Source organism: Zea mays, chromosome 4, assembly GCF_902167145.1.
Source record: "Zea mays cultivar B73 chromosome 4, Zm-B73-REFERENCE-NAM-5.0, whole genome shotgun sequence".
Classification (NCBI taxonomy): domain Eukaryota; kingdom Viridiplantae; phylum Streptophyta; class Magnoliopsida; order Poales; family Poaceae; genus Zea; species Zea mays.
The window spans coordinates 173,141,582-173,212,906 of record NC_050099.1 but is presented as its reverse complement, the minus strand read 5'-3'; the positions used below and the strand labels follow the sequence as shown (position 1 = coordinate 173,212,906).

Genomic DNA, 71,325 nt, shown 5'->3' with positions numbered 1-71,325 from the left:
GGGTGTTTGGTTTCCATTTTAAGATCTAAATTGTTTCCGCATTTGTCAACTGTTGAACACCAAAATGAGCGGACGGTCTGGCCCTTGGGCCCGGATAGTCCGCGTGTCCCGAGATTAGATTAACTCGGGTATTTATCCTTATCTCGTGTGTGGTTATCCTTCTAATCACGTGGGAGTTGTTGGCTATCTCTTAGGAACAGGTCCAGACCTCCTCCCCTATAAATATAAAGGGGTACGGCCGATTGAGAACCCCCGAACACATTCCAATCGAACCAATTACTTTATTTACTTTTCCTGTCCTAGGAGAAGATGTAGCGTAGCTCTAGTTGTAGCCTTCCGCATATCCACCTCCACTCATATTTGACTCTACGTCGTCTAGATCCGTCTTGGGTGGCCCGCCGACCCCAAGACGACCCTAGGATCTCACCCCTTCTGGGGGGGCAAGATCTAGTTGTCCACCCAAGGCCTCTTCCTCGAATTGATCTCTTAATTCCCAGGCGACTCCATGTCATCTGGGGACGCCCCGGGTGACCTGTCGACCCGGAGCACCCTAAGATCTCTTCCCCCAGGGAACGAGATCTAGATTCCAGCAAGAAGGAGGAAGACGACCCTGTCGCCAGATCGCGGACCGTCCGGCCTAGAACCGCGAACCGTCCGCTGTGACGCAGGGAAGGCACCGCTCCTGCGCCCAGGTCGCGGACCGTCCGCGCCGCCGCATAGGGCACCGTCAGGCGGTACACCACCTAGTGATTGGTGCCGCCCAGATCGGTGCCAACATACTTTTTGGCGTCTCCGCTGGGGACGTGGTTGCAGATCTACAAAATCAGGCTTACATGGCCGATTCTAAAGATCTCAACGGTGCTTCTCCAAACAATAACACAAGGTTGACTAATTTATCGGCTGCACAACATAAAAAATTAGAAGATGACATGAAGAAAATAGACGAGGAGGTCCACCAACAAAAAGATCAGGTGCTCAAGGTGGCGGATAAGTGGTTCCTCTCGTACTTCAGGGTAGATTGCCACTAGAAGACCGTCCAAGAGAGGGAGATAAACGCCGAGTATATGTTAGCCGTGCTGCAACAGCTCCCCACGATAGGTGATGCCAGGTCAGCCGATGATATTCCATCTATTAAAATTTCTTTTGATAATCGGATTAAAAGTATCACGAAGGATATAGAGAGGATGGCGCATGCATTAGGAAAAACTCACATGCCTAATTTTTATCACATAAATTAGGCGCTGAAATAATTGCGCCAAACACATCGGCAACAAATGGGTTTCCCCAGCCATGTTCTGGTATGCCGATGGACTCATATCCAGGACGACTGTCACCACCATCTTCGCTAAATGGTGAGTCAACTCTGAGCACGGTCGGACCGTCCGCACACAATCGCGGACCGTCCGGCCCTCCGTCAGACTGTCCGGCACCCTACGCCGGATAGTCCAGAGTTACACAGAGCCCACCACAAGGGTCACAGGTGTTGCCTAACGTGACCGGACAGTCCGGGGATAGTACCGGACCGTCCGATCCACTCGCAGACTGTCCGACTACGCAGGTCGAACCGTCCGGAGCACCAGAAGTCACCTGTGATCCGCCTAGTGTGGAAGGCCGGCATAAATATAACCGGCCACCCAAGCCCCAAGAACCAAAAAAGTCACATGTCCCTGAGCTTGTTTGGCCCACTAAGGCCAAACCTTCTGTTCGCTCTCACTCGCACTCGACAGAAAAGGAAAAAGTTAAGTTCACATTTAATATTACTAAGTGTGATAAAATATTTGATGAGTTGCTTAAACATGGTAACATTAAATTGTCACATGTAATTCCTCCGGTTGAACAATTAAAAGGGCGCGTTTATTGCAAATGGCATGGCTCCTTTCTCCATAACACCAATGATTGTGTCGTCTTCCGACGGCAAATACAATCGGCTATAAACGAAGGCCGGTTGAGGTTTCAAAAAGAGGTGAAAATTGACAGGCCACCTGTCCTTTTCACCTCATTAGAGCCGACGAGCAAAAAGGTCATAATTTGACCCTGTGCGGCCGATAAAAGCAAAGATAAAAATATCGTCATTGGTGATCCCCGCACACCAAATATGTCACGCAGAATGGTTACTCGGAAGGCTCCGGACAAAAGAAAGACCGGAGACATCGGGGGGCAAGCACGATCAGACACCCGATCACGATCACCTGTCCTGCGTACGCCGGACGATCCGGGTACTAAGGCCGAATAGTCCGAGACAGGAGCGAACGGTCCGGCTATAATGGTCGGACAGTCCGCAGACGGTCAGAAGTAGCAACCTCAGACCATCGGACCACAACGTTCCAAAACAAGTGTTAGGAAACAAAATACTACTAAGACGTTTGGACGACTCAGTAGAGTCGGCCCTACTTTTGATCAGTTGCTTGCCAAATATATGAAGAAGGTTGTTCCACACAACCGGCCAATAAAACAAACGAAGTTAAAAGGGCGATATGTGCGAAAGCAAAAGCCGACTAAACCGACCCAAAAGGTAGCACAACCAAGATCGCCTTGTCATCCTTCTCCAGGGATAGCATGGTGCTTCCTGGTCTATCCATCGTTGATGTGTTATCCTACTCATGCGTGGGGTGGTACGACGATGAATCCGTATTACTGGCCCAATTCGTTTGCTTATTTGGGTTGGGGGGCACCACAAGTTTTTGCCTATTGACAGGTTGATCAGGTAGACATGGCCGAAGAGGATGCAATCCGAAACGACCTCTGTGCATTAAAGTTGCATCAAGTATTTATATTATCTGATCGTAAGAGCCGATGACTTGCATCGAGCTGAGTCCTTACTTCGGGAACAAAGTAGCTCATGAGGTCAATTGTTTCCGAAGTTTTCGCTGGTGCTTTTGGTTCGCCAAGCTCCACCAAAAGGCAGGGGGGCATATGTTGAACACCAAAATGAGTGGACAGTCCGTGTGTCCCGAGATTAGATTAACTCGGGTGTTTATCCTTATCTCGTGCGTGGTTATCCTTCTAATCACGTGGGAGTTGTTGGCTATCTCTTAGGAACAGGTTCAGACCTCCTCCCCTATAAATATAAAGGGGTACGGCCGATTGAGAACCCCCGAACATATTCCAATCGAACCAATTACTTTATTTACCTTTCCTGTCCTAGGAGTAGATGTAGCGTAGCTCTAGTTGTAGCCTTCCGCATATCTCTACGTCGTCTAGATCCGTCTTGGGTGGCCTGCCGACCCCAAGACGACCCTAGGATCTCACCCCTCCTGGGGGGCAAGATCTAGTTGTCCACCCAAGGTCTCTTCATCGAATTGATCTCTTAATTCCTAGGCGACTCCACATCGTCTGGGGACGCCCCGGGTGACCTGTCGACCCGGAGCACCCTAAGATCTCTTCTTCCCAGGGAACGAGATCTAGATTCCAGCAAGAAGGAGCAAGATGACCCTATCGCCAGGTCGCGGACCGTCCGGCCTAGAACCGCGGACCGTCCGGTGTGACACAGGGAAGGCACCGCTCCTGCGCCCAGGTCGCGGACCGTCCGACCTAGAGCCGCGGACTGTCTGCGCTGCCGCAGAGGGCACCGCCAGGCGGTACACCACCTAGTGATTGGCGCCGTCCAGATTGGCGCCAACATCAACACAGGAACTAAAATAGAATAAAATAGAGAACCAAACACATCAAATGTTTTCTCTGTTTAAAATCTCTACTGAAAACTGAAATCACGCAAACGGTTAAAATGAAAATATATGAATTTGTTGTGCCTCCTTTCCGACCCTGTTGACCATGCCTAGCGTTGAGCACAACTGCACAAGCAGGAGAAATCAGAATCAAGGGTCTCGTCTTCGTTCCCTTCGCCTCCCCATTCCGTACCGCGTCAGATCGCACCCCTCCTCCATGGCGGCGCTCAGCCTCCGCCAGAGGCAGCTTGGTAAGCCTCGCCGTCCCGAATCCACCTTCGCCTTGGCTCCCGGGTGTTCCCCTCCTGCCCGCTCTTCCTTGCTAAGTTTTTGATTGGATCGCTCCCAGATCTGATTGTGCGGATGCTGCACCTCAACAAGCCACCGCCGCCGCCCGGCACGGCTGCGGAGCAAGAAGAGGAGGTGTACAAGATCCTGGTACTGGACAGCTTCTGCCTCTCGCTGCTCTCGCCGCTGCTCCGCGTCGCCGACCTCCGCAAGCACGGGGTCACCCTCTACTTTCCCATCGACAAGCCCCGCCAGCAGGTCGCCGACGCCCCCGCCGTGTACTTCCTCCGCCCCACGCAAGCCAATGCCGACCGCGTCGCTGCAGATGCCGCCGCCTCGCTCTACGCATCCTTCCACCTCAACTTCTCCTCCGCCCTCCCGCGCCCGCTCCTCGACCGCCTGGCCGCCGCCACCGCAGCCTCCGGCTCTGCCCACCGCGTCGCCCGCCTCGCCGACCAGTACCTCGACTTCGTCTCTCTCGAGGACAACCTCTTCTCCCTCGCCCACCCGCGCTCCTACGTCGCGCTCAACGACCCCAAAGCGGCCGACGCCGACATTGAGGCCCTCGTCGACGCGATCGCGCTCGGCCTCTTCTGCGCGGCGGCCACGCTCGGCACCGTGCCCGTCATCAGGTGCCCCCGCGGTGGCCCCGCCGAGATGGTCGCCGCCGCCCTTGACGCCCGCCTCCGGCATCACCTCCTCGCCAAGCCTAACCTCTTCACCGAGGCCTCAGCCTCAGCCTCCGTTGCCTCCTTCCAGCGCCCCGTGCTCTGCCTCTTCGACAGGAATTTGGACCTCTCTGTGGGAATACAGCACGATTGGAGCTACCGCCCCTTGGTCCATGACGTCCTCGGCCTCAAGCTCAACAAGCTCAAGATGCCCGCGGACAAGTCTGGCCCGGCCAAGGCCTACGATCTCGATGATTCCGATGCCTTCTGGGTAGCAAACAGCTGGTCGCCGTTCCCCAGGGTGGCTGAGGAGATCGAGTCGCAGCTCGCCAAGTACAAGCAGGATGTGGACGAGGTGAACCAGCGCACCGGTGGCAACAAGGATGGCATCGAGTTCGATGGCACAGACCTCATTGGCAACACCCAGCACCTGATGAATGCCGTTAACTCGCTCCCGGAGCTCACAGAACGCAAGAAGATGATCGACAAGCACACGAATATCGCGACAGCGTTGCTTGGGCACATCAAGGAGAGATCGCTGGATGGATACTGTGACTGCGGGAACGACATGCTCACGAAGGGCACCGTGGACAGGAGCACGCTACTGGGCCTTCTCCGAGGGAAGGGCACCAAGGCGGACAAGCTTCGTCTGGCTGTGACCTACCTCCTCTGTTTCGAGACGCCAGAGCTAGAGCAGGTCGAGGCGGCGCTGCGTGAGTCAGAAGTGGACATGTCAGCGTTTCAGTATGTGAAGAGGATCAAATCGCTGAACACGCAGTTTAGTGCCTCGTCGTCAAGCAGTGCAACGAGGAGCAACATTGTTGATTGGGCAGAGAAGCTGTATGGGCAGTCCATTAGCGCAGTGACAGCAGGGGTGAAGAATCTCTTGTCCAGTGGGAGGCAGCTTGCATTGACGAGGACGGTCGAAGCTCTCATGGAAGGGAAGCCGAATCCGGAGGTGGACAACTATCTGCTGTTTGACCCACGTGCCCCTAGATCAGGAAGCGGTGGGCAGTTCAAAGGGCCATTCAGAGAAGCAATTGTGTTCATGATTGGTGGTGGGAATTACATTGAGTACAGGAGCTTGATGGAGCTGGCAGAATGCTCGCAGCCGCCTTCTTCCAAGCATGTCATATACGGAGCAACTGAGATTGTCAACGGGGTGGAGTTCATCGAGCAACTTGCAGAACTGGGGCAGAAAGCGGGGCTGGGTCTGGGTGGTGGAAACAACCCTCCACTACAGTAATTACTAATAAATAAGGGGGGGTTCTTTCACATCGTTTGAACATTGTCAGATATGATATGATCATTTGCTTCCTTTTGTATGGTTTATATTCGTTGAGAATATGTTAGTGCAATCTGATCCGCAGTCTTTTTTATACTGGTTACTGGAGGCAATAATAATTATAAACAGATAGAAGAACAAGACATTCAAAGGTTTCTAGAGATGGAGCTGCTATTGTCAAGTAATTTTAATAGATAGAAATGAAGTATGCATCAATTCAAGCGGGCCCAAGTTCTTTCCTATCCATCTAGGTGATGTTTGTTTCATAAAAATGTATGATTCACACTAGATTTGAATTGACCGGTTCCAATGGTATCTGATTACGGTTAGATTTAAACAAACATGATTTAATGTTACCATCACACTCCAAATATTTGAACCAAATAGCACCATAATCCTTAACATCTAGTTACAGTTAGATTTAAACAAACATAATTTAACATTATCAGTTATTTATCACATTACAAATACGTGAACCAAACAGCACCCTAATCCTATCGATTCCCCTTCCTTCCCTCCCTCGCTCCTGGTAACCAACATGGAGTAGAAGGAAGACAAGTAGAATCAACAAGACAGACAACTCAACCTTAGCCTATGCACCAACAGGTGGTTGCGGATCAGCCACTTGACGGAGGGGAGCTCGGAACTGCTGCGTGTCTGTCTGGGCGGACTGGAACTGGAATTTCAGCTCAAACAACAGCTTCCTCCCCAATTTGCATTGCCATTTCTTTGCACACAAGAGTATCAATTCAAGGATATGCATCTTTGCCTCCTCACTCAGCCATGACAAGTCAATCACCTATGGTACTAGTGCTGCTGTATATTAGTACAAAGCAAGGCAATGGAATGCCACCAGCCAATCGTTGATTCAATCAACATCTTTCAGAGCCCATTCTTACATGGCTACATCTACAATTCCAGGTTGGTTTGTTGGCTCTATTCTTCTAACTGCGTATTATATGTTCTCTCCTCCAGATGGTGGTGGTGGTAGCTCGGCGACCTTTGGGGGAGCACCCAGCACTCGCTCCATGTCCAACCGCACCTCAATGTTGCGCATGCTGTACCCAACGATCATCAGCCAGAACAGCAAGTTGGCCAGCTGACTTGCACTTGTTTCCGAGACTGCTGTCTGCACACACACACACACACAAGTTCAAGTTCAAATCAAACAAAAGCACTGCCATGCATACCATTCCCTCACCCTCACCTTCATCTGCTCTGAGTCAGAGACCGCCAACAGGCGCTTTATGAACGCATTCATGGCAAAGACGACATCCTCGCCAGCAGTACTCGTGAGTTCCTGCAACAGCTTCCCTTTGTCAGCCTCACATTGCCAACCACCAGCACAGGTTTCATCAAATCCTCTGCTGTCTTCATAGGGATGTAACAGTCTACAAGTATATGTACCTTCAAATTCTGAGGCTCTAGACTCTTCAGATATTCCAACAGCTCATTACTTCCTTGTGATGTTTTCCTAGCAACTTGACGGCTCAGCTCATCGATTTCTGCTTCAAGTAATTCTATATATTTTACAGCATCAATTTTCTCAGGTCCAGTGGCCTTGTTCCAACGGATAACTTCCCCGGTTACCTTTTTCTGAGTTCCAGGAGCGTAATCCTAAAAGCACATAACATGCATATTACTAAACTCTATGTATGATACCAACTACGAATATATTATATAGAGCCCACTGGAGGTCCATCTGCAGATTTATTACTTCATAATAAATAAAACAATGAAAAGCCATGCCACATGTTCAAAAATCAAGACATACGAAGGCTTCCAAAATAGCCAAACACCAAAATCCAAAGAACATGGGTGGGAGGTGTGATTCTTGGAGCTAGGACAGCTGAGTAGGGAGTGCAAGACACATAAATACATGGACTGGTAAACCTGGAAAATGACATGTGGGGTCAGCTGGCCATGTTAGCAATGCCATGTAGACATGACATAGTCATTAGAGAGGCATGGACTTTGGTTGTACAACTAGTAAGTTTAGGGACTTTATACCCTGCATTTTAGCATTTTACTGATCACATATACCTATTACAAGTATATGGAGACAAAGTTGGACAAACAACTACCTTTTCTTCTTTTGGTTCAGGAAGAGCAATCTGCTCCAAACTCTGTTGCAGTTCCAGACGGTACTGTGCATTCCTAAACATGTATCCAGTCATTAGGACACTGTACATAAGCTGAGCCAGATTTTCAGCGACCTGTTTTGATAAAAGATAATCGTAACAAAGCAACAATCAAAAGACACAAATGTCATGCAAAATGTAAATTTTCCATTGGGAAAACAGCCATAGGAATAGGAGGTACTCAATACCGTTGAGACAGTTACAGCGAAAAATTGTGGTGGTAAAGTGCCCATCATATTAGTCACTGTTTGGCGCATGGCCTCGACAACCTTTGAGAGAGAAAAAAAATATGGAGAGTAGTTAGCGCTATTTTCACAGCTGATATGTACACCTAATAGAAATATGATACACACAACCGGGGGAGAGAGGATAATTAATGAAGATATGAAAATGTACCTGTGCTGGAGCTCTTTTTATGAAGAGCTCCATAAACTCTGGCTGGACATTTTTGACGTATTCGAGGAGAATAACCCTCCTGTTCTTGGGCTGTTAGGGAAGGAAACATCACATAAACTAGTGAGGAATTTGCAATTTCACCCATCTGCCCTCCTCATCTAGTGGCAATGTGTAGACATTGGTGTACGTCATCTAAACATATTGGTGAGCCCCCGATCTCATCATAACTGAAGCACTGTACTGTTTAAATTAAAATATAGATACTAGCGCTGTATCGACAGAGTAAAAAAGCCATACGAACCAGTCCGTTGTTGGTTGGGTTTGCCGTGGCGTCGCCTCCAGAGCCAGAGCCAGGAGAGGCGGCACCGTTGGGCTGCTCGGCGGCGCACACGAGGCGGATGCGGTGTCGCGGCCGCAGGGGGGAGGAGGCGCGCGAGAAAGTGGCGAAGCAGCTGGATGGCGGAGGCAGAAGCCCCCTACAAGGAGTCGCAGAGGAGTGAAGCAGGAGGAGCGACGGGGACATGGCTGCTGTTGCGGCGGCGGCGGCGACGACGGAGGGGGTAGTGAATCAGATTGGGGAGAAGAGAAGAGGAACGCGACACCAATGAGGACCGTATACTGCAGCACTTGAGCAGCAAAGCAAAGCCTCTGAACCGCTCATCTTATGGATCGACGGACAATATACATGGGTACTTTTGGAAGACTCAAACAAACACTTATCAATTCTGAAACAAACCGCTCAATGTCCGAGGCAAATCATGGGTTAGATAGGGTAGCCTTCCAGGAAAAAAAATGCATTGGATTTGACCCCCTACTTCTGTTTTACGGCACCTGGTAAACGATGTAGGCCCTCTTTAATTTTTTTAGTTACCTGACTAATTTAGTTAAAATACTTTGTTTAATTTTAATGACTAAACCTGACTAAAGTGTATTGAATTAATTACTATGCATAACTGTTGTATTATCCTTATTTAATAGGACGCATGGAAGAAGAGAGGGGCAGATGCACTAAAAATACCACTTTAGTTACTTTGAATCATCTTCTTCATGACTAGAGGACTAAACTTTAGTTAGAGTGTTTTAGTCACCTTGTTTGGTTCTTTAGTGACTAGAGTTTAGTCACCCAAAACCAAACAGTGTTTTCAAACCAATGGAAGTGTGACAGGTGGCTTTCCTAACAGAAGTGCCCATTTTCTTTTTAAATGTCAATAATGTACACACTTTTGTTTGTTAAGGTTGTGCGATTGAGGGGATGAATCGGAAGGCAATCTTCTACTTACCGACGTCTGGTTGTTTGTATATCTCTATCTGTATTCTTTTAAGCACGAGTTTCATGCATCACGCGTCATGCGGGTAGATTTGTTTTTCTCCTTCATATCTAGTAACAACTAGATAAGATAAGTCTTACAACTGGTATGCGCATTCAACCATACAACCACCATGAGTGATTCCTCTTCCTCCTTGTTGTTTCTATCATATATTAATCCCTAACTTCTCATCTCTTCCTTCGTCTCTGCCTCCTTCACCTAGATTCTTCCACACCATCCTAGAGGACATCGGCCTTTCCCAGCGACAAGCACCTCGAACTTTTATCATGACTATCCACCGCTATATGCCTTTGTAGGCAGCGGGTTTGGGGCAAGCTACTCGTAGTCAAATTAAATGCTACTCCTAGTGGTGTTCAGACATCAGAGGGTTTATGGTGGATACAAATATGGTTTGGGGCAAGCTTTGGGAGTTAAACACTTCCTATGGCACGTGACTCACAACAACCACCCACTAAGATGCAATTTGAGATGTCATTGTAATCATGTTTGAGGTCACAAGCATAAGCATAGTTACTATATAATGCATGCAACAACATGAGTATCAATTACATCGTACTTGACAGTGTGCACTCTCGTACCTGACGCTATGACACACCGAAAGTGTGCACCGCATACGACACAAGAACTATGACAAGTTAGAAGTAGTTGGTCCACTACTGAGCACACCCATCATCCAAACAAAGATGTAACTTTCTCCTTCCATGTGTTTTAAAAAGGAAATTGTAGACCAATCTAGAAACAAGCTTCCACCTCCAATCAGATCATGTCACCTGAGTTCATAGTCGTCTTTAGGTTCTTAGTTCTGCTCGCTACCTTAATCATAATCTAAATATTTAATCTATGTCTATGCTTGGATTTATATATTCACTACATATAATATAAAGTAGTACGTTTAGGCGACTTGAATAGCTACCAGACTTATGCTCTTTTTATCTTTGGTACTGTTGGCACCTTTTCAGGCGCCAAACACTATAACGAGAACCGGCGGCGGTGCCCTCTGCAGAGGCGCGGATGGTCCACGGCCAAGGGCCGGACGGTCCGCGACCTAGTATAGGGGCTGGCGTTCCCTGCCTGACGGCCGGACGGTCCGCGCCCTAGGGCCGGACGGTCCGCGCGTGTGCAGGGGGCGGCGAAGGTCACCGGCGGCGCCTGGATCTCGCTCTTGGGAGGGACCCCGTCGGGGAGGAGAGATTCTAGGGGTTGTCTAGGCTCGGTAGGCCGACCTAGACTCCTCTAATCGACGTAGAGTCAAAGAGAAGAGGAGAATTTGGGGGATTGGAATACTAAACTAGGGCTAAACTAGAACTACTCCTAATGCATAAGGTAAAAATGAGAAATAGACTTGATTTTATCGATTGTTGGGGGGGTTCAATCGGCCGTAGCCCTTCATCTATAAAGGGGGAGGTCTGGATCCGCTTCAAACTGTTTCTCGAGTTAATCCCACGGTTTTAGGTAACAAATCCCACGAGAAACTAGGAACCCTATCTGACTCTGCGCACGCGCGGACCGTCCGCGCCACCACCGAGGACTGTCCGGACCATGGACCGTCTGGCCTCAGGGTCGGACCGTTCGCTAGGCTATTTTGGTGTCTAACATATGCCCCTGCCTTTTGGTGAAGGTTGACGAACCAAAAGCGTATGAACTAAACCTGATGTAAGTCACCGACTTTTCAATATGGAGATCATTCAATAAAGCAACAATGTATAAATGTCGTTTTGGATTGTATCTTTCTCGGCCATGACCATTTGATCAATGGATCAAAATGAATAGAATGGAGGTGCCCCCCAGCCTGGATAGACAAAGGGACTATAAATGTACCATGGATTCATCGTCGTGCCATTCCACATTTGAGTAGGACAATATACCAACGATGAATAAATGGGTGGAAAGTACCCTGGTCTCATAGGATGAACAGGCGATGTTTGTCGCGTCGCCTTTTTGGGCCATTTTGTTCGACCGTTTTGTTTTAGCAGGTGACCGGGGTTTCTTCGTTGACCGATCACGTGGAACAATCTTTTTGCTAGCATTTTTGGAGAGCAACTGATCAAAAGTAGAGTCGGCTTTGATCAGCCGACTATATGTGCTTTGCCCTTGCGTCTCTTTCCTTGCTTCGTGTAGAGGCTGACACCTTTGGTCATAGGTGGACTGTTTGGCTAAGTTAGCCGGACCGTTTATCTGAGCACCGGACCGTCCGCACGTAGGTGTCGGACCATCTGCGATGCTCGGGCCAGGCTGATGTGTTTGGTTCATTAATTGTGCCTGCTCCCCGGCGCCTTCGAACTTTTTAGCCCTCTCGTCCGAAGCCTTTCGAGCAATCTCCTTTTGTGACATAATTGACATGCGAGGATCGCCAATGACGATGCCCTTGCCTTTGCCTTTATCGGCCCTCATTTATGGCCGATTGTATCTGTTGATGAAAAGCATTACAATCATTGCTGGCATGAGAAAAAGAATTATGCCACTTACAATAAGCACGCCTTTTAAATTCATCAGGAGGAGGAATAGTATGAGTTAATTTAATGTTGCCATTTTTTAGTAACTCGTCAAATATTTTATCGCATTTGGCAACATTAAAAGTAAACTTAAATTCTTCTTGTCGATTCTTTCGAATCGACTGTAAAGCAGAACATGCTAAAGGTTTAGCCTGTCCTGGCCAAACCAGTTCGGCAGTGTATACATCCGTGGATTCATCGTCCTCGTATCCCACTAGATGCATCTTATAGCTAGCCGATTTTGATGTTTCCTTACTTCGGCTTTCACAGGTCATAGCCCGCTGGTGTAAGTGCACTAGCGAAAAGAATTGGGTGCCATCTAATTTTTCTTTTAAGTAAGGTCACAGCCCATTGAAAGCCAACCCTGTTAGTTGTTTTTCTGTGACATGGATCTGAAATCATCGGTTTCTAGTGTCCCAGAACCTCCGGATATAGTCATTAACCGATTCTTCAGGCCCCTATCGGACTGAAGCTAAGTCAGCCAATTCTAATTCATGTTCTCCTGAGAAGAAGTGTTCATGAAATTTCCGCTCTAATTCTTCCCAAGAGTTAATAGAGTTTGGTGGCAAAGCTGCGTACCATGCAAATGCAGTATCAGTAAGGGATAACGAGAATAAACGAACGCGGTAGGCTTCCCCATCAGCCAATTCTCCCAAATGTGCTATGAATTGGCTAATATGTTCGTGTGTGCTTTTCCCACCTTCACTAGAAAATTTAGAGAAGTATGGTATTCTAGTTCCCTGTGGATATGGTACGGTGTCGAATTGGTGGCTATAAGGCTTCTGATACGATTGCCTGTACTTGACACACTAACACCGAGTTTGTCCCTGAACATCCTGGCTACCTCGTCTCTGATCCTCTCCGCCATGTCTGACGACCATCCATTGAGTTTGTGGGTGGAAATCTCAGGTTGCCTGACATCACTCTGTCGGCTTTCCTCCCATGGGTGTTTGAGGTGTGTGTTAGGTATCCTATTAATGTCACCAGCTCCTGCCCTACACCTCTCAGGCTCTCTTGTGGCCGAACAGTATTCAGCCCTATGTCCATGAGGTGGTATGGCATGATTATAATGTGTTGCTGGTGGGACACCATAATGTTGCTGCGTTGAATGTGGGAACTGTGTGTATTGCATAGCTCTCGACTCTACGTACGCATATCCAGACGGTCCGGCGTAAGAGGTCAGATGGTCCGCGACCGGGCCAAACGGTCCGAAGGTATATCTGGATTGTCCAGCCGTATATGGTGCCACCTAGGCAGTCTCGTACCCAGACCGTCTGTCATAAAGAACTGGACAATCCATGATCGGGCCGAATGGTCCAAGGTTGTACTCGGATGGATCAGTCATATATGGCGCGACTTGGGCGGTCTGCGCGTGGACTCGTGTAGAGTCGGATGGTCCAGCGTAATACGCTGGTCGGTTCATACCATATCTGGACGGTCCGATGTAAGATAGCGGACGGTCCGCAACATATCCAGACGGTCCGACATGAGGTACCAGACGGTCCGCGACATATCCAGACGGTCCGGCGTGATGCACCGGACGGTCCGTGATGGGGCCGAATTGTTCGGGGTTGTACCCTGATGGTCCGACCATGCACGGTGCGACCTGAGCGTTTTGTGTGCGGGCCTGCGTCGGGTCGGACGGTCTGGCGAAATACGCCGGACGGTCCGCGGTATAACTGGACTGTCTGAGATGGTGCTCGGACGGTCCAGCCGCGTCCAGTACCTATCGCGTGCCTAGTGGTTGCGGCTGTGATGGTGACACGAAAGCGTGCATCGGCATACCATATGATGGCTGGGTCAAGGGTGACCTGTTTGTAGCCGATGTGTTTGGCGCGGGTGGCTCTGTATTAGACTCTCGCAATGGAAAACTAGGAGCAGCTGATTTCTCGTATGAATGTAGATGGTTTTTAACAGTTTCATCTACATATTGCTTTAACTGATCTCCTCGTTGATCCATGAAAGTCGTAAGAGATAGATCTGGAGCACTTACAGCGGGACCCTGAAGTGGAGGCGGGAGAGATTCCATATCGATCTCTCCTTGACGGATGATCTTCTGGTGGTGATCCACTGTGAAGTGTGACAAGTACTTTTCCACCGCCTCCTTGCGCCAGTCGGAGAGTTTATGCAGCAGTTCTGCCTCTTCCTTGTCGCGTTGTTCGTTACATTGCCGCATCATCTCCTTCTCATCGCGCATTATGAGGTCCTCAAAGGGTCTTTGGTCATCAGCCGGGAGCGCCTCCATGGCCGGCTTGATGATGTTGTTGGTGGAGATCTTGGTGTGATCCTTAGAACCGGCCATCTATGAGCCGATTTTTATCAGATCTAGAACCTAGTTCCCCAGCGGAGTCGCCAAAAGTATGTTGGCACCTTTTCGGGCGCCAAACACTATAACGAGAACCGACGGCGATGCCCTCTGCAGAGGCGCGGACGGTCCGCAGCCAAGGGCCAGACGGTGCGCGACCTGGTACAGAGGTTGGCGTTCCCTGCCTGACGCTGGACGGTCCGCGCGTGCGCAGGGGGTGGCAAATGTCGTCGGTGGCGCCTGGATCTCGCTCCCGGGAGGGACCCCATTGGGGAGGAGAGATCCTAGGGGTTGTCTAGGCTCGGTAGGCCGACCTAGACTCCTCTAATCGACGTAGAGTCAAAGAGAAGCGGAGAATTTGGGGGATTGGAATACTAAACTAGGGCTAAACTAGAACTACTCCTAATGCATAAGGTAAAAACGAGAAATAGACTTGATTTGATCGATTGTTGGGGGGTTCAATCGGCCGTAGCCCTTCATCTATATAAAGGGGGAGGTCTGGATCCGCTTCAAACTGTTTCCCGAGTTAATCCCGCGGTTTTAGGTAACAAATCCCACGAGAAACTAGGAACCCTATCTGACTCTGCGCACGCGCGGACCGTCCGCGCCACCACTGCGAACTGTCCGGACCGCGGACCGTCCGGCCTAAGGGCCGGACCGTCCGCTAGGCTATTTTGGTGTCTAACAGGTACCCTTAATAATACGGTGACACATCCCATAATCATTGTAAAAGATAAAAAACAGTTTGGATCTACATGATATAGGTAACTACTTAACATTTTAAATGACACATACATAAATTATATACTTTTTAATAGCATATATAAAAAGACTTAAAAACATGTTGTAAGTCCACATCGGTAGCCGATAGATAGGTGAGCCGCTTGGGCATATTGAGACTAGCCACACCGTACTCTCCTAAAGGTTACCTAAGCTTTAGGGACAAGCTAAGAAGATCCTAAATTTAGGGTATGTGATAGAAGACGCGGCCCGATCTTCCGTGAGATACGATAACTTGATTGAGTGGAGATCTCGACGTTGATGATCCAAGGCTCCGAGCGAACGGTTCATCGCAATCACTACACTATGGCTCCGTTGGTTATCACCCGTGACACACGAGTGACCTCGCCACGAAGGCTTATCCCTGCAAGCTCAATCAAGAACACAAGCAAGAACAGGAAAGAAACGCAACCAAAATTGTATTGATTACGGGATGGGGTCTCACAAACCGATGTCAGCGACACTGTTTGATGACATAATTGATCTAAGCAAAACCCAAACCTAATGTGGCAGCGGCTGCTAAATAAATAGAGTATGAGGGCATGCGTGACCGCTAGACTCACCCCTAATGGGCTCCGACGCGATACACGGCCCAATGGCCCAACAAACGTTGTCGTAGCACCAAAACAGAATCTGAACGCTGAATTGTTTCGACGATTCCCGTTGACTCCGAATGAATTTTAAGGTGGAACCAGTTGGGTTGGTTAGATAATCTCTTTATCTTTCCAACCATATCAAGTCCATCGCAATCGCAGTCCGGATGCATCTTGGGCGTCCATTTTAGTGCAGACTGATCCTGGAACCCGAGATGGAGTCGCAGCCGAGTCGGACTTGATCTCCTTCCTGTTGTGGACGCCCTTGCTGCTCCTCCTCAACACCTTGGCCTTTCCCTTGCTGGTCCTCTCCAAGGTTCCTAATCATCAAAACATCCATGGCCCCAAGCATAAGCTCTGAAACACAATTGACTAGGGTAGAACGTACCTAGAGATTTAGCTGTCGTGCACGCGATCGTGTTATCGGTCCATTCATGGTATGTATAGAAGTGATGTCCTCATCATCCTCCCTCTCTTGAATTGGAGTCGTCCTCGACTCGGTCTCATCTTCGTCACCCATATATGGCTTCAAATCTGAAATGTTAAAGGTGGGACTAACCCCAAAATCTAGAGGCAACTCAAGAGTATATGCATTATCATTAATTTTTGCAAGAACTTTATAAGGACCAGCAGCTCGTGGCATAAGTTTAGACTTTCTCAAATCAGGAAACCTATCCTTTCTCAAATAAACCCACACCAAGTCATCTGGTTCCAATTTCATTTCCTTCCTGCCTTTATTAGCAGCAATACGATACTTTTCATTCATCTTTTCAATTTGCAACTTAGTTGTTTCATGTAACTTAAGAATGAATTCAGAACATTGTGTAGCATCCAAGTTCACTATTTCAGAAGTTGGTAAAGGTAGCAAATCAATTGGAGCACGAGGATTAAAACCATATACTACCATAAATGGACTAAGCTTGGTTGTGGAATGAATTGATCTGTTATAAGCAAACTCAATATGTGGCAAACATTCCTCCCACAACCTCAAATTATCCTTCAAAACAGCCCGCAACATGGTAGATAAAGTGCGATTAACAACCTCTGTTTGCCCATCAGTTTGGGGATGACAAGTAGTAGAAAACAACAACTTTGTTCCCAATTTAAACCACAAGGTTCTCCAAAAATGACTTAAAAACTTAGCATCCCTATCAGAAACAATAGTATTTGGCACACCATGCAAACACACAATCTTAGTGAAGAACAAATCAACAACATGTGAAGCATTATCAGTTTTGTGATAGGGTATAAAATATGCCATCTTTGAAAAACGATCGACAATGACCAAAACACTATCACTCCCCCTCTTTGTTCTAGGAAATCCCAAAACAAAATCCATAGAAATATCCTCCCAAGGTGCACGGGGAACATGAAGAGGCAAATAAAGACCATGGGGGGGTCAAGTCGGGACTTAGCTTTGTTGCACATGGTGCAACGAGAGACACAACGCTCAACATCATGCCGCATCCGAGGTAAACAACACATCCTCAGTCTTCTTAACAACAAATGTCCCATCAAGCCACCTCCATGTGCTTCCTGCAAGAGTATAAGACGAACGGAGCTAGCTGGAACACACAACTTGTTAGCACGGTAGAGAAGGCCTTCGCGCAGCATAAATTTTTGCCACGTTTTTCCCTCTCTGTAATTTTCAAAAGCATCTTTGAAGTCCAAATCAGGAGTATATAATTCCTTTATAGTCTCCAAACCAAAGATTTTATGATTAAGTTGGGACAACATAGTATAACGTCTAGATAAAGCATCAGCAATCACATTATCCTTTCCTTTTTATGCTTAATAATGTAAGGAAATGATTCTATGAATTCAATCCATTTAGCATGTCGTTTGTTTAGATTAGATTGTCCCTTAAGATACTTCAAAGATTCATGATCCGAATGTATGACAAATTCTTTAGACCATAGATAATGTTGCCAAGTTTGCAAAACTCGTACTAAAGCATATAATTCTTTGTCATATGTAGAATAATTCAGAGTTGGACCATGCAATTTTTCACTAAAGAAAGCAACAGACTTACCTCCTTGAATGAGCACTCCTCCAATCCCAATGCCGCTCGCATCACACTCGAGCTCGAATGTCTTGTCAAAATCAGGAAGTTGCAGCAGTGGTGCTTGTGTGAGCTTCGACTTGAGGGCATCAAATGTTTGTTATTGTGATGGTCCCCAACGAAACGGCACTCCATTCTTTGTCAACTCGTGGAGAGGTGCTGCAATGGTGCTGAAATCCCGCACAAATCACCTGTAGAATCCTGCAAGACCAAGAAAACTTTGAACCTGCGTGACCGTGGTTGGAAGTGGCCAGCTCGTGATGGCAACAATTTTTGCCTCATCCATCTCAATGCCCTGCGATGTCACAACATATCCAAAAAAAGACACACGATCGGTGCTGAAGGTGCACTTCTCAAGGTTACCAAATAAACGTGCATCACGCAAAACATCAAAAACAACACGTAAATGTTCAATATGATCATCATGAGACTTACTATAGATAAGAATATCATCAAAATATACCACCACAAATTTACCAATGAAAACACGTAAAACCTCGTTCATCAATCTCATGAAAGTGCTAGGCGCATTAGTTAACCCAAAAGGCATGACTAACCACTCATAAAGACCGAACTTAGTTTTAAATGCAGTTTTCCATTCATCACCTAAAGGCATACGAATCTGGTGGTATCCACTACGCAAGTCAAGTTTAGAGAAAACAATAGAACCACTTAATTCATCAAGCATGTCGTCCAATCTAGGAATAGGATATCTGTACCGAATTGTGATGTTATTAATGGCCCTACAATCAACACACATGCGCCAAGTGCCATCTTTCTTAGGAACTAAAAGAACAGGAATAGAACAAGGACTAAGGCTCTCACGAATGTACCCGCGGTCCAGAAGGTCCTGGACCTGGCGCTGAATCTCCTTAGTCTCCTCGGGGTTGCTCCCGTAGGCAGCACGGTTGGGCAATCTCGCCCCTGGAATTAAATCAATCTTGTGCTCAATGCCTCGCACAGGTGGTAATCCAAGGGGTGTCTTAGAGGGAAACACATCCATATACTCTTGCAAAAGGTTAGCAATAGCCGGTGGCAAAGTAATAGACGTATCATCAATGGAATAGAAAGCATTTTTGCACACTAAGGCATAACAAAGTCCAACAGAGGCATGTAACTCATCAAGATCAGATTTAGTGGCTAGCAAAGTAGGAGTTTTTAACTTAATAGGTTGCTGATTTTCAGAGTTCAAAACACCTTTTTGCTTAGCATTAGTCTTTTTCTCATGTTCAAAGTGGGCAATTTCAGTGGGAGTCATAGAAAGCAAAACAATTTTCTTTCCCTTATGCATGAAAGTATATTTATTAGATCTACCATGGTGAATAGCATCAGTATCAAACTCCCAAGGACGTCCCAGTAAAAGAGAGCAATCATCCATACTCACCAGATCGAAATCAGCAAAGTCATGGTAAGAGCCAATAGAAAAATGCACCCTTGCTGTTTTTGTTACCTTGAACTTACCGCTATTGTTAAACCATTGAATGCGATAAGGGTGGGGATGCTCTCGTGTGGTCAAGTCAAGCTTCTTGACCACCTCAACGTTCACCAAGTTATTGCAGCTACCACTGTCAATGATGGTATGTACACGGCAGTCCTTGACGATGAGGAACATGTTGAAGAGGCTGTGGCGCTGTCTGTTGTCGTCGTCACTAGCCGTGGCACTCAAAGCTCGGTGCACAATCAAGACCTTTTAGGTCTCAGTCGCTGTTGTACCAAGAACCTCTTCATCACCATCATAAGTCTCTGCAATGTTAGCTCCAACAGTATCTTCATCTTCAACATCAGAAGCACTAACATACCCACCATCACCAGTAGCAATGTATGCCCGTTTGCTGGGGCAATCTCGCCGAATATGGCCAAGTCCCTGGCAGCGGTGGCACTTGATGTCGGAGGAGCGGCCTGTGGAAGAGGTGGTCGTTGCAGGTTTTGCTGCAACACCCGAAGGCACCAAGGACTTGCTGTTGTCATGTCCCTGTGATGCCGAAGGTGCGGTGCTGTGTGTGCCGCTGGTGGTGGAAGATGTTGACGTCCGTACGCCCGAAGAGGATGACGCCTTGGCTGGCGCCGGTGGCTGGCGTGGCACGAAAGTGCTGCTCCTCCGCTGTTGACGACCCTGTAATTCTTTTTCTGCCAACATAGAAAGATGGAACAAGCGTTGTATAGAATGATATATTCTTTATAATCAGCAATATCATTAATCTCCCGCCTCAATCCCGCATAAAACCTAACCATTTGATCCTCCGGATCATCAACTACCCCACATCGTAGCATACCTTTCTGAAGCTCTTGGTAGTATTCCTGTACCGACATGTCTCCCTGATCTAAGCGTTGCAATTTTTTTCAAAGATCACGTCTATAAGAAGGGGGAACAAAGCGAGCTCGCATCTCCTCTATTAATGCATTCCATGTTTGTGGTGCAGCATGTGTGTTAACAAGTTCATTCCACCAAATGATAGCAAAATCTCTAAATTCACTAGTGGCTTGTCTAACCCTATGCTGCTCAGAAACAAGATGAGAATTAAATTTTTGTTCTACCGTCATCTCCTAGTCTAAGTAAGCTTCAGCATCATAAGAACCCATGAACGGCGGAAGAGAGAACTTAATCTTAGCAAATAGATCATGGTCTGGTTCAGGATTATGATGATGATGTCTACCATTACCTCCCATACCTTGTCGATTACGTGCGAGGCGTTGTCGCAGCGGTGCATAAACATCATCGTCATCGTCGTCGTCGTCCACAGGAGAGTGAGCTGGGGCTGGAGTTGGTGGTGGGGGACGAGCCTCCAGTACGTCCATGCGTGTAACAAGTTCAGCAACTCGTTGATCAAGCTGCTCATAGGATGTCGCCGCAGAGTCATGGTATTTTTTAAAACCTTCAGTCATCGCGCGCATCATCTCCTTCAATTCCAGCTGAGAGACACACTCATCGTCGTTAATCTTTGGCCCCTTCTCCTTGTCCATTTGGTTCTTTGGTCTTGTCATTGTTAGCACAAAACAGAGACAAAAATGCAACAAACAATGTGAACCCTACAACTATCTCTCAGGATGGTGGTGGAGGTGGTGGAATACAAATTATGAAGCGTCTTACCCCGCTCTTACAAGGTTCTTACCAGCACTGCAGGTGGCAAACGATGACCGGTGTGACTGTCCAACGAGCGTGGGTGTGATTGCAAAGGAGTAACTGTTCTGCTCGAGAGAAAGCTAGAGCTCTGGGAAGGCTGACTAAATATATATATGTGGCACACAAGTCAGTAACAGATAGCAATGCTGAATAAGTGTTCCAAGTACTCGTCCTAGTTGCTGCCCTAGAAAATGTAATAGAACAGTTGGACCAAGGCACAAGAAAGGAGGTACAAGTATCTAGGTGTAGCAAGAAAACAGGCTTAGGGCAAAATAATCACAGAGGTGCACAGAACACTGACGTTTCTGTTTATGTGCTACTCTTTTTTTGCGATTTTTTTCAAATATTTTTATTATATTTTTCTCTTTTGCAGCAGCACATAAGAAGAAAACACACCAAGTTTTAGATTTTTTTGTGCAATGACGTGTCCTCTGGAATTTCTACAAGTTTGCCCTAAAATCGGAATAAATGTTTGGAAAATGAGAAGTCCTATTTGCAAGCTGAATTTGGGAATTTTAAAAACAGCGAATTCGGCAAGGCCTAAAAGAATCGGATGCGAAATTTAATTCTGTGCAATTTGAAAAACAAATGGACCAGATTCGAGTTCCGAGGCGAAAGTTATGGCCGTTTTAATTTTGGACTCCGAATCAGGGTTTCTGGCGAGGTGTTGGAAGGGTGGGGGGTTCGGTTTTGTGGATAGGGTCGGTTTTAGAGATAGGATCTATTTTGTGGATAGGGTCGGTTGTGGAGATATGATCTATTTTATGGATAGGGTCGGTTTTAGAGATAGAATGTGTTTTGTGGATATGGTCGGTTTAGATACAGGATCTGTTTTGTAGATAGGGTCGGTTTTAGAGATAGGATCTGTCTTGTGGACAGGGTCGATTTTAGAGACAGGATCTGTTTTGTAGATAGGGTCGGTTTTGTAGGATGGAAGCGGATGGACAGAATCAAACTGAACCAAAACAAATCTAAACTAGCAACCAAACTCAACCTAGAACATGAACTCAGAACTGCAGACTCTAAAACTGAATTGTGCAAAGGCTAAGGCGATGGTTTTAGGTCAGAATAAACTGATCGTAATTATATTTTTTTGCTTTTTGTGGACTATGGGACGAAACAAAACTAATCTAAAGGTAGGATTATACCTCACGGGCAACCTGGAGCTCTGATACCAATTGATAGAAGACGCGACCCGATCTTCCGTGAGATATGAAAACTTGATTGAGTGGAGATCTCGACGTTGATGATCCAAGGCTCTGAGCAAACGGTTCCTCGCAATCACTACACCACGGCTCCGTTGGTTATCACCCGTGACACACGAGTGACCTCGCCACGAAGGCTTATCCCTGCAAGCGCAATCAAGAACACAAGCAAGAACAAGAAAGAAATGCAACCAAAATTGTATTGATTACGGGATGGGGTCTCACAAACCGATGACGGTGACACTGTTCGATGACAGATTTGATCTAAGCAAAACCCAAACCTAATGTGGTGGCTGCTGGTGAATAAATAGAGTATTAGGGTGTGCGTGACCCCTAGACTCGCCCCTAATGGGCTCTGACGCGATACACTGCCCAATGACCCAACAGACGGTGTCGCAGCACCAAAACAGAATCTGAATGCTGAATTGTTTCGACGATTACCGTTGACTCCGGATGAATTTTAAGATGGAACCAGTTGGGTTGGTTAGATAATCTCTTTATCTTTCCAACCATATCAAGTCCGTCGCAATCGGAGTCCGGATGCATCTTGGGCGTCCATTTTAGTGCAAACTGGTCGTGGAACCCGAGATGGAGTCGCAGCCGAGTCGGACTTGATCTCCTTCCTGTTGTGGGCGCCCTTGCTGCTCCTCCTCAACACCTTGGCCTTTCCCAAGTCCTTGCTGGTCCTCTCCAAGGTTCCTAATCATCAAAACATCCATGGCCCCAAGTGTAAGCTCTGAAACACAATTGACTAGGGTAGAACGTACCTGGAGATTTAGCTGTCGTGCACGCGATCGTGTTATCGGTCCATTCATGGTATGTATAGAAGTGATGTCCTCATCAGTATGTTCCCATGCCCTAAATATATGGTGTTCTTTCTTTTCCACTAGAATTTTTATAGTATAGACTACAAATTAAACATAGAATTAATAAATATATATATACCATTTTAGATTATGACAATTACATATATGAAAAATCTAATTTTATATATATTAGAAATATAATGTATTGTGTATAGAGGGTGGATTTAGAGGAACCGCTGCAGGAGCTAAGGTTTAGGGGACAAAATGTTTTAGAAAAGGAACAATTGGATCTATACCATTAAAAGATCCAAACTTTAGATATATACCATGGACCCCATATGTCATTGACTCATGTGGACCCACATGTAAGTGAGATAGTAATGGTATGGATCCAAAGTGGTGATCTTTTAATGGTATGGATCCAAATTTCCCTTTAGAAAATACAATGGGATTTGTTTGAATAACATAGAGAGAACCACTGTGGATGCTCTAATCGGCTCTAATGATGGTGTAGTTGTCATGTTCCTTATTTATCTTTGGTAGCTGAGAAGAGGAGCCTGGACCTAGATGCATGAATGTAAGCCTTTTGACCAAATGGCTTTTGAAGTTGGAGGGACAAGCTAAGATCATAACAGGTGCTCTTAAAGAACACCCTAAATTTAGTGGTATGTTCTCATGCCCTAAATATAGGGTGTTCTTTCTTTTCCACAATTTTTTATACACTAGGCTACAAATTAAACATAGAATTAATATATACGTACCATTTTAGAATATGACAACCGCATATGTGAAAAATATAATTTTAAATATATTAGAAATATAATGTAACTAGGTGAGTGCCCGTGCGTTGCAACGGAACCGAATAATAATACGATAATTTACATGTACATATGTGTTATATTGTTATAGGTATGTGCTCGTTCGTTGCGACAGAAGTAAAAAATTTGTATGAAACATTGATACGGAACGACAAACATCACTATAATATGCAAAATCCGTGTGGAAAAACATTATCAATATCACACAAATTATTTCTAAAAAGTTTATTTAGAATTTTTAATTACAGACAAATGTGTCGACAACCGTACACTAATCAGCTAATCCTTTTTAGCGATATCGATAAGTCTCTGTTGTATGTTTGCAGGGATGATATATCGACATGAATTATCCTCATAACTTAACAGATCAATCACAAAGTTCCTTCGAAAAATCTTTGCATCCTACAGACAAAGACATAAGAGAACAAAACATCAATTTGTATTATATGACTGGAATGTATGTTTTGAACATGAAACGAACGTACTACACTCACCCTACAAATTCCATTCGTCTGTCATTCCCCCACATGCTCATAGCTTGTAGAACGAGGTAGCTGGTATTAAACCTATAGAATAATGTTTGGCCAACTATGTTTTATACAATGATTATCATAGAACAAATTCAAACTGCTGAGAAGAAGAAAATATCCTCTTAAGTCAATTGGAACACCAGTCCGAATCGTATGTTCTCACTTAAAAATATCCTCCGCCCATCCAGAACGTTTCTGGCTGTAAGCAATCTTATATTTCTTTGAGGCCATGATAATCGTTTCCGTGAACCTCTTGTATGGCATGTGTTTACACCAATCTTGAGTCGGTGTAAAGTCGATAAAAGTCACATGCTTTTTAACATGATCTATTACGAAAAGGGCGTGACATCCGTTGAATTTCCATGGTATAAGAACCTATAAAATATCAGTCATTAGGATTGCAAAGAAGTGTCCTTTATAAATACATTCGAAATGAACACACACTTACGTATTTACAACTTATAGATTTAAAATTTTAATAAAACACTTTGAGAAGTAAATAATATCTGTGCTCCAACCGTTTTTCATTTATTGGTTGCTAACTTCCGTTAAAAAAAAATAAGTGGGTATGTTTTCTATTTTTAATTGAACCGACGGTAGAAATCAGTATCAACAACCTTCCCGAGGTCTTGGAAAGTCGGAGTTGTCGATGGAAGACCAAACAATCGCGGCACATGAGGTGCTCTGATGGCATCCCGACACAAGAGGTTGTCTAGCAGTTACAACGTCAAGACGTCTGGACTTGGGGGTGTATTTTGCTTCGCCGTTGTGCCGTCAATGGGGCTGGTGCATAGTGCTTGCTCTTCTCAGGGTGGGTACAGAGGTTTATTCGATTTGGTTTTGTTAGTCACCCATCTTAGGGAGAAGTATTGTGTTTGTACGAGTGATGAAATCTAACGGACAACTACACACCAGGAGACTTGGGGTATATATTTTATTAAAAGGGTTTTCTATATTTTATTAGAAGGGGCATGCTCAAAATAATATAATCTACTAACTTTAATCACGAAAGAATTAATTCTAGTGTCTGAGCCCTACTCATTTTAATAGCTTACATTTAAATTTATGATAAACTTAGTGTCTACGCCTCACATATTTTAATACTACATCAGTCTTGACCTCACAAAAGGCTACATTCTCTATTTTACTTACGATTAGCAAGACTACGACATACGACATGATTTTAATTACACCAAACAAACTCAAATTAAATTGTGACACTAAATAAACGGTTGCGATATTAAATCCACATCGACTTGTGAACTTAACAACCAATATTTCAAATTATTTAATTATAAAATAGTAATTTATAAAATAAAATTTGTCATAAGGGCTAGATCCTAATTAAACCTAGATATTAGGGGATAGAATAAAATTTGTACCTTGGAATATCAGCAGGGCAGAGGAGCACGTTGGGGCTTCGACCACGGCGTCACGACGACAAGCACGATAGGGAGAAGATCATGGAGCAGAGAGGCGAGGGTGTCGGGGAAAGAGATCGATGTTGCCAGTAATGACGTAAGACAAGAAAAAGTCTGTCGATTGGGGGAACAAATATGGGGAAGATGAAAGGAATTGACGTAGAGATTAGAAGAGAGGAAACAAACCTAGCGACTGCTACATTCCCTACGGAACACAAATTTACGAGCATCCAACGGCTCAGGACCCTGACGACGAGCAGTGTGATTAGAAATACGTTGACCCAAATAGATCGCGTGTTTCTTACGGAGAGGAGGCTGGGGAGTCATTCGTTCTAAGCTAACATTCGTGAGACTGAATTGCAGGCACAAAAAGAGGGAGAGCGTATAGAAAGGGAGATCAATGTGGCTCCATTTATGGCTGGTGAGGGCACCGCATATTTCCACCTTTCTGTCAATGAGGAAATTTGGGAAGGAAAGAGATTCACACATTCAAGAAAAGAGAGCGGAGGAAAATATAGGAAGGGATCCACCCCGCCTAAAATTTGGTGGTTGTACATCAAGGACTCTCGCATTTGTTTGTTGCGCGGAAGTAAATAAGACAAGAAATAATGCACTGAGGTAAATAAGTACAGTCACATTTATTTGTTGCACATTTACAGGTATTGGCATCCTGGGAAGATATGTAGAGTAGCTTGCAACGCAAAGATGAAACCACATGCAAAATATCTCCTTTGTTTGAAACCGTACATCCTGGGAAGAAATAACGCACGGTCAGTTTCCGGTCGCATTTGTTTGTTCCCCCAAATTCTATCACAGGCGCACCGGAGCAATGAATTCAGATGGCTAACTGACCCAAATTTCTTTGCGATCTGCTAGCAACGACTTGAAAATCATTGATCTTGAAATAAAAAATATTGACATGTGGTCTTACACCACATGCAAGCGCATCACATCCTGCACAGGATGCAAACTTGTCAGCATCATATGATATTTCTTAAAACAGAGTATACCTACTTAAATTCCAACTGGAGATTACCGTGGTCAAAAGGCTCGCCTAGAGGACTTGATGAGTTGGTACGCCTTGCTTGTTTTCCATCCACACCATCAAAAGTCTGCATAAACACCATTCGATGTAAACTAAAAAAAGGAAGGATTGACATGATATTTCAATAAAAAAATGAAGCTATTAGATCCCAGGAAAATCGAAAACCCCAATCAAAAGTTCAGAAAGATATTCAGGGATGCTAAGATCCACAAAATTGATTATGAAAACCTAGATATCATGGATGTGAAGATGCCTTGAATTAAAAAGAAGTGCTAGAAGTGCACATAAAGACTTTCAAACCTAATAAAGAAAGAGAAGCAGATCATGAGGAACATTAGATTAATCACAGATCACATGTGCGTGTAACAATCAATTCACAATCAACTCACAGAAGAACTCAATGACCTCATTGGCTGTCATGCCATCCAAGTTTCCCTAATCCGTGTTCAACCTGCAGAAATGTCAAATTCACATATTAAAGAAAATCAGAAATATCATAGGAACACCTAGTACACAGGAACAATAAATCACAGACACCGACCAACGGGGCTTGCTACAATAAAAAAGTATTATGATCAGCAAGACCACAATTAGTTTAATAATATCAACATCTTTCACTTTCCACCATCAGTCTACCCATTCCTGATGAAGATCCTAGCATACCAAAATACCAAGGTCCATGACATGTAGGCTATCCCATAAGTGCATCCAATTCCAAGGCCTTGCTGATATCAGTAGATGACGAATTAAGACAGGCTGCATTCTGTATAGACATGCAAAAGAACCAAATAATGTGTCAGTATATTGTGCCTGCAAGTTTTCTACACACATCGACAAAAGACTGATTCTAGCAGCAAGTGTTCTACACACATCAAAGAAAGATTGATTTTTGGAGAAAAAACAAAGAGGCCCATAGTATCTGAAACCAGTTTTAGATAGAATAAAATACCCAGATTTATGTCTGTCCCCACGTTCATTCATGTTCTACAAACAAAGGATCAGGGGAATACCATCTATTTATCTGATTACCTATTAGCACGGACATTCTGCTGCTTCAACATGCCCCCTCATCAATGGCCGACATCACCTACAAAACAGTGAGGGCTCTCAGTTGGTTGGACCTGGCATTTGGTCTTCTCATGGCAAAACATCTATAGAGGCTCTGCTTGCCTCTGAGACCTCAAAACAGTAAGATGGTTACAAAAAATATGACTCGACAATAGTAGGCCGAAACTTCTGTTGGACAGTCTATGGAGTTTCATTCAACCTATTAGAGTCTTAAGTATGATAAAGGGTCAAGCTATTAACACATGTTGTGTGAAGTTCTGGAAGAAATTGCTTAATCATCAACCTATTTCCTTCTTGAATAACCTGTCTTAAGAGGAGCCAAATGTCACCAAAGCGGTTTTATACCATAGCAACATATTTCTAAGGTAAATTACTTACATCAATTCACATGAAATGAATTCAATTCCCTATTTTAGACTCCAATATTTCCCATGGCATTTTTGTGCACTTCATCTTTGTTCAGTTTTTGAACATCCAAGTTCTTCAAACTCGATTCTAAACTGAAGAACGAGCTCCGTTGTACATAAATGAGAATATGCTTCAGTAAGTCACTTCGTCAAGTACAACCGTATGCATCTCTCGGCACACACCACTTCGGACATAGAAAACAAATTCTTTTACATACCAATAACAATAAAAACTGGAGAAAAAAATTTAGCCTAAATCCTTGTACCTGTATTGTTGTTGGAAATCCAGCAAGCTGTCGAACTTAATAAGGTCAGCGAGCGAAGGGATCTGGTCCTCCATCTCAAATAGCAGGCCTTAAGAGATCTCCTATGCGAAGTAGATCGTGAACTCAATCTTTTCTCTGTAGCTCCACTCATTGTCACCACTCCGCACGTACAACTTGGAATCCTCCCTTTCCCACCTAATCATTCAGCTGATTTATACGAAGAAACAAACAAATAAACAGTCGGGTCTATACAAAGAAACAAGTGTAACTTGCAGTAAATGGGCATTCAGAATGATTAGAAGGTATTTCTCATCAATTAGATTAGACACATCAAGGTCTTCCTCATTATGCCCGCACTGTACAAACTTCCGCCAACAAATAAACTAAAACTTGTATCAGAACAACAACGAAAGCAGGGGGAAATCAGTTGGTTAGAGTTCTCTTAGATAAATGCCTCGATTGTCCCCATGGTTCAGCCATCGAAGAGATGGTGAAGACAACCAACCACCATCATATGCTCAACTACCACTATTGCTTCAGCTCATATCCATGTATTCACGCCGGTCTCAATTTGGCCAGTGCATAGGCTGAGCATCTGTGACACATCATATAAAAAAACCTACGAAAATCTATTGTAGTATTAGTTCAGTGATAGTAGAAAATATCCAAACGGGCACTTAGAGGCCCATGTGCCCTCCTCCAAATCCAATACGGCCATGCCAATAGGACTGTAAGGAACCTGAATTGCTGCTTCTGTTTTATGCCAACATGTTCTTCTTTATTCTACTACCCGGTACTCATCACCCACCAACTGATAAATTATTAATCATGGATGCTGGGATGGGAACGCTCACCGACAACATTCTGATCACCAGATGAACTGGCATTGATTGATAAGCAGATCACACATGTTGCTCCCATCTATCCAATGCTTCAAGCTGGTGCACACTAACTGCTTCTGCACATAACTCTTGGAATTCCATTCTTCTATGCGCTTAACTAAAAAGAATATCTAGTTATAGAGTAGGACTTTGGTACAATTTTTTGCATGAACAAAATGGTGTCATATGATACAAACCAAATGTACTGAAACAAGAACATCTTGAACTCGCGATTCCTTCATTGTATCATCAGCTTCTCTCGTTAATGCCTAAACAGTGTGAAGCAAAAAAATATTAGATTTACACAAAAAAATAAGGACATGCTATATTCTAGCATTAACCAATCTGGAATTAGGTGTAGCTATGAGTCTATGACCTAACCATTCTGATATTGCCAAGAGTGATGCATCCATTCCTGTCTGGTTCCAATAAAAAATTGTGATTTCAGATAGAAAGGCTCGTCTACAGTTAAGGTATTTGATAGAGCATGTAGCAGTTCAAGAATACATCAATCACTACAGATTGCTGGTATTTAGAAAAGATTATGAACACATATGACACCAGATAGTGGAACAGTCTGAGTATAACTGTCTGAGTATGGTAATTAAATCAAGAGATTTTAGAACATAGAAATAATGAACTGAAATCATAACGGAAACAACAGCAAAAAAACAGCGCTAACTGCATCTTGCTAGCCAGCAAACATTTACAACACCTTGTTATCATCTCAGATAATGAATTTCGAAGAAAAAAGATGGTAAGCATTCAACCCCAGTGCCAGTAAGAATTTCTAAGATAACACAACAATGTTCTTTCTCAATACAAATCAATACACACACCAAAAGTATGAGTTGACCACTCATGGATGGCGAGCCTGTTACTCCCTATAATTCTTTCATGCTCATAAATACAAAGGAACAGGGCATCCAATTTGAGAGCATATCAATGTCGACAATTATAGGATGTCGCACACATGGTGCCATGCAACAATGACACATATAATATATTTTCTTTCCCTCTATACTTTTGAGCCACACTTGCTGTTCTTCAATTTCATAAACCGTGGTCTAAAAAATAAATATGCAAAATCATATCGAAAGGCGTTTCTGAAACCATGCCTTTTAGACTTCAGAAAACTTGATTTTTTTTTCCTTAACTGCAGGCGGTGGAATAGAGTTTCTCTTAACTGTTGGTGGTGGAATAGATTTCAAAAAAATGGATTTAAACATCGGGTTAGATTTTTATGACAGTTAGGCTTAAACTCCTCTATCACACCGGTGTAAGAACACAAAAAAATCCCCAAATATTGCTGATCCACCATCATTGCTTTGGTATAGCGATTATGGTGTGACAATAAATCGATTCATACGCTAATACATCTGAATTCCCGGAAGGCTCCCTTGATGGTGAGCAGAATAGTAAAGGTGTCAATGGCGGGGAGGTCAATGGCGAGCCCCACCTCTAGCAGGTAGTCGATGCCCCGGTCTCCTAACAGATCCTTCATCAGCAGCACGATGAAGTCGTACGGCACCTTCAATGGCAACTCCAGCTTGGTGCTGCCCCTCGTCGCAATCCACCCATTTCTATACCCCGAATTAAGTACATCCGGTCAGATCCCTAAGGATTGGGTGCCGGCAGGGGACCAGGGCGACCGAACCACGCACCTTTGGGCCGAGGAGGCACACAAGAAACAGATCGACTGGCGTAGGAACAAAGCGAGCAAGGAAGAGGGGGCTTACGAGTCGAGGAGGAGGACGTCGGCGTGGCCCTGCATGGTCTTGGCGAGGAGGGAGCCGGCGACGTCGCCGCGAAGCACAACTACCATCGCCTTCTCCCCCGCCTCCGCCATTGCCAGAGCTAGGTTGTTTCCATGCAGTACCTTGTTGCACAAATGTCTTTGGCTGCTTCTATCCTTACCCCATGCTAGAGGGGCGGCTCAGAAGGCGAGGGCGCGCAGGTGAGGGCACTGCGAGGGTCTGGCACCGTGCGTGGAGCGGAACGGGGGGCGGGACATCTTCCCTACCGCGGGAATGGTGGGGCTCGGGCAAATAACATCGTGGGGGAGGCGGGCAGGCGGGGCATGGTGTGGACGCCCTCACGGGGGGTGTGGGAGGGGGAGGGCAGCGCCATGGATGTCGCGGCGAGATTTGCGGTGGTGCGCGCTGGGAGTTGCGCGAGATCCACGTTTGGCGTGCTGGCGGTCGCGGATGTGGCTCCCCATCGTGGGAGGCAGGGTGGGCGAGGTCGCGGATGTGGCGGTCGCTGATGGCGCTCCCCATCGTGAGAGGCAGGGTGGGCGAGGTCGACGGCGAGATAGATGGGGTAGCAGATGGGAGCGCGGGGGCGACGCGGGATGCAGGGAAGGTGCGACGCTGGCGGGGGCGGGATTGCAGGGAGGGGACGACGCGGGCGGGGGCGGGATTGCAGGGAGGAAGACAGCGCGGGCGGGGGCTGGAGCGGGGGCACGGTGAGGGTGGTGGACGCCCTCGCTCCAGCCTTAAGGTGTAGTAGAGATGTGTATAGAGGGTGGATTTAGAGGGAACCATTGCAAGAGATTGAGGTTTAGGTGACGAAATCTTTTAGAAAATAGTGAAATAATGGGATTTATATGAATAACATAGATAGAATCACTGTGGATGGTCTAACCGACTCTAATGATGGTGTAGTTGTCCTATTCCCTATTTATCTTTGGTAGCTGAGACGAGGAGTTTGGGCATCCTGAATCTTAAATGCATGAATGTAAGCTTTTTGACCAAATGGCTTTGAAAGTTGGAGAATCAGGATGGGCTATGGCAGAGAATTATTAGGAAAAAGTATATCAAAGGAAAGCAGGTGAGCTTCATTAAAAAGGGACAGGGGGATTCACAATTCTGTAGAGATATTTTGGAAGTTAAAGTCTTATTTCATAAAAATTACAAAAAAATATAGGAAATGGTAAGTCTACCAGTTTTTGGAACAATGTGTGGTGTCGTGATCGCCCCCTCTCTATTAGTTTTGAGAGATTATTTGAGTTGTTTCTGAACAAGGAGATCAATGTCAATTCAGTCTTACATCCTAATTACAACTCCTAACCTTTAGAAGAAGGTTACCTAAAGAAGGAGTAAAAAAATAGAAGACTTTTAAAAGCAATATGTGACGATTTCTGTCTTTTTGATTCGGAAGACAAAGTTGTTTGGCAGTTTGGCTGATTAACAGAAAAGGTTTCACTATTAAATCCTTATATCTCAAATGCAGGAGTAACTTAGATAAAGTCCACTACGTTTTCATTTGGAAAGCTAAAATACCTCAGTTGATTAAGGTATTTTTGTGGCTTTTACTAATGGACAAATTATTGTCGAAAGAGAATATGAGATTCATAAATTGGAAGGGAAATACAAATTGCTATTGTTGTGGATGTCTTGAACCCACAAATCATAATTTCTTTGATTGTTATGTTGCAATTTTTACTTGGAGAGTAATCCAAATTGCTCTAAGTTCGTTATCCATTCCAAATAACTTGACGTTGATGTTTGGAGACTGGCTATGTAGATTTTTAAAAAAATGATAGAAATCTATTAACTGTTGGATGTAGTGATGTTCTATGGATTCTTTGTAGAATTAGAAATGATTCTTGCTTCAACAATAAATATCCTATTTGTGCGACTAATATCTTTCTTCTTTGTTGTTTCTAGATAGACGCTTGGACTATGATTCAGAAAGGGATAACAAAAATGATGCTGGAGGAAGAAAGCAACCTAATTAGAAGAATAGCTATATAAATCTTCAATAGAGCTTTTGGTTGGACACCGATGGACAGACGCATTATGTAAATAAAGTTGCGCGTGAAGACTTTTCTCTTATGGGATTCTTTCTAAAGATGGTTCTTGGATTCTTCTTCCTCTTTTGCTGGTGTTGCCTTGCTGCTGTTCGGTGGCGAGCATCTGTTAAGAACTGATGACTTAGAACCTATTGCCGTGGCTGCTGCTTTTGCCTATATTTTCTGTTCAGAAATAGGTCTGGATAGACTAGGGTTTGTTGTATGCCATTGTGTGATGTGGCTAAGTCATGTAATCGCTGCCATTTCGTGTATGTTTGAACATGTTCCTATTTCCTAACGAAATAGGGGGAAACCCTTTTTCGTTAAAAATTTGATGAGAAGAGGAGTTGCATTCGCCGATGTGGTAGAGTGGAGTGAGTACTGGAGTCAACTACTCATCGACTATATAACTTTTCTAGTCATGTTACTCATTTGCCACAGGGTTGTATAGACCCCATACACCTCTACCGAGTAAGCAAGGTAGGGTAGCACTACGAGGCCTTTCCAAAGTTCCACTAGTTCGAGAAAACTCACTACGGTTTCAGGAAGAAGGAAGCATAGGAATCCCTAGTCCAAAATACCATCGCAACAATTCGACCCGAGAACCTCCCTATACTCTGCAATGACGACTCCTCGCTTGCCCCTTTCAGGTAAGGTAATCTCTCCCTAGCTTTCCTAATTACTTGGCCAAGGGCGTCCCATTCCACCCTTGTGGTAGCACTGTTATCTCAAGTTAAGCTTCATGTTCCAATTAACACAATTATCTTGTCATGAACAATAATTAAAACAACAATATAATTGGAACATGATCATAATATAACATTAATTTCCCAAAACCAGGTAGAGCAATAGCAAGTCTACCCAATAGTTCTTTTGTTTGCAAGGTGTGGGATAAAAAGTACTAAGGAAACCTATTAGGTCCCATCAAATTAACCTGAGCATGTCACAGTGACTAACAGGAACATTATTAGGTAATGAGAAAAGTGATCAAGGGCACAACTCGCCTTAGACTCGAGATTCCGAGGTATTTTAGCAACTTGGTCTTCAAGTGACTCGTAACCTCGCTGTTTCTCATAGCAATACAAACAAAAATGGTATAGGCAAAATTAACATCACACCAATTGTAAGGCCCAAAATCTGTATAAGAAAAAAAAATTAATAATAAAATAAATATATGAAGGAATAAAATAGCAAAGTTAGTGATCTCAAATTATACTTGAGTGTTGAAATTTGAGGACTAAATTTTGAAAACCAAGAACTACTTTAGAAAAGAAGAAATAGAAAAGTTTTCTATTCAACTAAATGATTATGCATATCATTACAGGATGCACCATAAGCACTTATTTACATGAATATTTACTTTTAAAGTAACTTTTACTTCTTATCCCACAGCCAAAATACTAGTTTTCTAAAAAGAAAGAAAGCAATATGAGTGTGTTTCATATTTTAAACATTTAATCAATTAAAATAAATATATATCTATGGCTTCATAATTGAGTTAGAGTATGTATTAAAAATTTGAATTCCTAAACTTTATCTTAGATTGGAATTAGAATTTTGTAATGTCAAGAAGGAATGACAGGAGAATACAATAAAGAGATGAAGATTTGGTTTAAAGCCTAAATTTGGATTTGGAATTCAAGAGAGAAATACTATGAAAGACAAGATAGAATTTATAAATATATAAATTCACCCCACTGATTTGTTCAAATTGAATACTTAAAATGAGTACAGATTCTTCTGCGAACTTTGAATTCAAAATTTGGATCTGAAATGGAAAGGAAAGAAATAGGAAAAATAGAAAAGGAAAAGAATAAAGGCAAAACCGTATTCAACCGCGTGGGCTGAATTTTGGGTGCCGGCCCACCTAGCCTTTCGCCTGCGCGGCCCAACTAGGCGCTGCCGCTATCCTATGCACGCTAGCCCCAAACCCTAGCCGCCACATGCTTTGGCGCGATGCTCCCACGCATGCTGCGCAGACTGCTTGGCGGGACCCAGTCGACGGCCATTATGCCTCTTCCTCCCAACGAGCGCCGTGCATGGCGGAGTTGCGCTAATGTCGCGTGGTCCGATTGCTGCGCACGATCCAACCTCCTCGCAGGGATTAGCTCACCGGTAACCTAGGGGTCAGTTTGGATTTTCCCGTGACCTCGGGGTATGCCTGTCTGATTCATCCGCTTGCCCAGCGCTCATGGCTCCCTTCTCCAACTTAATTCCGTGGAGATCTCAACGGAATCCCGATGGGTGGCAGTGCGTCCGCTCGTCTAGTGCTTCTAGAATCTGGGCACGCACAACTTCTTCCCCCAACAACCCTCAGTCATCCGTGCTTCGTGGGCAGCTCAACAAATCCGGCCGAAGACCCCGGCGGGGCGCGCGCGCCGCTCCCCTGGCCATATGAACTTCGTCCCTCGCGCCACAGAAGAGATGAGCGGGTTGGAGTCTTCGTCGCCGAGTTCTCTTATCTCTCCTCCCTCTCCTCTCCATTTCTCTCCCCTCGACCGAGCTCCTCTCCTGTCCATCCATGGTGCTCGGCACCCGGTATCCCTGCTCCTCTTCCTTGGCGGCCGAGCGGGGCTCCCTCTGACGACTCCGCGCTTCCTCTGGTGCACGGCCGCTTCTATTGCCGTCGTCTGGGGCTTCTGCTGCGTTACCATGGGCCAAACAGCGAGGAAAATGCCGAGAGAGAGAGGTAGAGACAGTTTGGTCGTCGAGTCACATGGAGGGTGCCCTGGTGGCCGGGGAATCCTTCACCTGCGGAGTGCTACATCGCCGGGCTGCTGCATCGTGGTCTGCCTCTACTACCAGGGCTGACTCCATTGCCGGACAGCCAAAACTCTCGGTCGAGTCTCTGAAGGCCGTCTGTCCCTGTTCCTTCCGGTGAGATTTCTTTCCCCGAGTTCAATTTCTTGCCCACTATGAGTAGAAGCTATTTGCGTCATGATTCATACTCCAGAACGTTGGTGATTATGATATTGGGGCGCCTAATCGCTGTCGCCGGTGAGATCCGGCCGCCAGATTCCAAGGCGCCGCCGGGCTGTGCTGCTACCGTCTGTTGTTGAGGTTGGTGATGATCCGGTCACCGTTGATTCCTCTGGACCGGCCGCCAGCAAGACTCCGTCGGTGCCGTTCCGACCCGCTGTGCGTGTCGTTGGTGCAGTAGAGAAGAAACGAAGAAAGCGTTGTATACGTAGGGAAAAGAAGCAAGCCACTGTTCGTTCCTGGATGTCTCATGGATCTTCATCGTTCAAACACCCCATGTCCATATGTGTGGTTGGCTTCAATATAATCGCGTCACGTCGTCCAAGCTGCGGTCGTGCCTATATTTTTGTAAGAGCCATGTTCTTTCCCAAAAAAAACGAATTTACTATTTTATGTCTCTTGCAAAAAAATTATTTTCCACGACCTAAAGTATATGGTTTATTGCACATAGGATCCGCACTAGCAGAAGCATCGATTTACATAAAATAATAAATAAAGTTGTAATTGTTTTTTTTGTATAAAAAAAATAAATCCAAAAGCTTATACAATCCAAATCTTTTATGTTTTAATGCAACTGTGTTCTATCTTTAGTGTAATGTTACCATATACATTGTTTGTTTGATTGTATGTATTGCTACGAGTAGCAGCGAGGTCACGAGTCACCCGAAGACCAATTTGGTGAGGTACCTGGAATCTCAAGTGCCAGACAAGTTGTGCCCTTGATCACTTCTTTCTACCCACTCATGTTCTAATTAATCATAATGATCTGCATAGGTTAATTTTGATGGGACCCAATAGGTTACCCTAGTTTGCCTATCTTTATACCTTGTTTACCACTGAACTTTTTGGGTAGTACTTGCTAGTGCTTTATGTGGTTTTGGGTATGAAGATACAATGTTCATGATTATACTTTTGTTATCCGTTGTTATTTATCGTTCATGATAAGATCATTATGTTAATTGGAACATGGAGCGACCACCCGGGAAAACAGTGCTACCACAAGGGTATAATGGGACGCCCTTGGCTGATTAATTAGGAAAGCTAGTGGAGGACTACCTTACCCGAAAGGGGCAAGGGCAGTAGGGGAGTGGTCAGTGTAGGGAGGCCCTCGGGAGGATTTTGCTGCGATGGCGGTCCTGCAAGGGATTCCTGCATTGGAGCTTCCTATAAACTGTAGCGGGTTTTCTGAAGCTAGTGGAACTTTGTAAAGGCCTCGTAGTGTTACCCTGCCTCGCCTCCTCGGTAGAGGTGTATGGGAAGTCGCGATCCCTTGGCAGATGGGTAACATGACTTGTGGGTAAAGGGTACAACCTCTGCAGAGTGTAAAACTGGTATACTAGCCGTGCTCACGGTCATGAGCAGCTCGGACCCTCACATGATTAATTTATGGAACTAAATTCAATTTGCCATATGCATTGCATCGCAGTTGATGTTGTTACTTTTGTTCTACTATTTAATTGGGTTGGTATTTACTTGTACTTAGTAACTGCTAATAAAATTTTGACCAACTTTAAAAGCAATGCTCAGCTCTAACCATCCTCTTTGGTAAGCCTTACACTTCACGTGAGCTCCCACCTTTGGCGAGTTCATTCACATTATTCCCCACAACTTGTTGAGCGATGAACGTATGTGAGCTCACTCTTGCTGTCTCACACCCCCCACAGGTCAAGAACAGGTACCACAGGATGAGGCGCATGGAGGATGCTGTGATGAGTTCGTGAGTGGTCTAGGCCGTCGTCTCCCAGTCAACTTTGGGTTGCTGGACCGTTGTCTCCTTATAATGTAATTGTTTATTTATTTTGTATAGAACTCCTGTTATATGTAAAGATGTGACATTCGATCCTGTGCCACTATACATCATATGTGTGAGACTTGGTCACAGCACACCTGGTGTTTATGTTCGCGCCCGGGCTTTGGACCCCTAAAACCCGGGTGTGACAGAAGTGGTATCAGAGGAATGTTGACTGTAGGACGAAACCTAGATAGAACTGGACAACCATTCTCTACTTACCTTTGCTACTCTGATTCTTTTCTAATCTTTTCTTAATCTTCTCTCATCTATTTCCGCTTTACTCTGATTATTCTTACCTTTTCATTCTAAAGACAAATGTGGATTTCACACTTTGAAGTCCTGTATCTAAAGTAACTTTTTGGAGTAGGAGACCTATTCATAGGAACCACAACAAAACTATTTTTATATAAATATTTGCATGCTTGAATGTCTGTTCTTATGATACTCGTCTGATTTGGATCTTTGATTGAGTGTGATGGATTGTGGAGTAATGTCCACAATTACATCTGCATATACATAATACTTATAAACTAACTAGACAAACTAGATTATCTCTCATTAAAGTATCTAGCCTAACAATATCTATCTCATCTTAAAAGATTCTATCCTACACTCATAAATCCATCTCCTCCCAAAAGATCCTAACTTATCCTAATCTAGCTTAATAGATTTACCTTATCTTAAGAGATACTCTATTGCCTTAATAGAATCATCCTATCTTGAAAAAGATTTCATGTCATCCTAATAGATCTAACTGATCTAAAAAAAAGAAAGAGATTCTACCTTATCCTTATGGATTCATCTTACCCTAATAAACATATTTATCCCATTCTATAGTAACAACTACGATCTAACCCACAAAAAAATATTAGAGCTTATCTAGTCTAATCTTGCCATACCAAGCTAATCCAGAACCCAACTAATATAATATGACCCAATCTATATTGAATTACTTAACAGGTTAGTTAACCCTGGTGATATAGATTAGACCCTATTTCTATAAACATGACTTAACCTAAATAGGTGCCCCAGACTAACTTGGCCATATACAACTACCTGACCATATGTAACTACCTTACCCGTCAAATGGTTGCATAAACCCTCTGTATCAACCTAACAACAAAACAGAGATTCTAACCAACCTACCCCATGAAATATATCCTACCCACAATTATCTTAACTACATATCCCTAACTCGGATGATCATACCAAGACCAAAGGAAGGAAGAAAGGATCAACCGTGTTAAGGAAGGATAAGAGTCAAGCCAAATCTGGTCTTCAGCCCCAACTCAAGCCTTCAAAGATCAAGCTAGATCATCAGATGAATCAAGATCCACAAATCTTGGATGGAGTCTTTCCTTACCCTACACTTTTTTACCCAAACCTGTCTATGCTTTAAAGGCATCTTCTATCCTACATAATAAAGTGGACATACATATATACACCCATGCTTTCCTAACCACCACCTCCACCAAGCTACATAAACATATATATAAATTATTACTATTTGTAAGATCCAAATGTTACCTTAGTTAGTAAATGGTATGATACTATTTTAGGAGGAATGATAAGGTCTAAGTGACCCCATGCATTGTTAATAAATTATGCATCATGCCGAGATTTTTGTTTGTGCATATGTTTTGAGACAACATGGTTATATACCCTTTCCTTACAAATCTCGAGGACGAGATTTCTGTTAAGGGGGGTAGGATTTGTAAGGCCAAAATCTGTATAAGAAAAAAAATTAATAATAAAATAAATATATGAAGGAATAAAATAGCAAAGTTAGTGATCTCAAATTATACTTGAGTGTTGAAATTTGAGGACTAAATTTTGAAAACCAAGAACTACTTTAGAAAAGAAGAAATAGAAAAGTTTTCTATTCAACTAAATGATTATGCATATCATTACAGGATGCACCATAAGCACTTATTTACATGAATATTTACTTTTAAAGTAACTTTTACTTCTTATCCCACAGCCAAAATACTAGTTTTCTAAAAAGAAAGAAAGCAATATGAGTGTGTTTCATATTTTAAACATTTAATCAATTAAAATAAATATATATCTATGGCTTCATAATTGAGTTAGAGTATGTATTAAAAATTTGAATTCCTAAACTTTATCTTAGATTGGAATTAGAATTTTGTAATGTCAAGAAGGAATGACAGGAGAATACAATAAAGAGATGAAGATTTGGTTTAAAGCCTAAATTTGGATTTGGAATTCAAGAGAGAAATACTATGAAAGACAAGATAGAATTTATAAATATATAAATTCACCCCACTGATTTGTTCAAATTGAATACTTAAAATGAGTACAGATTCTTCTGCGAACTTTGAATTCAAAATTTGGATCTGAAATGGAAAGGAAAGAAATAGGAAAAATAGAAAAGGAAAAGAATAAAGGCAAAACCGTATTCAACCGCGTGGGCTGAATTTTGGGTGCCGGCCCACCTAGCCTTTCGCCTGCGCGGCCCAACTAGGCGCTGCCGCTATCCTATGCACGCTAGCCCCAAACCCTAGCCGCCACATGCTTTGGCGCGATGCTCCCACGCATGCTGCGCAGACTGCTTGGCGGGACCCAGTCGACGGCCATTATGCCTCTTCCTCCCAACGAGCGCCGTGCATGGCGGAGTTGCGCTAATGTCGCGTGGTCCGATTGCTGCGCACGATCCAACCTCCTCGCAGGGATTAGCTCACCGGTAACCTAGGGGTCAGTTTGGATTTTCCCGTGACCTCGGGGTATGCCTGTCTGATTCATCCGCTTGCCCAGCGCTCATGGCTCCCTTCTCCAACTTAATTCCGTGGAGATCTCAACGGAATCCCGATGGGTGGCAGTGCGTCCGCTCGTCTAGTGCTTCTAGAATCTGGGCACGCACAACTTCTTCCCCCAACAACCCTCAGTCATCCGTGCTTCGTGGGCAGCTCAACAAATCCGGCCGAAGACCCCGGCGGGGCGCGCGCGCCGCTCCCCTGGCCATATGAACTTCGTCCCTCGCGCCACAGAAGAGATGAGCGGGTTGGAGTCTTCGTCGCCGAGTTCTCTTATCTCTCCTCCCTCTCCTCTCCATTTCTCTCCCCTCGACCGAGCTCCTCTCCTGCCCATCCATGGTGCTCGGCACCCGGTATCCCTGCTCCTCTTCCTTGGCGGCCGAGCGGGGCTCCCTCTGACGACTCCGCGCTTCCTCTGGTGCACGGCCGCCTCTATTGCCGTCGCCTGGGGCTTCTGCTGCGTTACCATGGGCCAAACAGCGAGGAAAATGCCGAGAGAGAGGTAGAGACAGTTTGGTCGTCGAGTCACATGGAGGGTGCCCTGGTGGCCGGGGAATCCTTCACCTGCGGGGTGCTACATCGCCGGGCTGCTGCATCGTGGTCTGCCTCTACTACCAGGGCTGACTCCATTGCCGGACAGCCAAAACTCTCGGTCGAGTCTCTGAAGGCCGTCTGTCCCTGTTCCTTCCGGTGAGATTTCTTTCCCCGAGTTCAATTTCTTGCCCACTATGAGTAGAAGCTATTTGCGTCATGATTCATACTCCAGAACGTTGGTGATTATGATACTGGGGCGCCTAATCGCTGTCGCCGGTGAGATCCGGCCGCCAGATTCCAAGGCGCCGCCGGGCTGTGCTGCTACCGTCTGTTGTTGAGGTTGGTGATGATCCGGTCACCGTTGATTCCTCTGGACCGGCCGCCAGCAAGACTCCGTCGGTGCCGTTCCGACCCGCTGTGCGTGTCGTTGGTGCAGTAGAGAAGAAACGAAGAAAGCGTTGTATACGTAGGGAAAAGAAGCAAGCCACTGTTCGTTCCTGGATGTCTCATGGATCTTCATCGTTCAAACACCCCATGTCCATATGTGTGGTTGGCTTCAATATAATCACGTCACGTCGTCCAAGCTGCGGTCGTGCCTATATTTTTGTAAGAGCCATGTTCTTTCCCAAAAAAAAAAACGAATTTACTATTTTATGTCTCTTGCAAAAAAATTATTTTCCACGACCTAAAGTATATGGTTTATTGCACATAGGATCCGCACTAGCAGAAGCATCGATTTACATAAAATAATAAATAAAGTTGTAATTGTTTTTTTTATAAAAAAAATAAATCCAAAAGCTTATACAATCCAAATCTTTTATGTTTTAATGCAACTGTGTTCTATCTTTAGTGTAATGTTACCATATACATTGTTTGTTTGATTGTATGTATTGCTACGAGTAGCAGCGAGGTCACGAGTCACCCGAAGACCAATTTGGTGAGGTACCTGGAATCTCAAGTGCCAGACAAGTTGTGCCCTTGATCACTTCTTTTTACCCACTCATGTTCTAATTAATCATAATGATCTGCATAGGTTAATTTTGATGGGACCCAATAGGTTACCCTAGTTTGCCTATCTTTATACCTTGTTTACCACTGAACTTTTTGGGTAGTACTTGCTAGTGCTTTATGTGGTTTTGGGTATGAAGATACAATGTTCATGATTATACTTTTGTTATCCGTTGTTATTTATCGTTCATGATAAGATCATTATGTTAATTGGAACATGGAGCGACCACCCGGGAAAACAGTGCTACCACAAGGGTATAATGGGACGCCCTTGGCTGATTAATTAGGAAAGCTAGTGGAGGACTACCTTACCCGAAAGGGGCAAGGGCAGTAGGGGAGTGGTCAGTGTAGGGAGGCCCTCGGGAGGATTTTGCTGCGATGGCGGTCCTGCAAGGGATTCCTGCATTGGAGCTTCCTATAAACTGTAGCGAGTTTTCTGAAGCTAGTGGAACTTTGTAAAGGCCTCGTAGTGTTACCCTGCCTCGCCTCCTCGGTAGAGGTGTATGGGAAGTCGCGATCCCTTGGCAGATGGGTAACATGACTTGTGGGTAAAGGGTACAACCTCTGCAGAGTGTAAAACTGGTATACTAGCCGTGCTCACGGTCATGAGCAGCTCGGACCCTCACATGATTAATTTATGGAACTAAATTCAATTTGCCATATGCATTGCATCGCAGGTGATGTTGTTACTTTTGTTCTACTATTTAATTGGGTTGGTATTTACTTGTACTTAGTAACTGCTAATAAAATTTTGACCAACTTTAAAAGCAATGCTCAGCTCTAACCATCCTCTTTGGTAAGCCTTACACTTCATGTGAGCTCCCACCTTTGGCGAGTTCATTCACATTATTCCCCACAACTTGTTGAGCGATGAACGTATGTGAGCTGACTCTTGCTGTCTCACACCCCCCACAGGTCAAGAACAGGTACCACAGGATGAGGCGCATGGAGGATGCTGTGATGAGTTCGTGAGTGGTCTAGGCCGTCGTCTCCCAGTCAACTTTGGGTTGCTGGACCGTTGTCTCCTTATAACGTAATTGTTTATTTATTTTGTATAGAACTCCTGTTATATATAAAGATGTGACATTCGATCCTGTGCCACTATACATCATATGTGTGAGACTTGGTCCCAGCACACCTGGTGTTTATGTTCGCGCCCGGGCTTTGGACCCCTAAAACCCGGGTGTGACACCAATCAAAAGAACATATTGCATAATAATGATCTACGCATCGTAACGAGATCCTAGGTTTGAGAATCACTAAATTCAGAGTTTTAGTTAAAGAGTTATGTTTTTTCCGAAGTTTTACGTGTTAGATATAGAATAAATTAAGTGCATAATTTTAACCTACATTTCATGACAAAACAGGTTTACCAGATGATAATCCATATTAATACGAATTTAATGCAACTGGAATGGATAAAAAGGTGTTAAAATGAATTACTTATGAATTAAACAAGTTTCTAGAAATATTTTTATACCAAAATCATTTTAAATATCAATTTAACCATTTCCTAACATCCTATGGACCGCAGACATAAAAACTAGGGAGTATAGGGGCTAAAATGCAAGTTCTAGGGCTAAGTTGTAATTATTTCTTAACAGCTATGGACGACGGGTTGATATGTAGAAACACGAGGGTTTCTTTTAGAAAATGTAAACGACAAAGGGGTATTGGTCGGTTCGAGTCGTCCGATCAGAAACCAAGGGCTCATATTAAATCGGCCCTTGCCCGATCCGGTAAGCACAGGGTTCCGTTGGATTGACAATCTACGATCCAAATTATAAACGATCGCGATCGACCCTTGTTCGCCCAATCATGGATCCATGGCCCAGATCTGATCGCATGAAGAGGTATTCGCGTTCTAATCAGGATCATACGTAGTCAGATCAACGGCCCCGACTTCATCTCCCTCCTCTCGCCACGCCCAGCACGGTGGTGACTTACCAGAGAAATCCGATCCGGTGCCACGGAGCACCCTACTCCTGACCGACTATGGATTCACAACTATGGGGGCATGGTGAACGCGATGGCATATGACTCACCAGTGATTCGGTTGACGGTGGTGCCGCCCTCGGCGATTGGCGGTTCACGGCGGCCCAACTGCGCCGACGACGAATTTCGGGCAACCGAATAGGTTACCCGGCCCAAGACTCCCACAAACATGTTCCTGGTGATCTCGCGAAGCTTCTATATGGTACGCCCAGGTCGGAGAGTCACCCTTGGGGAGGATCGATAGTGGCAGCTATCCTTCTTCCCACGGCACCGACGTTCACCTCCACAGTTTCGAGTCGGGTAGCTGGACTCAGCTAGGAACACGGAAGATAGGCTTCGACGTATGATTTTATAGCCTCCCCACACAATTTGGTGGTTAACGGAACCCTAAGATCGACATGAGGTCCATGGTGTCTACTTCGCTCGGTGAGCCGTTGAGATCGCGCGATGAGGAAGATGACAGGCCGGGCCCACCACCAGTGAGGAAGAAAGGAAGTAGAGGCTAACGGAGTGGCCCCTAGACGTCGCTGCCAACGGCTTGAGTGGAGAGGGGAAGCGCGCCGCGCCACTGACGGGCAGGCCCTACTAGTCAGCGGGACTCAACCCAGTCTGGGCCGACGGCCGACACGCAGTGTGATGGAAATGGGCCACCCAGCCAATTCGACCCAAGTGCCAGCTTTCCCCTATTTTCTCTTTTCCATTCTTTTCTTTGCTATTTTCAAATTTCAAATATTCAAACTAAATTTAAACTCCTATTTAGAACTCTAGATTTCAAATATCACACAAAAATCTAATATAAATAATACTTCTACTGCTTGCGATAATAGTTTTTATTTATTAATATTATTATTCCACTCTTTTGCCCCTATATTTTTCAGTGCTCAAATTTGAATTTGAAGCTAGGTTTGCTTTAATTATAAGTTTGAGTTTGATGCACAAACAAAAGATTTCCAGCATGATGCATAATTTCATGTGTTTATTTAGGAGTTATTCAACATAAATATGCCTCATGAATATATCACATAATCAAAAGAGCTCCTTTATTATTTCAAATGACCAGAGTCATGGATACTATATACTAGGGTTCACAATAACTATATACACCCAGGTGTTTATCATCTGCTCGACAGCGAGTACGGATTTAAGCACGTAATATGAGTAGATAAAACAGATGCTAAATTTGAATCATCTTCGGCTATCGCGATTTCAATATCGCATCTGTTTCTGTCTATTTAGACTCCTCCTAAATTTTCACGAATTTCAGAACAACATTTTTCTGAAAGTTTGCGAGTCCTGTGCCTAATTAAAATCTATCGAGTAAACGGGTACGAATTCGGAAGATCGACCCACTCTGATGACTTCTATCCCGACTAAATTTATTTGAACTCGGCGACAAAAGTGTTAATACAAAATCGGACTACACCCGGAATCCGAGAAAAACCAGGCATAGAATTATAAACTGAGCCGTTTCCTAGTCGAATCCGATATTGTTTAGCTTGATCCATTAACATCAGGCTAAAACTCAAATCTTGGTAATTTAATCTATTCTTTACCAGATAAATTTTTGTCTGACTTCTACGTAAACCAACGCTAACTACAATATCGAAGTTAAAATCAGTTCAATTCGTGTTGTCGTTTCTCATCGGATTCAAAACTTTGGATATAAATAATTTGGTTCGCTAAATTCAGATAATGAAATGTGTACCCATATTGTTGTGATCTGACCCACTTTATCGCTAAAAATCAGGATTCAAAATTGGAAATGAAAACATCCTCTCAGATAGTAGACGCGACCCGATCTTCTGTGAGATACAATAACTTGATTGTGTGGAGATCTCGACGTGATGATCCAAGGCTCCGAGCGAATGGTTCCTCGCAATCACTACACCACAGCTCCGTTGGTTATCACCCATGACACACGAATGACCTCGCTACTAAGGCTTATCCCTTCAAGCGCAATCAAGAACACAAGCAAGAACAGGAAAGAAACGCAACCAAAATTGTATTGATTATGGGATGGGGTCTCACAAGCCGATGACGGCGACACTGTTCGATGACAGAATTGATCTAAGCAAAACTCAAACCTAAATGTGGCAACGGCTGATGAATAAATAGAGTATTAGGGCGTGCGTGACCCTTGGACTCGCACCTAATGGGCTCCGACGCGATACACGACCCAACGGCCCAACAGACGGTGTTGCAGCACCAAAACATAATCTGAACGCTGACTTGTTTCGACGATTCCCATTGACTACGGATGAATTTTAGGGTGGAACCATTTGGGTTGGTTAGATAATCTCCTTATCTTTCCAACCATGTCAAGTCCGTCGCAATCGGAGTCTGGATGCATCCTGGGCATCCATTTTAGTGCAGACTGGTCTTGAAACCTGAGATGGAGTCGCAGCCAAGTCGGACTTGATCTCCTTCCTGTTGTGGCCGCCCTTGCTCCTCCTCCTCAACACCTTGGCCTTTCCCACGTCCTTGCTGGTCCTCTCCAAGGTACCTAATCATCAAAACATCCATGACCCCAAGCGTAAGCTCTGAAACACAATTGACTAGGGTAGAACGTACTTGGAGATTTAGCTGTCGTGCACGAGATTGTGTTATCGGTCCATTCATTGTATGTATAGAAGTGATGTCCTCATCATCCTCCTCCTATTGAATTGGAGTCGTCCTCGACTTGATCTCATCTTCGTCACCCATATATGGCTTCAAATCTGAAATGTTAAAGGTGGAACTAACCCGAAAATCTGGAAGCAACTCAGGTGGTAATCCAGGGGGTATCTCAGAGGGAAACACATCCATATATTCTTGCAAAAGGTTAGCAATAGCCGGTGGCAAAGCAATAGACGTATCATCAATGGAATGGAAAACATTTTTGCACACTAAGGCATAGCAAAGTCCAATAGAGACATGTAACTCATCAAGATCAGATTTAGTGGCTAGCAAAGTAGGAGTTTTTAACTTAATAGGTTGCTGATTTTTAGAGTTCAAAACACCTTTTTGCTTAGCATTAATCTTTTTCTCATGTTCTAAGTAGACCATTTCAGTGGGAGTCATAGGAAGCAACACAATTTTCTTTCCCTTATGCATGAAAGTATATTTATTAGATCTACCATGGTGAATAGCATCAGTATCAAACTCCCAAGGACGTCCCAGTAAAAGAGAGCAAGCATCCATACTCACCACATCAAAATAAGCAAAGTCATGGTAAGAGCCAATAGAAAAATGCACCTTTGTTGTTTTTGTTACCTTGAACATACCGCTGTTGTTAAACCATTGAATGTGATAAGGGTGGGGATGCTCTCGTGGGGTCAAGCCAAGCTTCTTGACCAACTCAACGTTCACCAAGTTATTGCAGCTACCACTGTCAATGATGGTATGTACACGGCAGTCCTTAACGATGAGGAACATGTTGAAGAGGCTGTGGCGCTGTCTGTTGTCATCGTCACTAGCCATGGCACTCAAAGCTCGGTGCACAATCAAGACCTTTTAGGTCTCGGTCGCTGTTGTACCAAGAACCTCTTCATCACCATCATAAGTCTCTGCAATGTTAGCTCCAACAGTATCTTCATCTTCAACATCAGAAGCACTAACATACCCACCATCACCAGTAGCAATGTATGCCCGTTTGTTGGGGCAATCTCACCGAATATGGCCAAGTCCCTGGCAGCGGTGGCACTTGATGTCGGAGGAGCGGCCTGTGGAAGAGGTGGTTGTAGCAGGTTTTGCTGCAACACCCGAAGGCACCAAGGACTTGCTGTTGTCGTGTCCCTGTGATGCCGAAGGTGCGGTGCTGCGTGTGCCGCTGGTGGCGGAAGATGTGGACGTCCGTACGCCCGAAGAGGATGACGCCTTGGCTGGCGCCGGTGGCTGGCGTGGCACGAAAGTGCTGCTCCTCCGCTGTTGACGACCCTGCAATTCTTTTTCTGCCAACATAGAAAGATGGAACAAGCATTATATAGAATGATATTCTTTATAATCAACAATATCCTGAATCCTCCGCCTCAATCCCCCATAAAACCTAACCATTTGATCCTCCGGATCCTCAACTACCCCACATCGTAGCATACCTTTTTGAAGCTCTTGGTAGTATTCCTGTACCGACATGTCTCCCTGATCTAAGCGTTGCAATTTTTTCGAAGATCACGTCTATAAGAAGGGGGAACAAAGCGAGCTCGCATCTCCTCTTTTAACGCATTCCATGTTTGTGGTGCAGCACGTGTGTTAACAAGTTCATTCCACCAAATGATAGTAAAATCTCTAAATTCACTAGTGGCTTGTCTAACCCTATGCTGCTCAGGAACAAGATGGGAATTAAATTTTTGTTCTACCGTCATCTCCTAGTCTAAGTAAGCTTCAGCATCATAAGAACCCATGAACGGTGGAATAGAGAACTTAATCTTAGCAAATGGATCATGGTCTAGTTGAGGATTATGATGACGATGTCTACCATTACCTCCCATACCTTGTCGATTACGTGCGAGGCGTTGTGGCAGCGGTGCATAAACATCATCGTCATCGTCGTCGTCGTCCACAGGAGAGTGAGATGGGGCTGGAGTTGGTGGTGGGGGACGAGCCTCCAGTACGTCCATGCGTGTAACAAGTTCATCAACTCATCGATCAAGCTGCTCATAGGATATCGCCGCAGAGTCCTGGTATTTTTTAAAAGCTTCAGTCATCGCGCACATCATCTCCTTCAATTCCAGCTTAGAGACACACTCATCGTCGTTAAGCTTAGGCCCCTTGTCCTTGTCCATTTGATTCTTTGGTCCTGTCATTGTTAGCACAAAACAGAGACAAAAAGACAACAAACAATGTGAACCCTACAACTATCTCTCAGGGTGGTGGTGGAGGGGTGGAATACAAATTATGAAGCGTCTTACCCCGCTCTTACAAGGTTCTTGCAAGCACTGCACATGGTAAAGTTGACCGCTGTGACTGTCCAACGAGCGTGGGTGTGATTGCAAAGGAGTACCTGTTCTGCTCGAGAGAAAGCTGGAGCTATGGAAAGGCTGACTAAATATATATATGTGGCACACAAGTCAGTAACAGATAGCAATGCTGAATAAATGTTCCAAGTACTCGTCCTAGTTGTTGGCCTAGAAAATGTAATAGAACAGTTGGACCAAGGCACAAGAAAGGAGGTACAAGTATCTAGTAGAAATGGCAGTTCGGTAAATATAGCAGATTTTTCAGCACTAGTAGAAATCAAAGGCGCGTTTTCAAAGGAGTACCAGCAAAAGAGCTCGAAATATTCTGAATTTTTTACCACTGGTCCATAAACACAAAGGATGGAAGCACACAAAATTTCACTTGAAACAGAGTTGTATTGTGGCCTAGAGAAAATCACAAAGGATCTCTGAAATTCCTGAAAACACTTAAACAATTTTTTAATTATCTTCCCGATTTTTTTGAATTTTTTGACCGAACCAAACAGGCGAAAGGCCAGTTTGGGTCACCCCAGAATAGAGTCAGGAATCTGCTGTAAAAAATTGAGCTCAAACGGAGCATCGAGCGAAAAATTATGCCCGTTTTATGGAAGGTACCTCAAGTTATGGTTTTCAAAGGCACAAATTGGTAGGAACCGTAGCGGCAGCTATGGAGCACAGGGTCGGTTTTAGAGATATGATTTGTTTTTTTGGATATGGTTGGTTTAGATACTGTCGGCGTTTCGAACCCAGGGGGTCCCTGGACCGACGAGTAAATTGTCGCCGCGTGCCCCAGCCCAGATGGGTCAGCGCGAGACAGAGCGCGAAGGGGGGAGAAGAAGCCGGAGGGAGACAGGCGTCAAAGAGGAAACCCGCGGCCTTCGTGTTTGTCTCGCGCCCAGGTCGGGTGCGCTTGCAGTAGGGGGTTACAAGCGTCCGCACGGGAGGGAGCGAGCAGCCTTACGCGAGCGCCGTCCCGTCCTTCCCCGCGTGGCCAACCTTCTGTAAGAGGGCCCTGGACCTTCCTTTTATAGGCGTAAGGAAAGGATCCAGGTGTACAATGGGGGGTGTAGCAGTGTGCTAACGTGTCTAGCGGAGGAGAGCTAGTGCCCTAAGTACATGCCATCGTGGCAGCTGGAGAGGTTTTGGCACCCGGTTCGTGTGGTGTCGTGGCCGTCGGAGGAGCGCTGGAGCCTGGCGGAAGGACAGCTGTCGGGGCTGTCGAGTCCTTGCTGACGTCCCCTTGCTTCCGTAAGGGGGCTGAGAGCCGCCGTCGTCACAGAGCATGCAGGGCGCCATCATTACTTGTTTACCGGGGCGAGCCAGATGGGACGCCGGTCTTGTTCCCCATAGCCTGAGTTAGCTTGGGGTAGGGTAATGATGGCACCTCCTGTGACGTGGTCGGTCCAAGCCCTGGGTTGGGCAAGGTGGAGGCTCCTCCGAGGTCGAGGTCGAGTCTGTCTTCCAAGGCCGAGGTCGAGTCCGAGCCCCTGGGTCGGGCGAGGCGGAGACCGTCGGCTGAGGCCAGGGCTAAGTCTGAGCCCTGGGGTCGGGCGAAGCGGAGTTCGTCGTCTTCCGGGGCTGAGCCCGAGTCTGAGCCTTGGGTTGGGCGAAGCGGAGTTCGTCGTCTTCCGGGGCTGAGCCCGAGTCCGAGCCCTGGGGTCGGGCGAGGCGGAGTTCGTCGTCTTCCGGGGCTGAGCTCGAGTCCGAGCCCTGGGTCGGGCGAGGCGGAGTTTGTCGTCTTCCGGGGCTGAGCCCGAATCCGAGCCCTGGGTCGGGCGAGGCGGAGCTTCCTATGGCGCTCGAGGCCGGACTTGGCTGCTGTCAGCCGCACTCTGCCGAGTGGTGCAGCAGTCGGAGCGACGCAGGCGGCGCTGTCCTTTTGTCAGGCCGGTCAGAGGAGCGGCGAAGTGACTGCGGTCACTTCGGCTCTATTGACTGAAGGGCGTGCGTCAGGATAAAGGTGTCAGACCACCTTTGCATTAAATGCTCCTGCGATTCGGTCGGTCGGCGTGGCGATCGGGCCAAGGTTGCTTCTTGGCGAAGGCTGGGCCTCGGGCGAGCCGAGGGTGTGTCCGCCGCTGGAGGGGGTCCTTGGGCGAGACGTAAATCCTCTGGGTCGGCTGCCCTTGCCCGAGGCTGGGCTCGGGCGAGGCGAGATCGTGTCCCTTAAGTGGACCGATCCTTGATTTAATCGCACCCATCAGGCCTTTGCAGCTTTGTGCTGATAGGGGTTACCAGTTGAGATTAGGAGTCTTGAGGGTACCCCTAATTATGGTCCCCGACAGTAGCCCCCGAGCCTCGAAGGGAGTGTTAATACTCGCTTGGAGGCTTTTGTCGCACTTTTTTGCAAGGGGACCGGCCTTTCTCGGTTGCATTTTGTTCCGGTGGGTGCGCGCGAGCGCGCCCGCCGGGTGTAGCCCCCAAGGCCTCGGAGGAGTAGTTTGACTCCTTCGAGGTCTTAATGCATTTCGCGATGCTTCGGCCGGTCTGGTTGTTCCCTCATGCGAGCTGGCCGTAGCCCGGGTGCACGGTCGGGTCCCAAGTTCTCGGGCTGGTATGTTGACGCTGTCAACAGTTTGGCCGGAGCCGGGTTTGCGAGAGCAGCCCCCGAGCCTCCGCACAGGGCGAGAGGACGGTCAAGGACAGACTTGACTTTTTTACATACGCCCCTGCGTCGCCTTTCCGCAAGGAGGAGGGGGGGGGGGGAAGCGCCATGTTGCCCTTGGAGGGCGCCGAACATGGTGTCTCCAGTGAGATGCTGACGGGTAATCCGAGTGGACGCCCGTGCCCCATTTGTTAGGGGTCGGCTAGAGGCCCGGAGGCGCGCTCCAAAAGTACCTGCGGGTGATCTACCGGACCCGGTCCCCTTTTGAAGGGGTCCGAGGGCTCGATGCCTCCCTCTGATGGGATTCTGTTACAAGATCGTTCCCGCTGGTCTCGGAAATGTCCTAGGATACCTCGAGAGCGTAGCCCGAGCCTTGGTTATGTATCGAACGTACCCAGGGTCATCTCTCGCTCTGCGTCTGAGGCGGCTGTGAACCCTTCGAGGGCCAGCCTACGAACCCCTGATCAGTAGTAGGTGCGGAGCCCGAGTGGCCTGAGGCGGCCGTTGAACCCTTCCGAGGGGCCGACCTTCGAACCTCTGACCAGTAGTGGGCGCGGAGCCCGAGTGCTCTGAGGCGGCTGTTGAACCCCTCTGAGGGGCCAGCCTTCGAACCTCTGATCAGTAGGGGGGCTCGGGGCCCGTTTCCTTCGCGGAGAAGGATCCTTTTCGGGGTATCCCCCTTTCCCGGTCCCTGTTGTAAGAGAGAGAAAGAGGAAAAGGATACGAAATCGAAACGACGTGGCGCACCTTTTTTTGACGCGGTCGTTATGGCGAAGGCGAAGCGTCGCCCGCTTCTCCTGCCAAAGGTGCCGCCTGTCCTGCCGCGGAGTTAATGAGACGGGGCGAGTGGTTCGCGGGGCAGCCGTTGCGCGTGCGTGAGCCGTTCGAGGAACGGAACACGGGCGCGCCAGCTTCACGCCGTGGGAGAGGGTTCTCTCGCTGTCCCATGAGGGGACGTGAGCTTGGCTGACGACGTGACCGCTGCTTCCGCTCGCCTGCCACCACCATTACTGCCGGCCCATTTTTGGCCGCATTGACCGTCGCGCCTTCTCCCGCGGCTGACTGGCCCGTGACCAATGCGCCTGGCTGGCGCTGTTGGGTCATGCGCAGGGTTGCCTCGAGTCGCGGTACTGGTTCCGCAGTCGAGGAGGCGCGGTAGTGGCACGAGGGGCGGTGCAGTTGCTCGCACGTAGCAACCGGCGCGCCGGTTGCATGACGTGTGGGCCTGGGCCTCCATGCTGGGCGCGTTGGAGTCGGAGGGGTGCGCCCACTTGGCGCGGTTGCATGCCGACTGCATGGCTGTCCGCCCTTTCACCCGCTGGTCTAGGCGAAAGTGGAGGAATGCTTGTAACCGCTGGGCAGTTGCATGCACCGCGCGTGGCGGTTTGGCTTCTTCTGCCCTGGGCCAGCTTGCATGACGCGTGGGACCCAGCCCCCGTGTCGTAGGGGGAGGACCTTGGAGCGCGTTGGAGAAGGCTCAGCCCGCGATGGCTGAGGACGCAAGTGGGGAGAGTTGCCTTTAAAAGGAGGGTGATCCCCTTGAAAGGCGACCATGTCTTCGCGCTCCCTTATGCATCGCGTCTTTCCACCTTCCGATCCCCTGGATGGGGAACACTCGCAATCCTTCCGCCTTGTCGTTGGAGGGACGCAACTTCGCGGAAGTTGGTACCTTTCAGCCATCGTTCGGCTTCAAGGATTTTCATCAGGCAGCGCGGCTGCATCCCCTCGCCGGTGGTCACCCAAGACGGTGACCACCAGCCCCTGGATGGGGAGAAGCAAGCCGGGCTACGGCCTCTGCCCCTCCCTCAGCTTCAAGGATGTTCATCATCAGTGCTGGGGAGGGGAGTGCGCCGAGTTGGGGTCGGTCTCTGCGTGGGCAGCGGCCCGCTCCTTCCCTCAGTGATCGGGGGGAAGGGCGTTCGCCGTTCGTGGCGCTGGCAGCTGCCGCGTGTCCGGCTTTCTGGCCCGAACGGCTTCGGAGCCGCTTCCGGCGCCGCCTTCCGCCACGGCAGCCGGAAGAGGTTTCTCCGCCGACGAGATAGCCGGTGCCGCCCACGGACTAACCTCCAACTCTACGGCCTTCTGCTCGTCCTTGCCTGTCAAGTGAGGAAGTGGGCGAGGGCCCCATGGCAGCAGCATCCACCGTGAGGTCATCGCTGCTGCTGTTCGGCCCCTCGGAGCAGAAGTCGTCATCATCGTTGTTGGAGCGGGCGGCGGCGAGCCACCCGTCGGCCTTCTGTTGCTCTGCAGGCCCCCCAATCATGTGGGGTTGTTCGTACCTGTGGAGGTGGAACCGGAGTTCTGTTTGTAATGGCACCTTGAGTGCCGGTGTCTTGTTCATTATGGCTGTCGGGGCCTGAACATGTATGTATTTTCGGCACGGAGCCGTGTTTTTTCCTCATCTCGAGCACTAAGACTCGCCTGTCGGCTATCCGAACCGCTTCACCAAGCGTGAGTCGCCTCGTGCAAAGGTGACGAGTGAGGTATCCGTATCCCAGAGGCGTAGGAGTCCCTCGGCTTGGTCGGCCTTGCTGTCCGAGGCTTCTCTTGCTTAGTTAAAGGGACCCTCGGCCGCTCTTCGATGAGCCGAAGCCGGAGGTAGCGGTGTCAGCACGGACAGAGGCAGAGTTGGCTCGAAAAGAAGATTTGGTCGGCCGGAGCCTGGCCGGGTCGTCCAATGGCGGGACCGACGCCGGAGTTGAGTCGCCGATGCCACGAGCCGGGCTGATGTCCTCGAGGGACAGCTGGCTGAGGCTTCGGGGTGGCCGACCGAGCCGTTTGCTCGAGCCGGATTCCTGGAGAAGACCCTGGCGGCGATGGCCCGGGCATGGTGCTGATGTCGTCCTTCGGAGCGGAGATCCTCCGACCGCGTCGCCGTCCGAGGCTAGGTCAGACCCCGCCGAAGGTGTAGTTGACGCCGAGGGTGCTGCTGCTCTCTTCAATTGTCAAGATCCGAGCCTGCAGGATCGGGTTATCTTGTAGTGTGCGTATGTTTTCTGCGACCGCCGAGGCCCAAACATACGGTTGTCGTGTTGTAAAGCTGCGTTCCTTTTCCTGCTGTTTCGAGTATCTGGACTTATTTGTCGATAACAGAATTGTTTGTCCGAGCGAGAGTTACTTTTCATGGAAGGTGATGAGTGAGGTATCCGTATCCCGGAGGTGTAGGAATCCCTCGGCTCGGTCGGCCTTGCCGCTTACGTGTACTCTTACTCGTCCGTAGGGTTCTGTCACCGACGCAGTCGAGAAGGCCCAAAAAATCATTTCGGCAGAGGAGTTTTCGAGCGTGAAGACTTGTTCGGTCCGCGGAATCACTTATCCGAGCGTGAGTTACTTATCGCAGAAGGTGATGAGTGAGGTATCCGTATCCCGGAGGCGTAGGAGTCCCTCGGCTCGGTCAGCCTTGGCTGCTTACGTGTACTCCGTCGTTTTCAGGATCCACTTTCGAAGTAGTCGAAAAGCACGAAAGACATTCTGGCAGAAAAGATCTTTTTCCGAGGAAAATTTTGACGCAGAGGGGGTTCCACCCTTTTAGCCCCCGAGGGAGGGTCGGGCTTTGCCAAGGCAAGGCTGACCCTTCCTTGATGACTAAACTTTGTGCGTGAGCGAGGTGTATGAACGACTTGAAAGCATCTTAAGGGTATAAGCGATGTAGCTGTCGGATGTTCCAAGTGTTGTCGTAGACCTCGCCTTGACTGTTGGCCAGCTTGTACGTCCTGGGCTTCAGAACCTTGGCGACGACGAACGGCCCTTCCCAGGGAGGCGTGAGCTTGTGCCGCCCTCGGGCGTCTTGTCGCAGCCGAAGCACCAGGTCGCCCACCTGGAGGTCTCGGGACCGAACCCCTCGGGCGTGGTAGCGTCGCAGGGACTGCTGGTACCGCACCGAGTGTAGTAAGGCCATGTCCCGAGCCTCTTCCAGCTGGTCCAGTGAGTCTTCTCGATTAGCTCGATTGCTTTGGCCGTCGTAGGCCCTCGTCCTCGGGGAACCGTATTCTAAGTCTGTGGGCAAGATGGCCTCGGCCCCATAGACTAGAAAAAACGGTGTGAAGCCCGTGGCTCGGCTTGACATTGTCCTCAGACTCCAGACCACCGAGGGTAGCTCCTTCATCCATCGGCCGCCGAACTTGTTGAGGTCGTTGTAGATCTGAGGCTTGAGTCCTTGCAGAATCATGCCGTTGGCACGTTCTACTTGACCATTCGTCATGGGGTGAGCTACGGCGGCCCAGTCCACCCGGATGTGGTGATCCTCGCAGAAGTCCAGGAACTTTCTGCCGGTGAACTGGGTGCCATTATCGGTGATGATGGAGTTTGGGACCCCAAAACGATGGATGATGTTGGTGAAGAACGCCACCGCCTGTTCGGACCTGATGCTGTTTAGGGGTCTGACCTCGATTCACTTGGAGAATTTGTCGATGGCGACCAGCAGGTGCGTGTAGCCCCCAGGTGCCTTCTGCAAGGGATCGACGAGGTCCAGACCCCACACAGCAAACGGCCAGGTGATGGGTATCATCTGGAGAGCCTGAGCGGGCAGGTGGGTCTGCCTTGCATAGAATCGACACCCTTGGCAGGTGCGGACAATTCTAGTGGCGTCGGCCACCGCGGTCGGCCAGTAGAAGTCATGTCGGAAGGCGTTTCCAACAAGGGCTCGAGGTGCTGCGTGATGGCCGCAAGCCCCCGAGTGTATCTCTTGTAAGAGCTCCTGGCCTTCGGCGATGGAAATGCATCGCTGGAGGATGCCTGAGGGGCTGCGGTGGTAGAGCTCCTTCCCGTCTCCCAGCAAGACGAACGACTTGGCGCGCCGCACCAACCGCCGAGCTTCGGCTCGGTCGAGGGGTAGCTCTCCTTGGTGGAGATATTGCAGGTACAAGGTCTGCCAGTTTCGATTAGGCATGGCCCCGCTCCGCTCCTCCTCGACGCATAGTGCCTCACCCTCGGGGGCCGAGGGTACCTCGGGCCGAGCCGAGGGTGCCTCAGGCTGAGCCGAGGGTGCCTCGGACTGAGCCGAGGGTGCCTCGAACTCGGGTGTGTCGTTGGTCTTGATGGAGGGTTGATGCAGGTCTCGGGAGAAGATGTCCGGGGGAACCGTTGTTCGCCCCGAGGCTATTTTAGCCAGCTCGTCCGCAGTCTCGTTATAGCGTCGGGCGATGTGGTTGAGCTCGAGCCCGTAGAACTTGTCTTCCAGGCGCCGAACCTCATCGCAGTAGGCTTCCATCTTCGGGTCACGGCAATGGGAGTTCTTCATGACTTGGTCGATGACGAGCTGCGAGTCACCGCGAGCGTCGAGGCGTCGGACCCCTAGCTCAATGGCGATGCGCAACCCGTTGACCAGAGCCTCGTACTCGGCCACATTGTTGGACGCCGGGAAATGGAGGCGTAGCACGTAGCGTAGGTGCTTCCCGAGAGGTGAGATGAAGAGCAGGCCTGCGCCTGCTCCTGTCTTCATCAGCGACCCGTCGAAAAACATGGTCCAGAGTTCCGGTTGGATCGGAGCTGTTGGGAGCTGGGTGTCGACCCATTCAGCCACAAAGTCCGCCAAGACCTGGGACTTGATGGCCTTCCGAGGGGCGAACGAGATCGTCTCGCCCATGATTTCCACCGCCCACTTTGCAATTCTACCCGAGGCCTCTCGGCACTGGATGATCTCCCCCAGGGGGAAGGATGACACCATAGTTACCAGATGAGACTCGAAGTAGTGTCGCAACTTTCGCCGTGTTAGGATCACCGTGTACAGCAGCTTCTGAATTTGTGGGTAGCGGATATTGGTCTCGGACAGTACCTCACTGATGAAGTAGACTGGCCTCTGGACGGGCAATGCATGCCCCTCTTCTCGTCTCTCAACCACAATCGCGGCGCTAACCACCTGAGTGGTAGCGGCAACATAGATCAAGAGGGCTTCTCCGGCAGCGGGGGGCACCAAGATGGGCGCGTTTGTGAGGAGCGCCTTCAGGTTCCCGAGGGCTTCCTCGGCCTCAGGGGTCCAAGTGAAGCACTCGGCCTTCCTTAAGAGGCGGTACAGGGGCAGGCCTCTTTCGCCGAGGCGCGAGATGAAACGGCTCAGAGCCGCAAGGCATCCCATGACCCTCTGTACGCCTTTCAAGTCCTTGATGGGCCCCATGCTGGTGATGGCCGCGATCTTCTCCGGGTTGGCCTCGATGCCCCGCTTGGAGACGATGAACCCCAAGAGCATGCCTCGGGGGACCCCGAAGACACACTTCTCGGGATTGAGTTTTACGCCTTTCGCCTTGAGACATCGGAATGTCGCTCCAAGGTCGGAAAGGAGGTCGGAGGCTTTCCTTGTCTTGACTACGATGTCATCGACGTAGGCCTCGACCGTTCGACCAATGTGTTCGCCGAACACGTTGTTCATGCACCGTTCGTACGTCGCACCCGCATTCCTCAAACCAAATGGCATGGTAACATAGCAGTACATGCCGAAGGGTGTGATGAAAGAAGTCGCGAGCTGGTCGAACTCTTTCATCCTGATTTGGTGATACCCTGAGTAGGCATCGAGGAAAGACAGGGTTTCGCACCCAGCAGTGGAATCCACGATTTGATCGATGCGAGGCAGAGAGTAGGGAACTTTCGGACATGCTTTGTTTAGACCAGTGTAGTCTACACACATCCGCCATTTCCCTCCTTTCTTTCTCACAAGCACAGGGTTGGCAAGCCATTCGGGATGGAATACCTCTTTGATGAACCCTGCCGCCATTAGCTTGTGGATCTCCTTGCCTATGGATCTGCGCTTTTCTTCGTCGAATCGGCGCAGAGGCTGCTTCACGGGTCGGGCTCCAGCTCGGATATCCAGCGAGTGCTCGGCGACATCCCTCGGTATGCCGGGCATGTCCGAGGGACTCCACGCGAAGACGTCGGCGTTTGCATGGAGAAAGTCGACGAGCACTGCTTCCTATTTGGGATCAAGCTCAGAGCCGATCCGGATCTGCTTGGAGGCGTCGTTGCTGGGGTCGAGAGGGACGGATTTAACCGTCTCCGCTGGCTCGAAGTTGCCGGCGTGGCGCTTCACGTCTAGCGCCTCCTTAGAGAGGCTCTCTAGGTCGGCGATGAGGGCCTTGAATTCAACGAGGGCCTCAGCGTACTCCACGCACTCCACGTCGCATTCGTACGCGTGTCGGTACGTGGGGCCAACGGTGATGACCCCGTTGGGACCCGACATCTTGAGCTTGAGGTAGGTGTAGTTGGGGATGGCCATGAACTTGGCGTAGCATGGCCTCCCCAGCACTGCGTGGTAGGTTCCTCGAAACCCGACCACTTCGAACGTGAGGGTCTCCCTTCGGAAGTTGGAGGGTGTCCCAAAGCAGATGGGTAGATCGAGTTGTCCGAGGGGTTGGACGCGCTTCCCGGGGATGATCCCGTGAAAAGGCGCAGCGCCTGTCCGGACCGAGGACAGATCGATCCGCAGGAGCCCGATGGTCTCGGCGTAGATGATGTTGAGGCTGCTGCCTCAGTCCATGAGGACCTTGGTGAGCCTGACGTTGCCGATGACGGGGTCGACAACGAGCGGGTATTTCCTCGGGCTCGGCACGCAGTCGGGGTGGTCGCCCTGGTCGAAGGTGATGGGCTTGTCGGACCAGTCTAGGTAGACTGGTGCCGCCACCTTTACCGAGTAGACCTCATGACGCTCTTGCTTGCGGTGCCGAGCCGAGGCGTTCGCCACTTGCCCACCGTAGATCATGAAGCAGTCGTGGACCTCGGGGAACTCTCCTGCCTTGTGATCCTCTTTCTTATCGTCGTCGTAGGCCCTGCCACCTTCCGCAGGTGGCCCGGCCTTGTGAAAGTGGCGCCAAAGCATGGCGCACTCCTCGAGGGTGTGCTTGATGGGCCCCTGATGATAGGGGCACGGCTCCTTAAGCATCTTGTCGAAAAGGTTGGCACCTCCGGGGGGTTTCCGAGGGTTCTTGTACTCAGCAGCGGCGACAAGGTCCGCGTCGGCGGCATCGCGTTTCGCTTGCGACTTCTTCTTGCCTTTCTTCTTGGTGCCGCGCTGAGTTGACGCCTCGGGGACATCTTCCGGTAGGCGGCCCTGGGGCTGCTTGTCCTTCCGGAAGATGGCCTCGACCGCCTCCTGGCCAGAGGCGAACTTGGTGGCGATGTCCATCAACTCGCTCGCCCTGGTGGGGGTCTTGCGACCCAGCTTGCTCACCAGGTCACGGCAGGTGGTGCCGGTGAGGAACGTGCCGATGACATCCGAGTCGGTGACGTTGGGCAGCTCGGTGCACTGCTTCGAGAATCACCGGATGTAGTCCCGGAGAGACTCTCCCGGCTGCTGGCGGCAGCTTCGGAGATCCCAGGAGTTCCCAGGGTGCACGTACGTGCCCTAGAAGTTGCCGGCGAAGGCCTGGACCAGGTTGTCCCAGTTGGAGATCTGCCCCGGAGGAAGGTGCTCCAGCCAGGCTCGAGCGGTGTCGGAGAGGAACAGGGGGAGGTTGCGGATGATGAGGTTGTCATCGTCTGTTCCACCCAGGTGGCAGGCCAGCCGATAGTCCGCGAGCCACAGTTCCGGTCTCGTCTCCCCCGGGTACTTTGTGATAGTAGTCGGGGTTCGGAACCGGGTCGGGAACGGCGCCCGTCGTATGGCCCCGCTGAAAGCCTGCGGACCGGGTGGTTCGAGCGAGGGACTCCGATCCTCCCCGCTATCATAGCGTCCCCCACGCCTGGGCTGGTAGCCTCGGCGCACCTTCTCGTCGAGGTGGGCTCAACGGTTGCGGTGATGGTGCTCGTTGCCGAGGCGACCTGGGGCCGCAGGCGCTGTGTTGCGCGTGCGCCCGGTGTGGACCGAGGCTTCCCACATGAATCGGGAAGTCGCGGCGCGATATTTCGAGGGGTACCCCTGCCTTCGGGAGGCAGAGCTTTCGGCCCGTTGGACCGCGGCATCCTCTAGGAGATTCTTGAGCTCTCCCTGGATACGCCGCCCCTCGGTGGTTGATGGCTCCAGCATCGCGCGGAGAAGTATTGCCGCTGCAGCCAGGTTTTGGCCGACCCCACTGGAAACCAGTGGCGGCCTTACCCTGACGTCGTCGGCGATGTGGTACTAGACGCCCTGGGGTAGATGACGCACTTCTCCGGTCGGAGGTTGGCCCGCCCATTCCTGCCCAATGTCCCGGCGGATCAGCTCAAGTGTTCCTGCTCCCTCGTCGAGCCTGGCCTGCATCTCGCGGATTTGCTCGAGCTGTGGGTCATGACCCCCCGCCAGGACGGGGACCACAGCTAGCTCCCGAAGGATGTCAACGCGAGGCACAGGCCTAGGGGGATCACCGTTCTCCGGCATACCAAGATGGTTGCCTTCGTCGGGACCCCCTAGATCGACGTGGAAACATTCACGACTTGGGCCGCAGTCCTCGTCGCCGAGGCTGCGGCTACCGTCGGAACAGTCGGAAAGGCAGTAGTCGCATGCGGTCATGAAGTCCCGCATGGCACTGGGGTTACCAAGTCCGGAGAAATCCCAACAGAAGTCGGACTCGTCATCTTCCCCGAAACCCGAGGGCCCGTATGTCGAGACGGCCGTCAGCCGGTCCCAGGGTGACCGCATACGATAACCCAGATGGTTTGGACTCGCCTCTATGAGAGCGTCCACCAAAGCAAAGTCGCTTGGTGGGTCGAGGCTGAATCCAAAAGGCACGAGATGGGAATCGGTCGGTACCTCTTGGTCGACGGGCGGTGGCGAAGTCACGTCAGGGGCAGACTGCACCGTCGTCTCAGGTACGAGGGTGACGCCAAGCGAGTCCTTCGCGAGCGTGCTGGCGTCATCCGTTTGCTTGGGGTTGGCGTGTTGCGGGGAGACGGCGCTCGTCTTCGTCTCAGACGCGAGGTCGATGCCCGACGTGCCCCCCATTGGGGCGCCGGCGCCGTCGACTCTCTCGACAGCCGATGAGGTGCCGCCTCCTGCTTGGCCTTGGTTGCCCCGCCTCCTCCTCCATCGGCGGGGGAGGGGACGGGACAAGCCTGAATGTTGTTCTTCCACCACGTGGGGAAGACGTCGTCGATTTCGCCGCCGGCGGGCAGGTTGTCGGCCGCCATTGTCGCTGTCGCGCGACGGGGGAAGGAGTATCATGTCGTAGCTTCCGTCGAGGGACATGAACTCAAGACTCCCGAAACGGAGCACCGTCCCGGGCTGGAAAGGTTGCTGGAGACTGCCCATCTGGAGCTTGAAGGGAAGCTGTTCGTCAACACGCAGCAGGCCCCTACCTGGCGCGCCAACTGTCGGCGTTTCAAATCCGGGGGGTCCCTGGACCGACGAGTAAATTGTCGCCGCGTGCCCCAGCCCAGATGGGTCGGCGCGAGACGGAGCGCGAAGGGGGGAGAAGAAGCCGGAGGAAGACAGGCGTCAAAGGGGAAACCCGCGGCCTTCGTGTTTGTCCCGCGCCCAGGTCGGGTGCGCTTGCAGTAGGGGGTTACAAGCGTCCGCGCGGGAGGGAGCGAGCAGCCTTACGCGAGCGCCGTCCCGTCCTTCCCCGCGCGGCCAACCTTCTGTAAGAGGGCCCTGGACCTTCCTTTTATAGGCGTAAGGAAAGGATCCAGGTGTACAATGGGGGGTGTAGCAGTGTGCTAACGTGTCTAGTGGAGGAGAGCTAGTGCCCTAAGTACATGCCATCGTGGCAGCCGGAGAGGTTTTGGCACCCGGTTCGTGTGGTGTCGTGGCCGTCGGAGGAGCGCTGGAGCCTGGCGGAAGGACAACTGTCGGGGCTGTTGAGTCCTTGCTGACGTCCCCTTGCTTCCGTAAGGGGGCTGAGAGCCACCATCGTCACAGAGCATGCGGGGCGCCATCATTACTTGTTTACCGGGGCGAGCCAGATGGGACGCCGGTCTTGTTCCCCGTAGCCTGAGTTAGCTTGGGGTAGGGTAATGATGGCGCCTCCTGTGACGTGGTTGGTCCGAGCCCTGGGTTGGGCGAGGTGGAGGCTCCTCCGAGGTCGAGGTCGAGTCTGTCTTCCAAGGCCGAGGTCGAGTCCGAGCCCCTGGGTCGGGCGAGGCGGAGACCGTCGGCTGAGGCTAGGGCTGAGTCCGAGCCTTGGGGTCGGGCGAAGCGGAGTTTGTCGTCTTCCGGGGCTGAGCCCGAGTCCGAGCCCTGGGTTGGGCGAAGCGGAGTTTGTCGTCTTCCGGGGCTGAGCCCGAGTCTGAGCCCCAGGGTCGGGCGAGGCGGAGTTCGTCGTCTTCCGGGGCTGAGCCCGAGTCCGAGCCCTGGGTCGGGCGAGGCGGAGTTCGTCGTCTTCCGGGGCTGAGCCCGAGTTCGAGCCCTAGGTCGGGCGAGGCGGAGCTTCCTATGGCGCTCGAGGCCGGACTTGGCTGCTGTCAGCCACACTCTGCCAAGTGGCACAGCAGTCGGAGCGGTGCAGGCGGCACTATCCTTTTGTCAGGCCGGTCAGAGGAGCGGCGAAGTGACTGCGGTCACTTCGGCTCTGTTGACTGAAGGGCGCGCGTCAGGATAAAGGTGTCAGGCCACCTTTGCATTAAATGCTCCTGCGATTCGGTCGGTCGGCGCGGCGATCGGGCCAAGGTTGCTTCTTGGCGAAGGCTGGGCCTCGGGCGAGCTGAGGGTGTGTCCGCCGCTGGAGGGGGTCCTTGGGCGAGACGTAAATCCTCCGGGGTCGGCTGCCCTTGCCCGAGGCTGGGCTCGGGCGAGGCGAGATCGTGTCCCTTGAGTGGACCGATCCTTGATTTAATCGCACCCATCAGGCCTTTGCAGCTTTGTGTTGATAGGGGTTACCAGCTGAGATTAGGAGTCTTGAGGGTACTCCTAATTATGGTCCCCGACACATACATGATCTGTTTTGTGGATAGGGTCGGTTTTAGAGATAGGATCTGTTTTGTGGATAGGGTCGGTTTAAGAGATATGATCTGTTTTGTGAATATGGTCGGTTTGAGAGATAGGATCTGTTTTGTGTATAGGATCGGTTTTAGAGATATGATCTGTTTTGTAGATAGGGTCGGTTTCGTAGGATGGAAGCGGATGGACGGAATCAAACTGAACCAAAACAAATCTAATCCGGCAACCAAACTCAACTAGAACATGAACTCAGAATTGCGGACTCTAAAACTGAATTGTGCAAAGGCTAAGGCGATGGTTTTAGGTCGGAATAAACTGATCGTATTTTTTTTGGCTTTTTGTGGACTATGGGACGAAACAAAACTAATCTAAAGGTAGAATTATACCTCACGGGCAACCTGGAAATCTGATACCAATTAATAGTAGACGCGGCCCGATCTTTCGTGAGATACGATAACTTGATTGAGTGGAGATCTCGACGTTGATGATCCAAGGTTCCGAGCGAACGGTTCCTCGCAATCACTACACCACGGCTCCGTTGGTTATCACCCGTGACACACGAATTAACTCACCACGAAAGCTTATTCCTGCAAGCGCAATCAAGAACACAAGCAAGAACAGGAAAGAAACGCAACCAAAATTGTATTGGTTACGGGATGAGGTCTCACAAGCCGATGACGGCGACACTGTTCGATGACAGAATTGATCTAAGTGTTGGGGACTTGTTCTCAAATGCTATGAATTAGGAGCAAGGCAACATAAAATGTTAAGTGTTAATGCCCTTCGTCCAACGGAGCATTATTCCCTTAAGGATTAATGAACTTTGGACGAAGGTTTAAGAAAATATGATTACAAAGATTAATCTTCGTAATTGAATCTTAATAGATTAAATAACATAATATAAAATACGAAGCGTCAAAGGTGAATAAATTATAAACGAATAACATTACTTTCATAGTATATCGATTTAATACATTTAAGCATTGGATACAATTATACCTTTGCCTTGGCAAAAGATTGATTCCCAAATGGCGCGATCACTATTACCAGAATCCGTGAACAGTAAAGGAATACTGTTCACTATTTATAGACACGGAACACAGCATGTGAGGAATTACAATTATGCCCCTCACAAGGGATTACAACAGCGACTCAAACATTTATGGACTAAAAGGTCATTCTACTTTTATGTCGGTTTGTAATTCCGAAGCTTCATGAAGAGGAACCTTCGGTCATCACATGCGGGCAGCTTCAGCCGAAGCTGTTTCTTCCTACAAGACCTTCGGCGACGAAGCATAGTCCCAACAGTAGCCCCTTCGCGGTGCTAGATCGTTTTTCGTAACGAGCTTGATCCGTGAAAAAAGTATCTTAGGCTTCAGGAAGCCGAAGGTCCAAAAAACACCTTCCCTGAGCTCGTTGTCGAGAAACGATTCAGTTTCCGAGCGCATAGCGGTCCCACCTTGCAGAGTTACTATTTAGTCTCTGCGGTCCACCGCGCAGCGGGTGCAAGCAGCTGTTCGCCTGGTGTAAAAATCCTGGCGATTCACCTTCTTACCTGCATCACTATATAAATAGACGAGTAGGTGTGAAGTTACCACAACATTCATTGCTATTTGCACTGTTTTGCTGCCAAAATTTTTAACCATAGCCGAAGCTTGACTCTCGAAATCAAACGAAGCTCCAGCTCGAAGCCTACTTCGTCAGAAGAAAAACGCTTCGGAAGAAAAGTATTTAGTTCCCAAAAAATCCAGAATTAAATGGCTAGAGTGCGTTCTACTGCTAGGGTTGAGCGTGAGGTAGGCGAAGCTGAAGGATCGGAAACTGTTCCCATCTCCGAAGCAATGCAACGATCCGGACTGGTAATCTCAGAAGAAATCCCCACTGTTGAAACAGAACAGGTAACCGCTGAAGCGGAAGAAGGAGGCATTGAGGAAACTGATTCCGAAGATGATTATCAGATTGCCATGCCAAGTAAGCCCAGCCACTTGGACTTCGGAAAGTCGTCTATCTCTAAGGCTGATCTCTCTAAGATGGTGAAGTCGGGTTATTTCAATGAGAGTCAGAAGAAGCTACTTCGCTTCGGGGGGGGGGGGGAAGAAACTACCCCAAAGCCGGAGAAGGATGAAATAGTCATTTTCAAAAGCTTTCTAAAGGCTGGGTTGAGATTCCCCCTCCATGGGATTATTGCAGATGTATTGAAGAAGTTTGGTATCTACTTTCATCAGCTGACTCCTAACGCTATCGTTAGGCTTAGTGTTTATATCTGGGCCCTCCGAAGCCAAGCGGTGGAGCCGTTTGCCGACAGCTTTTGTCGAGTTCATGAGCTGCACTACCAGACGAAGGCTAGAAAAGATGGATTGCATGATAACTTTGGTTGTTATAATTTTGCTTATCGGAAAACCACAAAGTTTCCTGTAATCAGCTACCGGAGCAAATGGCCGGCAGGCTGGAAGTCGGAATGGTTTTATGTGAAGGTTGACGAAGACCAAGAGAAGCTTGTACAAAGCCCTCTTGAATTGATCTTCGGAGAAACAAGACCGCGATGCCAAATGTCATTAGAAGGTCCCACTTGGGCTGCACTGGCTGAGTTCAAAATTATTTCAGAGCATATCGGCACAAGAGACCTGGTTCAAGAGTTCTTGGCCTTCAGGGTTTTTCCTACTTTAAAAGAATGGGAAATGCCGAAGCTAGAGGGAGAGAAGAAAGAAGGGGAACTTGTGCGGTTACCTTACTATTACAAGTTTAAGAAATACTTTAAAACACCTTGCCAAGAGTGGCTGGGCACAATTGAAATAATGTGCAATGAAATACTCGGTAATTACTCCAAAAAAGAAGATCAGTTGATGACTGCGGCCTTCGGTACCCGTCCAAAGCGAAGACTGAATCGAGTGCTGGACGCCTTGGGTTTTGAATACCCTGACTACGAACAACTGAATAAAGGTGTCGAAGGCCGAAAAAGGAAAAGGGTAGCCGAAGCTTTAAATGAAGATGAGAAAGAACTACCAAAAGAGAAGAATATTCCGAAGAAGAGAAAAGTATCATCTCCAAAGCGAAAAGTATCCAACGAAGAAGAGACTCCCGCATCACACTCTGCCACTGACGTGGAAGAGATTTTGAAGGTAATGACTAAATCCCTGCCTGTGAAGCTAAGTCCATTAGGACCTCAACTGACAAAGCTTTTTCAGAAGGAAAAGGAGCCCGGAAAAACGAAGAAAACAACTAAAACAAAGAGACAAAGAATCATCGCAGTGACCGAAGTTATTGACAAGACACCACCGACAGCTTCAGCTCAGAAGACACCAGCGGCTGAGGAAATATTAAATGTTGAGGTCGCACCTTCGGCAATCGCGGCTACCGAAGCTACCTCGCCCGAAGATTTGAACTTGGAAACCACAATCGAACATATCGACAAAATACTGCTAGACATGGCCGCAGAAGAAGCTACTACTGCCGCTGAAGAGACCATGGCCGCAGTGTCTGGGAAAGGAAAGGAAATAGCTGACGATACTTCGGAGGACGAAACCTTCATGTTTCAAAATTTAGTTGGACAGGAATTGTCAAAAACCGAAATAGAAGAGCTTAAAGAATATGCCAAATCTTGCGGATACAGACCAGGAGCACTCCTCTTCGGAGGTATTGACGATGAAAAATTAGGTTGTATCCGGGATCAGACTGGAGCTAAGATTATTGGTACTCTATCAAAGAGCATCGGTTTTCCGAAGCTGGAAACGGATATTAGCCGCTACCGACGACAACATATCGTTGGTAGTTTATTCTATTCCAATTTCAAGGTGAACTACTTTTCCCTTGACTTTTATTATTTTTAATAATGAAGACATTTCTAACGAAGGTTGTTTATGTGCAGAGTATGCTGTTGAGTAAGGCTTTGAAAATGCAGCAGGATCTGGAAGACAAAAAACACGAGGTTATAATTGAAAATTTGGAGAGCAAAATAAAAGAGCAATCATCTACTATTGAAAAGAAGAACTTCGAGCTTCAGGCAACTGAAGGCTTATTGGCAGAAGCCGAAGCTAAAATAGCAGAATTAAATACGAAGCTTCTCTGTCAATCTGAACAGTTTGAACAAGAAAAGCAAGAACTTAATGCGAAGCTTGAAGCCGAAGTCCAACAAATTTCAGATTTGAAAAAATTATTGGCAAGCCTTCAAGACAAATGTTTGGAGTTTAGTAATAAATGTATTCAACGACTGAGAAAAATTTTCCACTCAGTCGGGGCTAGCAGTGAGAAGTTCACCCCGTCAACTGAAGATTTACCAAAAACCTTCGAACATATTGAGGGTGAAATTGATGAGCTTGATGAAGTTATAGCTGGGCACGGTGACTTCTGTGCCCGGGTAGCTTCTCGGGGAACTGCTGCAGCTTTTCTGAAAGCTGGCTGCGACCATGGAAAAATTGTTAATAGACCCAATTTCACTCTATCACCATCAATTTTAGATGATATTCCTGACCTCCCCCGAAGCATTTCTAATAGATTTGTAAAGATGGTATGGACAAAAGGCGGGCGAGAAAAGGCTGGAGACGAAGCTCGGAGTCATCTTGAACCAGTAAGAAATCATACCTTGTGCTTACCCTCCCCTTCAAACTTGGTTTTGACTCACAACAACTTAATTCATGTAGGATGAGGAAGCCGAGACCGATGCTTAAAGAGTATGACGCCAAAGCTGAGCCCCCCATGAAGATCAGTAGAAGTAGACTGTAGAAAAACTCAAGAAACTTTTGAAATAACTTTTGTAAATATGGCTAAACAGTTCTTAATGAATTTTGTTCATACCTTGTAATATGCTCTTACCCTTCCGTTAATGTATGAGGTGCTTTGATGTGAACGAAATTGTCTTTTTGAGCCGAAGGCGAAAAAAACACCTTCCCTTCTTTTCGTACACAGCGAAGCATAAAAAACAGTTTTTCCTTTTTGCCGAAGCTCTTTTTTTTTCCGAAGCAACCACTTATGCTATGATGATGTTTATCCTACATATGCCTGGATGTATGCTTATGAATGCAAATGTTATGATGTAATGTAGTATGCAAATGAATGTCCAAACACATATCCGAAGCCATAATCACAACCGTTGTTTCCTTAGAAACAATCACATATCAGCGCTGACTTTTCGCTGTAAGCCTCCCTTAGGAGCTTCTTCGCCTTTTACTTCAGCGGAATCAGCGTTGACTTTTCGCTGTAAGCCTCCCTTAGGAGCTTCTTCGCCTTTTACTTTTGGCGGTATCAGCGTTGACTTTTCGCTGTAAGCTCTGCATTCCCTTTGGAACGACTTTTGAGCAGAAAACTTACACTGCGCCCGCTTTGGAGCGACTTCTTTAGTAGCTTCGTCGTGCTCCGCGTCCCCTTAGGGACGGCTTTCGAGCTTCTTCCCTGTTTCTTTCCGGCACTCGATGGTGCGTTCTCAGTTGTTACATTTACATCTTTGGGGGATTTTGCTCTTATAGAGCTAAAAAAGGAAATTACATGTGATGGCCCCATTAAAAACCTTTCTCCCCCTTCAGAAAGGAAAAGGGTGCCATGAAAGAAAAGAAAAAATATATAAAATTACATCAAGTTATACATAATATCGCCGAAGCTCATCCGCATTCCAAGATCTAGGAATGTCGTTGCCGTCCATATCCTTCAATCTGTACGAACCGGGTCTTGACGAAGATACTACCAAAAAAGGTCCCTCCCATTTCAATTGCAACTTGCCCACTGTATCTGGGTTAGCCACTCTTCGAAGCACCAAATGCCCTGGCTCAATATTCTTTAGCCGAACCTTTCTATCACGCCATTTGATTGTTTCAGCTTGATATTTATTGATGTTCTCCACAGCTTGAAGCCTGATCCCTTCTATAGCATCTTTTTCCACAGAATGATCAGCTTCAGGATCTGATTCTGCCGAAGCTACTACTCTTATTGATCCAGTTTTAGCTTCCTCCGGAGTTATTGCTTCGTCACCAAACAATAGTTTGAATGGAGTAAAGCCTGTTGACCTTGATATTGTTGTGTTGTGGCTCCATACCACTTTGATTAATTGGTCTGGCCACTTTCCCCTGGGTTGATTGAAGATTAACTTCATTATTCCTGTCATTATGATGCCATTGGCTCTTTCAACAAGTCCATTTGACTCTGGATGCCTGACTGATGCAAAGTGGATCTTCGTGCCAATTTGATCACAGAATTCTCTGAAAGCTTCGGAGTCGAACTGTGCTCCATTATCTAGAGTGATGGCCTTTGGTACTCCGAAACGACAAACAATATTCTGCCAGAAAAACTTTTGAATGGTGGCCGAAGTTATTGTGGCTAAAGGCTTTGCCTCAATCCATTTAGAAAAATATTCCACAGCCACTACAACATATCTTAAGTTTCCTTGGGCCGGTGGTAACGGACCTAACAAGTCAAGACCCCACCTTTGCAATGGCCAGATGGGTTGTATTAACTGAGTTAGAGACGAAGGTTGTTTTTGATCTCTTGCACATTTCTGACAACCTTCGCACTTTTGAACTAATTCCGCTGCATTCGAAGCTGCCTTCGGCCAATAAAACCCTTGACGGAAAACTTTTCCAAGTAACGGCCTAGATCCAATTTGAGATCCACACAGGCCTGCATGTATTTCTTTCATTAATTCTATGCCTTCGGCTCTAGATAAACACTTGAGTAATGGAGCACAAACTCCATGCTTGTACAACTCCCCTTCTATCATAACATATGGACGAGCTCTTGCCTCTATCCTCCTGTTATAAGTTTCGTCATCTGAAAGGAAGTTACCCTGAAGGTAAGAGATGATCTCAGTTCTCCAGTCTTCACTATAAACAAGAGATATATTGAGGACTGCTCTTACAAGAAGCTCCACTGAAGGTGCTTTTATTGTTTCGAAGAACACATCCGAAGGTAAGGGCAGCCCCTGTGCTGCTGACTTAGCTAGCAAATCAGCATGCTCATTTTGTCCTCGAGGGATATTTTTGACAGAAAATCCTTCGAAGGAAGCCTCAATCCTTTGGACCGTGTCTAGATATTTTTCAAGCTTCGGATCTTTAGCCTTACAACTTTTGTCGATATGACCCGAAACAACCTGGGAATCAGTTTTAAGAATGGCCCTTCTGATTCCCATTGCTTTTAACTTCCGAAGGCCCAAAAGCAAGGCTTCGTACTCAGTAATATTGTTTGTACAACTAAAATCGAGTCTTGCCGCATAACAAGTTTTAACTTTAGATGGTGAGACCAACACCGCGGCTGCTCCTGCTCCAAAGGTTCCCCAAGACCCATCGCAAAACACTGTCCATACTTCGGCATCTTTATTCGTTTCTTCATCCTGAGCCCCTGGCGTCTAGTCAGCAATGAAATCTGCCAACGCTTGAGACTGGATCGAAGATCTATGCACATAATCAATGCAAAATTCATTGAGCTCTGCAGCCCATTTTCCAACCCGTCCAGTAGCTTCTCTATTTCTCATAATATCCTTCAACGGTTGCGAAGAAGGAACAACAATATTGTATGCTTGAAAGTAATGCCGAAGCTTCCTGGATGCCATCAAAACAGCATATAACACCTTCTCCAATTC

General features: G+C 47.6%; 2 protein-coding genes, 1 non-coding gene and 1 pseudogene across 6 annotated transcripts; 2 read left to right on the top strand and 2 right to left on the bottom strand.

Annotated features, from left to right (window-relative positions):
• Nucleotides 1–3,780: 3,780 nt before the first annotated feature.
• LOC100280268 (SEC1-family transport protein SLY1) lies at nucleotides 3,781–5,977 on the top strand. Its single transcript, NM_001153196.1, has 2 exons — nucleotides 3,781–3,916; nucleotides 4,015–5,977. The coding sequence occupies exons 1-2, from the start codon at nucleotides 3,883–3,885 to the stop codon at nucleotides 5,865–5,867; spliced, it is 1,887 nt and encodes a 628-aa protein (NP_001146668.1). The 5' UTR covers nucleotides 3,781–3,882; the 3' UTR covers nucleotides 5,868–5,977.
• A 321-nt stretch (nucleotides 5,978–6,298) lies between these two features.
• Nucleotides 6,299–9,075, bottom strand: LOC103654082 (uncharacterized). The gene is made up of 7 exons (XM_008680883.3): nucleotides 8,745–9,075; nucleotides 8,444–8,533; nucleotides 8,236–8,316; nucleotides 7,991–8,122; nucleotides 7,314–7,523; nucleotides 7,114–7,206; nucleotides 6,299–7,035 (listed from the first exon to the last, which is right to left on the bottom strand). The coding sequence occupies exons 1-7, from the start codon at nucleotides 8,964–8,966 to the stop codon at nucleotides 6,862–6,864; spliced, it is 1,002 nt and encodes a 333-aa protein (XP_008679105.1). The 5' UTR covers nucleotides 8,967–9,075; the 3' UTR covers nucleotides 6,299–6,861.
• A 19,901-nt stretch (nucleotides 9,076–28,976) lies between these two features.
• Nucleotides 28,977–29,044, bottom strand: LOC111591374 (small nucleolar RNA Z105). The gene has a single exon (XR_004858011.1). It is a non-coding gene; the product is annotated as a small nucleolar RNA Z105 (small nucleolar RNA).
• A 12,172-nt stretch (nucleotides 29,045–41,216) lies between these two features.
• Nucleotides 41,217–43,474, top strand: LOC100304091 (uncharacterized; annotated as a pseudogene). 3 transcript variants are annotated; one of them, NR_154892.1, is made up of 2 exons: nucleotides 41,217–41,602; nucleotides 41,741–42,021. The product of NR_154892.1 is annotated as an uncharacterized protein, transcript variant 2 (transcript). The 3 variants fall into 3 exon arrangements; NR_154891.1 differs by having other exon boundaries at nucleotides 41,244–41,602; nucleotides 41,679–42,051; NR_154893.1 differs by lacking the exon at nucleotides 41,741–42,021 and adding an exon at nucleotides 43,370–43,474 and having other exon boundaries at nucleotides 41,249–41,602.
• The last annotated feature ends 27,851 nt before the right edge of the window (nucleotides 43,475–71,325 follow it).

What these genes read in the sequence shown, in the direction of transcription:
- LOC100280268 (NM_001153196.1), top strand. Translation starts at nt 3,883, where the DNA reads ATGGCGGCGCTCAGCCTCCGCCAGAGGCAGCTTG. An exon ending in CCTCCGCCAGAGGCAGCTTG is followed by an intron (nt 3,917 to 4,014) that starts GTAAGCCTCGCC and finishes GATCGCTCCCAG; the next exon opens with ATCTGATTGTGCGGATGCTG.
- LOC103654082 (XM_008680883.3), bottom strand. Translation starts at nt 8,966, where the DNA reads ATGTCCCCGTCGCTCCTCCTGCTTCACTCCTCTGCGACTCCTTGTAGG. An exon ending in CTGAACCAAAAGAAGAAAAG is followed by an intron (nt 7,524 to 7,990) that starts GTAGTTGTTTGT and finishes ATGTGCTTTTAG; the next exon opens with GATTACGCTCCTGGAACTCA. An exon ending in TAGAGCCTCAGAATTTGAAG is followed by an intron (nt 7,207 to 7,313) that starts GTACATATACTT and finishes AAGCTGTTGCAG; the next exon opens with GAACTCACGAGTACTGCTGG.